At 39.9% G+C, this 62850-nt stretch overlaps 1 protein-coding gene and 1 long non-coding RNA gene across 3 annotated transcripts; one reads left to right on the top strand and one right to left on the bottom strand.

The window, feature by feature from the left end:
* Positions 1-26872: 26872 nt before the first annotated feature.
* LOC127425995 (uncharacterized) lies at positions 26873-30619 on the bottom strand. 2 transcript variants are annotated; one of them, XR_007894723.1, is made up of 5 exons: positions 30008-30619; positions 28817-29467; positions 27793-27952; positions 27151-27289; positions 26873-27002 (listed from the first exon to the last, which is right to left on the bottom strand). It is a non-coding gene; the product is annotated as an uncharacterized LOC127425995 (long non-coding RNA). The 2 variants fall into 2 exon arrangements; XR_007894722.1 differs by having other exon boundaries at positions 28817-30619.
* Positions 30620-40552: 9933 nt separating this feature from the next.
* Positions 40553-60743, top strand: LOC127425966 (serine/arginine-rich splicing factor 6-like). Its single transcript, XM_051672356.1, has 6 exons — positions 40553-40784; positions 52276-52448; positions 53915-54036; positions 58491-58693; positions 58770-58841; positions 59288-60743. Exons 1-6 carry the CDS (start codon positions 40678-40680, stop codon positions 59742-59744), a joined length of 1134 nt encoding a protein of 377 aa, XP_051528316.1. The 5' UTR covers positions 40553-40677; the 3' UTR covers positions 59745-60743.
* The last annotated feature ends 2107 nt before the right edge of the window (positions 60744-62850 follow it).

Consider the following 62850-nt stretch of genomic DNA (forward strand, 5'->3'; position numbering starts at 1 on the left):
ATACAGTCATAATTTAGTAATATATGATAATGTTCCATCCTGTCTCAGGCCCTCTGTCTTAAATGCACGGTTTTGGCCTGAGCATCTCCTTTCAACTTCCACATAAACGCCCACTCAAAGCCCCTCAAATACAGCCATATTTGAAACTCAATCGGAAAAGAATGAACAAAACTCCACAACATTATAAAACTAAATTTCAGGGTTTACACATAACACACATCCAACAACAAATTGCATCTCAATATATTAAACTGTCCATTCAAGAACAGCAGCCACATAAACTATCAGTCATGACATTGGAAATATTCACGAATGAAACTGATTACTTTCGGTTTTGCAGTATGGTCCAATAGTGTTTTTCACTTCCCATTCCTTCAATAACAGTTCCTTTGCAATGCTTGAATCGCATTATGGACGAGTTTGTTCTCAAAACAACAAGAGGCAGAGCAGCTGAATGAATCTCCTTTGTAATTACAAAGTTGTAATTTGACCGCGTCTTTTAAAAGTGGTGTGAACTACATGACAATAGTCAAAGACGTCTGTCTAGTACATTTTTATATAAAAAAAGAATTCAAAAGTCTAGATGCTTCCCCTTTGGTGTTCAGAAATTGTTAGCCACACTAGGTCTGTCTGTCCTGCTCTCTCTCTCTCTCTCTCTCTCTCTCTCTGTTTACCAGTAGCGGATTTAGGCATGGGCAACATGTGCAGTTGCCCAGGGCGGCATGTTGCGGGGGTGGGGGGGTTGGGGGAGTGGGAGGGGTGCAATACGAGGCACCCACACAGACTCACAGTATCATGACCCCTTTAACTGACAAAAGACTTCACATGTAGTTAAACGAGTCTCAAATCAGTATGAAAGAAAAAAATGCCAAGCACAATTTTAAATTTTCTGGTGTTTGCCCAAGCAAAACTGTCTTTCACAACACTAGTGTGTTGTAGCTGGTTGCCAGGGTGTTGCTATGCAGTTGCTAAAGTGTAAATCGTTTACCCAAAACTGAAAATTGTGTCATCACTACCCTATTGTCACTCCAAACCCATATGTCTTTCTTCTGTGGAACACAAAAGGGACATTTTAAAAAGTTTTCACAAGGTTTACATACCATTCTGTAAGTGAACAGTAATTCCTGTTAGTCAAGCTCAAAAAAAATTAATCACAGTGAATGTAATCTATGTTATTTATTATATAGTGCATGAGTCCTTTCGGAAAGTCATATGGGTTTGGAGCAACATTAAGCGACATTTGGAGAGTCAAAAATAATGACAGAATTTTCATTTTGGGGTGAACTATTCCTTTAAGTTTAGGGGTTTGTTCAAATCCATTGCCCTATGTAAAAGCTTTAGTAATAGTGTTTTATCAAACACCACTAACTATAATTCTTTATAAAGAGATATGTTCTAGCTAGAATAACATATACACAGGGGTTAAATTGGGACAGAACAGACCGGAATGGCGTTTCGGCACTCTCTAGGTTGGAGGAGGGAAAAGACAACCCATATAATAAAAAATAAAATGTGATTTGACCGCCCATCTTTTTCTTAGTTTTACTTGCAGCCTGAACCATATTGGCTGTCGCTGTCAATTTAAGAGCCAGTCTTGTTTCAGCTTTGTTAGAGGGTGTCCCAGTCATTGCCCGCCGGTAGTAGTGGAGAAAGCTTAGTGTGAAACGCGAGCGTCAATGAATGCGAGAGGCAGAGCATGCATGCACGAACTCACAAATTTAAAATCTACTCAGTTAAATTTAACCATGCTAGCGAGGTAAGTTTACTGTCCACAGTACCAAACTTTTTATAATAAATGCGATAATCTTATGTATGATTTACCCCTGATAATGTCCAAGTTTGTTTATCAAATTATGTTCAAATGGAGCTAGCTAGCTGGTTGGTTTGCATGCCGTAACATTAGCTTGTGTCTTGGTGATTAAGTCCATTGCTGTAGCCTACGCAAGCTAGTGAATTTAATTCAGACAGTTGAACAGAACATTTTAATAATAAAGATGATAATCCTATCTTTAACTTGCCAACAGTGTAATACCACACTAGCTAATTCAGACCAACTAATTGATCATTCCAACTTACTGTATCTTACAGAGATGGACAGAAGAGGAGCCAAGTGGAATTTGCTGTTGACTGATTATTTTCAAGGGTATTTCATCGTGATTTTGACTATACAATAACAGTGTACACCGATTAAATAAATTAATAAAAACCAAGAACGTAAAAATATGTTTAAAAGATATATCAAATATACAGTATAGACCTGTACTGCATTTTTCTTTTTTCTTTTTTTTAACAGTAGTTCTGTTTAATATTTAATATAAACTTTGCATTTGCTTTTAGAATGAACAGCTTCTCAAAATCAAAGATAAGCAAGGGTCAGGGCAGTGTCACAGCCCAGAACAGCAACAGTGCCACAGGTCAGAGCAGCAGTGCCACAGCCCAGAACAGCAACAGTGCAACAGGTCAGAACAGCAGCTCCACAGCCCAGAACAGCAACAGTGCCACACGTCAGAGCAGCAGTGTCACAGCCCAGAAAAGCAACAGTGCCACAGGTCAGAGCAGCAGCGCCACAGCCCAGAACAGCAACAGTGCCACACATCAGAGCAGCAGTTCCACAGCCCAGAACAGCTACAGTGCCACAGGTCAGAGCAGCAGTGCCACAGCCCAGAACAGCTACAGTGCCACAGGTCAGAGCAGCAGTGCCACAGCCCAGAACAGCAACAGTGCCACAGCACAGAACAGCAGCAGCAGCATTGCCACAGCCCAGAACTGTAGCATCAACAGTGCCATAGCCCAGAACAGTAGCAACAGTGCCACAGCCCAGAACAGTAGCAACAGTGCCACAGCCCAGAACAGTAGCCAAAGCTCCAAAGCCACAGAGAATGATTTTCCCAATTGTTGGAGCATTTCTCAATATGATTACTTTAAGAAAACCTATCCATTTATGTATACAGCAAACCAGAAACTGGGTTGCCCTGTTTGCATAGAGGCAACATGTCTTTGTGCTCATAGAATAAGATCACTAAGGTACACTTTCTCAAGTGAATGGCAAAACTGCAGAGTTTGTCCATATGGAAACATAAAGCAGAATTAACTCACATCATTAAGAAAAAAAGTTACATTAGCCATAAACTGGCAGTCAAAATTCTACAAAAGATGTCAGAAAAAGTGTTGGATGCAGACTTCCTTAAGGCACAAAAAGAAGCCATTGCTTCAACTAAATGTGTCTTTAGAACAGCTTATTACATTGCCAAAAACAATAGGCCTTATACTGACCACCCAAATTTTGCAGATTTGCAAAAGTCAAATGGCGCACCAATAGGAAAGTACTACATTCTAATGTTTCTAGTGAGGAAATAATTAACTTTATCTCAAAGGAAATGGTTTACTGAAATTGTTTTACTGCCAGCATTAAATCTACTAGGCATAAGTTTACCATTCACATCGATGAGAGCACGTCTCTGAGCAAGACGTCAAGTTTAATTGTTTATCTGAGATGTGCAGTTAACATTTCTGAACTAACAACTTTCTTTCTAGACCTATTAGAACTGTTATCCACCAATGCTGAAGGGATCACTGAAGCATTACTTAGCTGTTTACTCAGACATGGCTTTGATGATGCTTTGCTGAAGGAATGTATGGTTGGGTTTTGCACAGATGGAGCTTCAGTAATGCTGGGAGGAAGTCTGGAGTTTTCGTAAAATTGAAAAGGATGTACCCTCGTCTCATTGGATGGCATTGTGTGAGTCATAGGTTTGAGCTGTCTGTTGGGTATGCTGTAAAGGTTTGCTCTGAAATTAATAATTTCACTAGTTTCATTGACAAATTATATTCCCTTTATCACCAGTCCCCCAAAAATCGAAGAGAACTGGATTCAGCAACCTCACAATTAGGCATTCAGTTGAAAAAGATTGGATGAGTCCTTGGTGTTAGATGGGTGGCATCATCATATAGAACAGTTAAAGGTGTATGGACAATGCATGTTGCCTTATATAGTCACTCCTCTAATGCACGCAAAAATACAGCACGCAATGCAAATGAGAGATGCATGTCTGAGGGACTTGCAGCAAAGCTGTCCTCGGGAGACTTTATCAAGAATATGGGCATTATGCTAGATGCCCTGGAGGAACTGAAAGATTTGACTGAGAGTTTACAGTTAAGGGATGGGACATTGTCTTATGCTGTACATCTAATAAGGAAGCAAATAGATGTGTTTTTGTCAAGGAAAGATCATACAAGGCAAGTATGTAATATGGTGACCAATGAGGAAGTAGCACTTTTTGACAAGATAAATGTCCTTAAGCCAAGTTCATGGCCAACTCCCTTACCTGAGTTTTATGGAGAGGAGGAAACCAGGGAGCTTTGTGATCTTTTTGGTTTAAGTTTTTTCTCAGTCAAACAAGGCTACAGAGATTTCAAACAGCAACCAGACACCCCTGTTAAGAGTGGCATACTAAAACTGCAACAAAAAATTAAAACACTTTCAGTCAGTAGTGCCGATTGTGAAAGGGTATTTTCTGAAATGAACAATGTCATTACACCTTTACACACACAGCTAAAGACTGAGAATGTGTCTGCCCTAATGTTTATTTCTTTGGTTGGGCCACCACTTGAAGCATGGGATCCAACAAAGTATGTAAGAAAATGGCTTCTGAAAAGATGGTCTGCTGACTATTTGGCTTGTAGAGAAAGGAGTTACTCTGTCCAAAGCTCTTCCTATGGGCCTCTCTGGGAGCTGTTTTAAGGTAAGCTGCCGATCCTCCGCCCCCGTTTTAGGTCAAGAGTTCTCTCACCTTCCAAATTCCAATTTAACCCCTGCATATACAGAATAGCATTACAATATTACACTACACATTATGTGAATGTCAGCTCATGGCCTGTATGAAGTGTTGCTTCAACAACCTGAAAGAACAGTATATGAGTCACCCTCTACATTCAGTCTAGTGAAGAGGACAGAACTACAACTTTGTAAGACTTTTCAATGGTTCATTGCTGCCCACCACACTGTGGAGGAAGGGCCCTTAATGCTCAAATATACAGATACCTGTGATGAAAGTTAAGAGAGCATGTGACTAAAAAGGTCAGTAGTTAGTTAGTGTGGGCTATCTGTGTAGATAGACTTCCTCTTCATCCCCACATCAGGGAAAAACACTATAATGTTCAACAATTCTGTACTGCATCTTTTTCTGTTTGGACCATCATATGCAAATGTTGTCCATTTATCTCTGCAGCTGTCTTAATCCTAAAAAACACTACCTTCACTGGCAGAATACAGAGGTAGGAAGGCATCAAGGTGGGTTGTAAAGGTTACAATATACTTTGTATCAAAAACTAAAATTCAAATTAATTATAAATGTATTTTATTTTAGTTTCAGGTTTTTCAGTTATGTTATTGTGTTTTTTGTTTTATTTTTACGGGGGAAAAAATGTAATTTCGTTTTCTTAATAATAATAGTGGTCCGAATTTGCATGTATTTCTGAGTTTGCGCAACATACTGTTTACTAAGATGTCTTAAGTGTTAAAGGCCAACAATCCTGTGCATGCATGAATGTCAGTGGTTGGTGGAAAGTATAAAAATGTCTTTAAAATGAAAATAAGCATTGCTGTTATTAGTGCAATGCATCAAGTTACCAGCGACAAACAATTTGTCTGTCCAAACCGAACGCGTAACTGCATTTCCAGCATCATTAAAGCCATTAAGGACATATCTGACGTGCAGGGCTCGACATTAACGCTTGTCCGGGACAAGTGGATTTTTGAAGGGGCAAGTGAAAGAGAATTTTATTTGCCCGACTGGACAAGCAGACTGATTAAAACGTCAATCACAAAAAAATAATCATTTTTATAGATACTAATCAAGTTCATAGATAGTACATCTATCAAGCTCCAGAAAGGGCCTAAAAGCACCATCAAACTAGTACATACGGCCGTGTTGCAAGTTTTCTGAAACTTAATAGCTACAATAGCTTTGTGTGGGACACAGACAATTTACAATCAGGTGTCACAGAATCACATTATTATACCAGCATTTTTGCACCTTGTACAGTACATATTGTCTGGGACAAGTAGATTTTTGAAGGGGCAAGTGAAAGAATTTTATTTGCCCGAACGGACAAGCAGACTGATTAAAACGTCAATAACAAAAAAATAATCTGCTATATTTGTAATAGCCTAGGCCTGTGTCACTTATTAGAAAGTTCATATTATTATTCTGCTGTTGAAAGTAATCCAGAGCATGTAATTTTATAATTTGCAAGCGATCTAGTAACAGCTGTGCCCTGTTTGATTGACAGGCAGCGTGTGTGTGTGCTGAACATGTGGGTGTGTTCGGAAAATGCTCGTGCTAGTGCGCGCCTGAACGGTCAAATACTTTTAAAAATTCTGTCAAAATGCTTGTCTTTGTGAGGTATTCATGTAAACACAGAGAGTGATGTCTAAAGTGAATGTGACGAGTTGGAGGGCGTGGCCGGGCCATAATGGAGCACGGCCAGCGCTGAATTAGCTGATCAGCGGGAGAGCGAGATAAGGGGCAGCCGGAGATGCCAGTTCGAGAGAGAAAGAGAAACACATGGCCGTGTTGCATGTGTGTCTGTTTATGTTTGTTTTATGTTGAGTTTCTTATTAAAGAGTCTTCACTGCTGCCATCCGCAAGGGGAGCAGCCACGGCCGTCTGCCTGGAATGGAGGGGTTGCTGCCGGCCACCGAGAGTCTGCCGAGGAGGAGGAGGGGAGGAACTCGCTGCCGTCCACCGGGGGAGGAGTGAGCTGGCATCCGCCAGAGGGCGGAGGAGTGGTTGAGGACCGGGCGACAGCGAGTCCGGGAGCCGGTGAGTAAGTTTTTTTTTCTCTCTCTCTCTCTCTCTCTCTCTCTCTCTCTCTCTCTCTCTCTCTCTCTCTCTCTCTCGTCTGTGTGTCTCCGCTCGCCTTTTCCCTCTCCCCACACCTCCCCTCATCTCTCTCCCAGGTTCACAGGAGGCGGGGTGGACCACCAGCGGGGGAGGAGTGTGATGAGGAGGGCGTGGCCGGGCCGTGATGGAGCACGGCCGGAGCTGATTCAGCTGCTCAGCGGGAGAGCGAGATAAGGGCTCTGGTTAGAGAGAGAGACGCACGCAGCCGCGTTGCATGTGTGTCTGTTTATGTTTGTTTTAGTTAATTTATGCATTAAAAGTTTATGTTGATTGTTCAGCCAGTTCCCGCCTCCTCCTTGCCAATTCTTTACCTGTTACAGTGAACGTAAACAGTGGAGAAAAAAGCGGATTTGTATTAAAATATCAGACTTGTAAGTATAATTGTAAGCTAATAGACCTGCTGCTGTCTAGTGTGTCATTATAATAATCAAACAACCATAACAAGAAAACAAGAAAAACGCTCACTGCTCTTGACTGGGTAACTTTAGTAGCTTTTAAATGTATTAATGTATTATATTCATACAGTGAAGACCAGCAGTAGTTTTGTGTTGCGTTTCATTCTGAATGTTTACTTGAATACTTGATGATGCTGCTAAAAACTTTTAAAGCTGTCAAAAAAAGCACTGAATTTTCTTAATTTGTAATTTTTGTTCTATTATTTTTAATCTATTTCTATTCATTGCTGTTTTTTTTATTGTTATTTTATTACTGACTGTTTACTAGTCTTGAATAATTACTTAAGAACTTTAAACCATTCTTCCATAATTACCATATTAGTTAGTGTTATTATTTGTTGTGGTTTTGAAGCTGGTTTTCAGAATTGTCAAATTTCACTACCGACTACTGAAAGTTTGGAATTGTGATAATGTATATCATTTATTGTACATGGTAGATCTTGCTGCAATAACATGATGCCATGAAAGTAGATCTCATTCCATAGCAGTGTGAGCATCCCTGCTGTAAATGCTTTTCTTTATTTGACTACCATATGTAACATAATATAATTATCATATGCCAATAGTCTCCTCCCCTGCACAGAGCAGTGTAACGTCTGGACGTAACGTTAGGAAGGAAGTAATGAGAGCTGGTCTATGCGCGGCTAAAAAGAGTTTAATGACATGAAGTAAACAAAGTACAAAATAAGTGAGGAAATAGTGAGTAAACACAGGAACAAAAGAAACATCCACGATGGGAAAACACAGGAACAAAACATTCAGGAAGTCAAAACACATAACAACTGTCAAGGACTGAACAGAAAACAGGGCATTACATACACAATAAGTTAATGAAACTTAGGTGAGGACAATCAAGGACAGCTGGCAGTTATGAGGGCAGGGAATTATAGGAAGTGTAGTCCGGGAGGAACCGATGACAGGAGAGAAACACAAGGCAAAAAACAGTGAATCATGACAGATCCCCCCCACGACCAGACGGACAGCCATGAGACCAGGGAGACCTGAGCAGATCGGGTGGATGGCCGAGAGACCAAGGAGACCAGAGCAGATCAGGTGGACGGTCAGGCTACACGAGACTAAGTTAGTTGTAGTATGTTTGTAAAGCTCACTTGAATTTGTTCTAGATCATTAGATGTGATGTTATGTTGCCCTGAAAGCTGGTGTGACACCAGTTTACTTAAGAGGTACCTTCATACACAATGCTGCCTGTGAATTAATTGACTGAGGAGGGCAGCAAGGCAGCTGCCATTAGTTTTGGACGCAGTCTGCATCTGCTGAACAGATAATGCTCTGTCTTGTTAAGAAAACTTCACTCCAGTCATGTCCTCCTTTCAGTATCTTTCTCTATTCCTACCTGTATCTGTTTATCTCTCTTTTTGAATGAGAGCTTTGGCTCTGTTTCCCAAGAGCAGGCTCAAGAGCTAACATCAATGCTGCAGTGGGTGTGCTGCAAAGATGAAAGGGTTCATTCTGACCAGCGAAACTGAAGTGAAAGGCCTGGCCAATGGCAATGACTGCCATGTCGCATCTTGTTATGCAGCATGCAGCCAAATTTCAGATCTGCATTGACATTATATGGATTGATGGATCTTTTTAGGGGATGTCTCTACTCATTTTGATAACATCTGCAAACCACAGACTGTCCACCATTTCTGATTTCACAAGATGTCGCATTACCGTTATATCGTGTCCTAACCAAACATGATGTGATAAGATTCCAGGGACAAGCAATTTGTTTTTCCACAATGAACATGAAACTGCCACAGCCAATCAGAACATGTTTGATGTTTAATGCACAGATATGAGGAGCAGGATTTTTGACCAATGAGAGTTCCCGGTTGGATGGGCTACAAAATGTGATGCCGCAGATATAGAAACCAAACAATTGACAGAATGTTCTGTTGCTCGTCTCTTGTCTAGAGCAAGATTAGTTAGGACAAATACTCTGATTAACATAGGAGAAATCCCTTTTATTATGCATTGTAACACAAAACTATGTAATGACTACACAGACAGCGGGTGCATTCAAAATCGCATGAGAGCACTAAACTGTTGACTGGTTCTCAAACAAGGTAAATGCAAAATGATGGTAAAAAGTGTCAACCATCCAGAGGTCATTAAAAGGGCAGATACCTACCCACTATTTAAGAAGGATTTGAGTGACTTTTATGTTAGTTAGGTAATAGCCTCATGCAACCATATGCTAAATAGTAAAATATTGTATTATAAAGCCTCATCCATTTTGTAGCTTATTTTGGCCAAGAACCATCTACTTTGACTCAAAGAGTAGTGATGTCCAGTTCGTGAATGAATCATTCTTTTGAACTGGTTCTTTTCAGAGAACGAGCTGAACCAGTTCACCAAATCGGACAGAATTGTTTGAAACAGTTTGCGTCTCGAGTCAACATTATCCACAAATTACTCTATCTTAACCTGACTCTCGGATGTGCCTGACACTCCAACTCAAATGAGCCGGTAACCGGGAGTAATATGATTCTTGAACAAGTGATACCTGCTTTTCCTAATTCTTCTTTGCAATGAACCTCTCCAACTAGTTCACAAACCGGACTGAACCCTCCGGTCACAACCATTCTAGAGTCAACAGTACAATGAGTCACTCATAGCAGTTCTCGAGTCAACAGTACAATGAACTGAGAATCACATCTTTCGGAGGTGTCCAACATACTGAGAACTGATGAGCTGCTGATACTTAGCATGCGTGTACCATGTGATTAAGGGGGGCAAAATGTATGTTTCTGGTGTATTTTGTTGAACAGCAGAAAGTAGAACAAATAAAACATGCTGGAAATATGTTTATGACTTGACTGTATTACCGTTTTATCAACATATGTGATGATCCGGTCGCAACAGTTCTCGAGTCACCAGTACACTGAACTGAGAATCGCCTCTTTCCGACATGTTCAAAATACTGAGATCTGATGAGTGAGCTGCTGATCAGCATATGTGTACTGAGGACTTGAATAAGGGGGCGAAACATTTCAGTCGAGAGATGTAAATGAATTTTACTATTGAGTATTGTGCATACAGATTACATGTGAAGTTGTTATGAGCTGGATCATGGTTTCTGAAAAAAGGGTGAGTTGATTTTGAATAGTTTATTCACTTCATATGCTTTAAATGCGAAGAACATCCGCTTTGTATATCAGTGTCAGTATTGGGTGCTTTATATGCAAAACATGAATGTAGGAAAATTATCCAAGATGTAAGATCACTGAATGAAACACTGATGGCAATAAAATTATTTTAGTTATTATTATAACTTAATTGAATAAAATGTAATAATCAGCAATATGCATTTACATTATTGAATGTGTCTGATCATGTATTGCACAAGTCTAAATACATTTTTTGTGGTAATCAACATTATGCCACAAATGCTGTTGAATGAGCTTAACTTGTATTGAACCTGGAATATTCCTTTAATCAGGGTATCCGCGGGTCCTTAAAAAGTCTTAAATTTACTTTTTAAAATGTAAGGCCTTAAAAAGTCTTAAATATCTTAAATAAATTACAAAAAGTCTTAAATTTCGCTTGCTGAGGTATTAATTTTTGGGGCGTGAATAGAGGAGACGCTTAAAACAGCAGAATCTGCACGAGTCAAAATCATCTCTCTCTCGTGCATTTAGCAGCTGACCCTTGAGTTTAGTGTGAGCACGTGCAGGGAAGCGCATTTTTACTGAATTTACGATATTACACATGCATAAACCACAAACCCGTTAATCCGAAATGCAAATGCCGTTATTTTGCGTCTATAACACAATTGCTCCTGCTTATAGTCGACAAAGTGGTCAACGTTACAATTTGCAAGGGTGTGAGGTTGGAGCATCTTTTGACGCCTTTCAAATCGTTGCGCTTCCTTATTTTACACTACCTTTGACAATAATTGTAAAGCTAACAGAACTACTCAGCTGCAGAGTTACACCTGTTATATCTCTCATCTCCATCTCTCATCTCCATCTCTCTAGGTCTAGGGCTGCCAACGCAATTGACACTGTTCTCAAGCTCTCAAAACACACATCCCTTTTCTAACGCAGTGATAACGTCGCGGACAGAGTTATTCAGACCAATTCAGGGGAAAAGCCACAGCACAGCATCTCTCCCTCTCCTTCTCTTTCATAATTTAATCTGTTAACATTTTCAATACATCTTGTCTTTAAACTTTAAACGGCCATTTTAAGGTAACTGATGAGTTTTTATTTGAGATATTTCACTCAAAAATTTAAATTGTCATCACTTACCTTCATGCTGTTGCAAACCTGCATGACTTTCTTATTTCAGTGGATATCAAAAGGAGATATTAGGGAGTTTCAATCACCATTCACTTACATTGAATGAAAAACAAGATGCAGTGACAGTGAATGGAGACTGAGACTAAAAGTTTTGCTTAACATCTCCGTTTTTGTTCTAGGGCAGAGAAAAATTCATGCAGACTCAAGGGTAACCAGTGATGACAGAAATTTCATTTTTAAATGGACTGCCCTTTAACTACCTGTTAAAGTATTTGTTAAAGGTATCTGCCAAGAAAAAATATATAAATGTTCTTCAGCACATCCTAGACCTTATTCACAGCAGCGGTATCTTTGATTTTTAATGACAATGACAACAAGGCTGTGAGGGATAGATGTACAGTCTCTTCGATGAGATGTACTGCAGTTTAAAGTGTTTTTGGATTGTTCTGCAGACAAAACATTGAAGAAATATCTTTTCAAGGACACTCAGTAGACCAAAAACTCCAGACAACATGAGTTGTGGAAAATCAGATGGGATATTGGAGCTTTTTACAGATTTATACCATGCATGCCATTGAAGAGATGGGAAGTCTATCCCTCACAGCTTCATTTCCATTCCCATTAAAAATCAAACATGGCGCTACTGTGAATAAAGTCTATAGACCAATCCTCTTGTTTACAAAAATGTCAGCACATGCGCAGTAAGTGGTGGCAGAAAGCCCACTGACTGTTGTGTTAGATTTGACAGATTAGATGATTAAACGAAAGTATGACACAAAACCATCATAAATACAAACATATTCTTAGCGATACAATTACTATAATAAAATGAGTTAATAAATAACATGTAATCGTGTTCGCTATACATTTTTGAGTTGAAGTTGTGAGTTGAAATGATCTCCTCAGTCCAGTCAGCTCTGTTGATGATCTTGAAGCCACAGCAGTCAACTAGAGCCCTCGGAATCATTTTTCAACAGTGTAATCCAATACATTTATTTTTTGCGCATGGTTTTTGCCAACACTTCCATGTTTGACATAAGTGGTGACGTTGCCAAAATATTGGTCTATTGCATCACGTCTTGCTGGAAAGCAAGTGACTAAAGAGAAGGTTCACAATGTAGGCTACATGCATTCTTAATGATTTCATTTAGAGTTTTAATGTTGTATTAACTTATTAACACATAAATGCACAATAAAATATATATATAAAAAAAAAAAACATGTCCAGAGACATTAAAGTAGTCTCAGTGGTTTTGTATTTACCAGCTAATGAATTAATGTGTTTCTTTTTGTTTTGCTTTGTTTTGTTTTGTTGTTTTTTTTGTGAAAGTGGTCTTACATTTTTTATTTGGCCTTAAAAAGTTTTACATTTCATTCAGTGGCGTATCCAGGACATTTTTACTGGGGTGGCCAAGATGTGGCACAGACCTAGTGTGGGGTGGCGATACCGGGAGAACCTTTATGAATGGCATATGATCAAAATGCGTAAATATCTCATTGCTTTGCTTCAACATCTACACATGTAGAATAAATGAATTCTTAAACTCATGTTAGCATTCACTGAATTGTTTGTATTCAAAATCAGACTGTTGTTTTGACATTTGACAGTTCTCTATTCCTGTTCTATTTCAACCTATTACAGTTTCTTGGAATCTCTGGTTATTTTAACATATCCATTTTTAAATCAGTAATTGTTTAGGAAAAGTCAGTTACACATTTTTAAGAGATATTCTCATTGTAGAGAATTAATCTGCGTATAACATCAGGTATAGTGTATAATCATATAAAGATACAAGTACAGGTGATAACTGATTGAGGCGCAATTCAATCATTCAATCAATTATTCATTCATTTATTAGCTATAACTGCACTGTCCAGCAGAAATATTGTTAAATTGGGTACAAATCAGTGTGTGAAATTGGCTACAAGGGCTTATAGGTGTCTGTCTTGAAACCCCATGTAACGTTGTTGGCTCTGCTGACAATGACGTGAAGATGAAGAACCCAAGTGCAGTTTATTTACAAACATGAACACCAATAACCCTGACTACAAAACAAAACATGGACTAAACTTGACTTGACCGTACCAAACACATACCATCACATTCAATACTTGATAACTAGACAATGAAAACATGAGGGCTTAAATACAAGACATGGGAGAACATAAACCAATGAACAAACAGAACTGATAACAAGATAATTAAACAATAAACCAATGAAAACATGACACATGAACATGGAGGGAAAACAGAAATCACATAACAAGAGAAACAGGAACACATGACATGAAACAGGAACTAGAATTTCAAAATAAAAGACATGAATCAACAGAATACACATGACACCCCAAAATGGCAGATTGAGCTCTTAATACAGTAAAAAACAAAACTCTATTTACAGTGTCTACTCAGGTTTATTTTCCACATGTTCTGATAGCTTCAATTACTTTGAATATTACCAAATAAAATAGTTAGTCAAATCATTTGCAGCATTTAAGTGCAATTTGCCCTGCCTCTGAATATTTAAAATGTCAAATAAGGTATAAAAACTTTGAAGATTTTATTGGTCTTACTGACCAATAATACACATAAAGAGCTCATAAATACCTCATGTAAAGATTTAAAGTACAGTAACAGCACAAACCCTTCCATTTCACACACAGGTTAGCCATATATATAACTTTAGCTATTGAACATATACATCTGTAAAATGCTTTACACACTTCCGTCATTAAATCAGAAAACATGGCATTTCATATTTCATGTCAATATAAAGATAACATGCTGAATGTGGTGCAGGGTCTAGCTTACTCTTTAACCTAGCTACTGAAAAAATGTTTTCACATTCACATGGAAATTCGGGATAAATTAAACGTTAGATTAAATGAACATACCTCTCAAATAACAGCTTTCTTTTTGACCACAAATCGACGTCGTCAACTCATTGGAAGTTGGAGGTAGACGCTAGCTCGTGTCAGCTTCGTGCTTCTGACCGACCATTATACTCCAGACCTGGCGCCCACTGCCCACGACCTGCGGCACCTGCCTGGCCACCCGTGGCCTGCCCCTCCCCCCACTGATCAAAGATCAGCTCACACAGCTTCAGTCCCACCACTACTATAATGGTCAGAAATATAAAACTGACCCTGGGTCAGTGTGGCTCTAAATCAACAAATGACCTGAGATGTCATCTTTGATTGACAGGTGTTTCTATTGGTTCTTCGTTCTTGTGTTGATGAACATGATGAACTACCAATCAGTTCTGGGGTGGCCACAGGGTGGCCAATGAGATTTCAAGGGTGGCCCAGGCCACCACTGGCCACCCCCTAAAATCGCCACTGATTTCATTCCTTCGAACCTGCAGATACCCTGTTTAATTCCCAGAGTTATGAAATGTCCCGTTTAATATTACTAAATTGCATTAGGTAAATTGGAATTATGTACATCAGCCACCCTGCTCTCTATATGTCAATATCGGCATCAGTCATTGAAAAAACACATATCAGTTGACCACTAATACTAACTGACCAATTTGTCAGGAAATGTTTTCAACAAAAGTATCTCAGCTAGCTCAGTTAAGTAACTGTCAACAAATATTATATCAGAATCAGAATTAGCTTTATTGGCAAGTATGCTTACCCATACAAGGAATTTGTCTTGGTGACAGAAGCTTCCAGTGCACAAATACAACAACAAGGCAGAGATAATAATAAAAAATAGAATAAAAAATTAAAATGAATAGAAAATTTAAGTATATATAGAAATACACAATAAGGCAAAAAAAAAAAAAAAAAAAAAAAAAATATATATATATATATATATATATATATATATATATATATATATATATATATATATATATATATATATATACGTATGTACAAATACAAATCTGTTATATACAGGTGCAAGGGAATGTATGGCAGAAGAGGTAGGGTATGTTGGATGAATATAAATAGACTAAGCTGTGTATTGCACATAATTATTGCTCAGTGGGCCAGTTTTATATCATTGGTACATTACCAGAACAGCATCAAGTGATCAGTTCTAAATCCAAGGATAAATGTTCACAGCTGTCTATGTACAAACAAAGAGCTTTTAACACATTTCAATCACTAATTCCATATTAGCCTTTCAGGGAGAGGGAGTTTCCACTAATAAATACTGCAGTCTGCTAAATCTCAAAATGCAATACACTAAGAGAAGCGATAGAGAAGTGAGTTAAAATAAGGCTTTACTCATTACTCACACTTTATATAAGAGGCCTTTAGCTATAACATATGTTGTTTACATCTATAAGAGACAATAAATATTGATATCACAAATATCATGAAAAAAGTAAAAAAAATGAAACAAGTAAACTTTTATTGCATCACACAAAGATGCCTTTTTTTTCACCACCACAGTGCTACCAACTTTGAAGTTGCGTTAATTCTGAAGTCTGTTGTAAAAAAAAATATACAAATAACACTTACTACCAAAGATGTAACCCAATATTCAAGATTCTAATCTGAAATCTAATTTAAAAGACATGTCCCACTCAATGTCTTAGGTGGTTACGGCCTTGGTTACATCTCATGAAAAGCTCCAGTCACTAATTTATCCTTGTGAAACAATTGTTAGAATGGAAATGGTCTTTGTGATAAACCGTGCCTGTTTACGTGATAGACACAGTGAACTGTGTTTGTCCCCTTTAATGAAGCTATTAAAAACACCTCTTTGCAAGCTGAAATATGACAGCTCATCTTTTGTTTATTTGTCCTTCTAGCAGGAGGATGAATCACAATGTATTGCATATTATTCAATGCAACTAAAGGTCAGTCAAAGACAGTGATGCACAGCTATAATTAGTGGAGTGTGCTGCTGGGCAAAGACAGAGGAGGCCGGTTTTTGCACATGGAGGTAAAAAAGAAAATGAAAATTATAGCATTAATTACTCACCCACATGTTGTTCTAAACCCATATTCTGTTATTTTCTAGTGGAACGAAAAAAGAAAGATTTTAAAGAGTCCTTATGCCTCTCTTTTGCATACAAGTACAGTTCATAATGACCATGTCTGTCAAGCTTCAAAAAGTACCAAAAATTCCAAAGAGCCCCTAAAAGTAGTCTATGCTGCTTGTGTGCTATATTCCAAGTCATCTGAAGCCATGCAATAGCTTTAAGTGAAACAGAGTGAAACTTAAGTAGCTAATCTTACCCTCTGCAGGTTCAAACATGGTTCTCATGTGTGTCGTACCCGAACGTCCAAACGTGCGAAATGTAGAAGGAAATGTGAAGGCTTTCCCAGAGAGGAAGATTTTCAGTGAATAGCAACTTAAATTTAAAGCCTGATCTCATGAAAATTATGTAACTATGTTGACAGTTTTGGGGAGGAGAGGGTTTGTGATGTCACAAAACTCATGAATATTAATTAGGTTGAAAATTTCCAAAAATGTATTAATATAATATTTTCTTTTTGTGATAAATAGTCATTCTTGATGATCAATAAAAGCACTCCAATATACATAATAATTAGTGCTGTCAGTCAATTAAATGTTTTAATGGGGATTAAATGCATAATTTGTTTGTAGTTAAATGTGATTAATCGCAGATTTTGAAAGTGCTGAAATTTGACACTATATATACTTTTTTCCTGTCAAAATGCATTTATTCCTATCTTAGGAAAGAAAACAAAACAAAATGTAACAAGATAATGATCTATTAACATTTTCCAAACAAAGCCTTCCACATTATAAAGATAGAAATGCACTAAAATAGCTTCAATTCAAGTAACATTAAACGTTTCCCAAGTCTAAGTGGGAGGTTGACCACTAGTCTCCATATAGGTTGCATTTCCATTGCAATGGGCATTAAATCTCTTAAACTAAAAAATCCTCCACAATCTGCCGATAGACTGTGGCTATCCACTTTTCTACAGCAATCATGAAGCCGTGTTCATGATTCGTATCAAGGTAAGCAGTGCTTTGAACTCCACATGAAGATTGTTTGCAGACAAAAACGTTGTATATGTGTTTTGTTGATATTTAAGACTTGACGTGTTTCTGTGGTAATTAAAATGCGCCTTACTTTGGCTGAAAAATAATTGATTCCTATCACAAGTCCCATCTGTGCTTGTTTTGTACATAAAATAGCATTAAGAGGTCCTTTCTCCATCATTTAATCACGGAAGCGCTGTTTTGTGTGTGTGTGTGTGTGTGTGTATGTGTGTGTGTGTGTGTGAATAGAGATTATTTTATTTACTGAGATAACAACCTCCGCGGCTCTATCATAGGAGAGAGTGTAATGGTCAACTAGCATGTAACGATATTACTGCTTATAGAATGTTTATGGGACCACCATATTATGCAATTTTATGCTAAGCTTGTAGGCTCAGCTTGGTAGAAGGGCTCTAGTGTGTGTGTGTGTGTGTGTGTGTGTGTGTGTGTGTGTGTGTTCTGATAGCTCTAATAATTATGTATGCATTAATTACATAATTTATTAGATAACTTTATCCCTATATCTACAACTGTTGTTCCTGGGAGTTTGTTAGTCTATGGATGAATACATGCATCCACTAAAGTCCCACTTGGTGACTTATTGGTCATGTGGTAAAGTTTTCGTCTCAAGTACAGGGAGTTCCCGTTTCTTTTCCGCCCAAGTATAACTGTACGTCAGTGGATGTATATCATAAATCAATTACACATATTTTTGCATTTTGCTTTGCAATTTAACTGGAAAAGAGCAAGAGCTGTAGAACGGTATGTATACACGAGAGAACATTGCCTCTGACACCTGCTGCTCAACATCACTTATAACAGCCGCAACGACCACATATCATAACATTCAAAATAATGAAAAGTCCTGCTCAAGAACTGACAATGTTTCTTCTGCATTACACACTTACCTGACGAAAGCTATTACAAAAAGTCGTAGGGACAAAATTGTCCAAGGCAAAAGTGGTAGGGACATGTCCCACCCATAAATGACACCATTGCTTTGGCAACATTTTTGCAAAATTATATTACATGCCTCCATACATGTATCGCTGCAGTTCAGTGGTGAAACATTTCCACCGTATGGCGCTAAAAGCGAGTTAAAGTTTTCCCCAACAGATGTTTTTTTTATGGTTAATGCTCTATCAGGTTTTAAATCAACAAAACCTGTCTCCCAACCCTAAACCTTAAACCTAAACCTAACAGATAGTTTCATAAAAAGCAAATGACAGATGAAAAATGCAATCACTGCAGCAAACACATCATTTGTGGTGCTTTTATGACACTTTTGACTCACGTGTCCACTCACGCACTCATCAGGACTTGTACCCCGGTCCTTTGCATCACAGGTGCAACACTCTATCAGTTGAGGTACTGTGCAATTTAAGCTTGTAAATGCAGCTGATTATGTAATGCAAACATTCAAATGTATCACCTTATAAGTCATGTTCTATAGTAAAAGTGTTTAGATGTCATAAGATAGCATTGTGTGAGCAACAGGGTGAGAAGTATGTGTTTATGTACAGATAATCTGCAGTTTTACTGGTGATTTGTGTGAAAGGGAATAAAATTCACTGGTGTTTATAGCGCCTCTAGTGTTAATTTCACGACAGGAGAAAAAAGGACATTTAAGTTACATGCTCAAGTAACATATCAAAGTTTATATTGTATATTTTTCTAAAATTATGACTGATGCCCAACTTAATAGTGTACTTATGCAATCAACTCAATTCTCTGCGACAGAAATGTAAACTGCACTGGGTAGGGGAGGAGGCTATTGTCATATGATAATTATTTTATGTTATGTATGGTAGTCAAATAAAGAAAAGCCTCCATTGCCATCATTTACAACAGGGATGCTCACACTTCTGTGGAATGAGATCTACTTTTTCATCATGTTATTGCAGCAAGATCTACCATATCACGTCTTTCTGCTCTCCTGATCTGGAATTTCTCATGCTTCTGTGTCGACAGTTCTGGCTACCGAGGGAATTCACAGCGGTCATTATCAATGCTGTGTACATCCCGCCACAATCCGACACAGACCGGGCACTCAAGGAACTGTATGGGAGTATAAGTGAGCAGGAAACCGCGCACCCTGAGGCCGCATGACCGGGGACTTTAATAAAGCCAGTTTCAAATCAGTCGCACCAAAATACCACCAGCACATTAGTTTCAATACACGAGGGGACCGGGTTTTGGACCATTGCTACTCTCCCTTCCGGGATGGTTACAAATCCCTCCCCCGCCCACCATTTGGCAAATCAGACCACTCTTCCATTCTGCTTCTGCCCGCTTACAGGCAGAAACTGAAACAGGAAGCACCCGCCCTCAGAACGATCCAGTGCTGGTCGGACCAATCAGACTGTATGCTACAAGACTGTTTTGATCACACGGACTGGGAGATGTTCCGGTCCGCCTCTGATGATGACATCGAGGTTTACGCTGATAGCGTAATGTGTTTCATCAAAAAGTGCGTGGAGGACGTTGTTCCGACCAGAACAACACGGATCAATCCGAACCAGAAGCCATGGATAAATAGCGATGTTCGCGTGGCACTTAATGTGCGGACCTCCGCTTTTAATTCCGGGAACGCGGAGGAGCATAAACAAGCCAGTTATGCCGTCCGAAAAACAGAACAGCAAAACGCCAGTACAGGAACAAGATTGAAGGACAGTTTAACACCACCAACTCTAGAAGCATGTGGCAGGGAATTAACATCATCACGGACTTTAAAGGGAATAAAAACTCCACCATGAACACCGCTGCCTCTCTCCTGGATGAGCTAAATAATTTTTATGCTTGTTTTGAGGGAAATAACACCGCCTTCGCGGAGAGAGCTCTCGTGGCCGAAGCTCCGTTTCTGTTGCGGATGTAACCCAATCCTTCCAACGGGTGAATATCCGCAAAGCCGCGGGCCCAGACGGCATTCCGGGCCGCGTCATCAGAGCGTGCGTGAACCAGCTGGCTGGTGTTTTTACAGACATTTTCAACCTTTCCCTCTCTTTGTCCGTAGTCCCCACATGCTTCAAAACATCCACCATTGTGCCTGTTCCAAAGCAATCAAAAATAACTTGCTTAAATGACTGGTGTCCTTTTGCTCTGACCCCCATCATCAGCAAATGCTTGGAGAGACTAATCAGAGATTACATCTGCTCTCTGCTGCCTCTCTCTCTTGACCCATTGCAGTTTGCTTACCGCAACAACCGCTCCACTGATGATGCCATTGCATCTACAATACACACTGCTCTCTCCCACCTGGAAAAAAAGAACACTTATGTGAGAATGCTGTTTGTAGACTACAGCTCAGCATTCAACACTATAGTGCCCTCCAAGCTAGATGAGAAACTCCGGGCTCTGGGCTTAAACAGCTCACTGTGCAGCTGGATCCTGGACTTCCTGTCAAGCAGACGCCAGGTGGTTAGAATAGGCAGCAACATCTCCTCATCACTGACCCTCAACACTGGAGACCCACAGGCTGTGTTCTCAGCCCACTCCTGTATTCCCTGTACACACATGACTGTGTGGCAACACATAGCTCCAGTGCCATCATTAAGTTTGCTGATGACACGACGGTGGTATGTCTGATCACTGACAATGATGAAACAGCCTACAGAGAGGAGGTGCACACTCTGACACACTGGTGTCAGGAGCACAACCTCTCCCTCAACGTCAGTAAGACAAAGGAGCTTGTGGTGGACTTCAGAAGAAAAGACAGAGAACACAGTCCCATCACCATCAATGGAGCACCAGTGGAGAGAGTCAGCAGCTTCAAGTTCCTGGGTGTCCGCATCACTGAGGAACTCACATGGTCCATCCACACTGAAGTCATTGTGAAGAAGGCTCATCAGCGCCTCTTCTTCCTGAGAAGGCTGAGGAAGTTTGGAATGAACCGCCACATCCTCACACGGTTCTACACCTGCACTGTAGAGAGCATCCTGACTGGCTGCATCTCCGCCTGGTACGGCAATAGCACAGACCACAACCGCAAAACACTGCAAAGGGTGGTGCGAATTGCCAGACACATCATCGGAGGTGAGCTTCCCTCCCTCCAGGAAATATATATGAGGCGGTGTGTGAAAAAAGCTCGGAGGATCATCAGAGACTCCAACCACCCGAGCCATGGGCTGTTCTCACTGCTACCATCAGGCAGGCGATATCGCAGCATCAGGGCCCACACCAGCTGACTCCATGATAGCTTCTTCCCCCAAGCAATCAGACTTTTGAACTCTTGATCTCCCACGATCAAAATACATCAGCACTGCACTTTATTACTCTCACTCTTATATCTCACACCGGACTGTCTTAAATTATATTATTATTATATATATTCTCTCTTAACAACTTACTATCAACCGACAGCCTGAATGTCAATACAGTACAATACAGCCTACTGTACATTCTATATATACTACTATATATACTTTTTTATTTTTATTGAATAATGTGTATTGAATAATCTACATTGTGCGTATTGTATACTGTACAGTGTATGTTATTATTTGTATATTGTTGTGTGTAATTATGTGTATATTAGACTTTAAATTGTGTTGTGTTAATTTGATGTTATTGTAAATTGGTATATGCCTCATCACTGTCATGACTGCTATATTGATCAGAACTGCACCCAAGAATTTCACACACCATTGCACTTGTGTATAATGCTGTGTGACAATAAATGTGATTTGATTTGATTTGATGTACAATAAATGCTATACATTATCACAATACAAAAATTTCAGTAGTCAGGAGTGAAATTTGACAATTCTCAACACCAGCTTCAAAACCACAACAAATAATAACACTAACTAATATGGTAATTATGGAAGAATGGTTTCAAGTTCTTAAGTAATTATTCAAGACTAAAAACAGTCAGTAATAAAATAACAATAAAAAAACAGCAATGAATAGAAATAGATTAAATATAATAGAACAAAAAATACAAATTAAGAAAATTCAGTTCTTTTTTTTAACAGCTTTAAAAGTTTTTAACAGCAGTATCAAGTATTCAAGTAAACATTAAGAATGAAATGCAACATAAAACTACTACTGGTCTTCACTGTATGAATATAATACATTAATACTTTTTAAAGCTACTTTAGTAACCCAGTCAAAAGCAGTGAGTGTTTTTCTCATATTCTTGTTATGGTTGTTTGATTATTATAATGACACACTAGACAGCAGCAGGTCTATTAGCTTACATTTATACTTACGAGTCCAACATTTTAATACAAATCCGCTTTTTTTCTCTGCTGTTTACGTTCACCTTAGACATCACTCTCTGTGTTTTCATGAATATCTCACCAAGATGGGCATTTTGGCGGAATTTTGAAATGTATTTGACTGTTCAGGCACGTACTAGCGTGCATTTACGCTACGTTTTTCGGAACATACACTGCCTGTCATTCAAACAGGGCGCAGTTGTTACTAGATCGCTTGCGAATTATAAAATTATGTGCTCTGGATTACTTTCAACAGCAGAATAAGAATATGAACTTTCTAATAAGTGACACAGGCCTAGGCTATCACAAATATAGCAGATTTTTTGTTATTTTTGTTTTAATCAGTCTGCTTGTCCGTTCAGGCAAATAAAATTCTCTTTCACTTGCCCCTTCAAAAAACTACTTGTTTCACCTTGACAATATGTACAAGATGAACAAATGTTGGTATAGTAATGTGATTCTATGACACCTGACTGTACATTGTCTTTGTCCCACACAAGCTATTGTAGCTATTACGTTTCAGAAAACTTGCAACATGGCTGTACTACAAATGTACTATATTTATGGTGCTTTTAGGTCCTTTCTGGAGCTTGATAGATGTAGTAGTATCCATGAACTGTGATTTTATGGAAAAGAGCTGTGTAAAGATCCTTCAAAATGTCTCCTTTGGTGTTCCACTGAAAACGTCTTGGTTACTGATATAACCTCTGTTCCCTGATGGAGGGAACGAGATGTTGTGTCGATGTAGTGACACTAGGGGTTCACTCGAGAGCCCCAATCACCTTTGCTTTATTCAGAAAAGGCCAATGAAAATTGCTGAGTGGAATTTCCATGCCACTCTCCGCCCCGGACATACGGGTATAAAAGGAGATGGTGTGCACCACTCATTCAGAGTTGTGCTGAGGAGCCGAGAGAGAGTCCCGGCCATGTCAGCGGTCGGTTCAGTACCACGGCAGGAGGGACACAACATCTCATTCCCTCCATCAGGGAACAGAGGTTATATCAGTAACCAAGATGTTCCCTGTCTGTCACTCACTCGATGTTGTGTCGATGTATTGACACTAGGGGTGCCTATACGAAACGCCGCAGGCGCTGAACCGTGTCGCGAGGTATGGAAGAGCGGACACAGGCAGGCTTCTGTGTGCCTCAGAGCAAGCGCTCGACCACGTCGTGACCTTCCAGCGAGTTAGGTAAGGCGTCTCCCTGGTCCTGATAAGGGTGGGAGGAGGCACTTACCTGAGGAAGCTACAGGCGGTGGCCTTTCCTGATTTTTATATTAAGCAATTTCCTGCTGAGCACCTGCTAGAATAACGCTGGGGAAATGCTCTTCCCTCTCCAGGAGGGAGAGCACTACGGAGACCACATCCTTCCAGAGGGAGGTTAACATGTGAAGAATACGTCACATGGACTTACCAACAGGGAAGTTCACATATGTAATGATGCCACTGGGAAGGACCCTATCTACAGAGAGAGTACACAGCAACAGTGGCCGAGGCAGAGCAGAGCTCTGACGAGGGGAAACACAGGGTCCAAATTAGCTGGACTGCGCAGGGGTGGAGTCTCCACTCTCCACGGAGCATTACTTGCCATGAGAGCGCATCCGCCGCGCGGTTGAGGATGCCCGGGAGGTGAGTGGCTTGCAGAGACTTCAACGTCTGCTGACTCCAAAGGAGGAGGTGGCGGGTGAGTTGCGACATGCGACGTGAGCATACGCCGCCCTGGCGGTTTATGTACGCCACAGTCGCTGTGTTGTCTGTCTGGACCAACACATGCTTACCCTGAATCACTGGCCGAAGCCTCCACAGGGCCAGTGATACTGCCAGCAACTCTAGGCAGTTTATGTGTCATTGCAGGCGGGGCCCTGTCCAGAGCCCAGATACTGCCTGCCCGTTGCACACAGCGCCCCTGCCCGAATTCGAGGCATCCGTCGTGACCACGACGCACCTCGAGACCTGCTCTAAGGGAAACGTTTGGCAGCACCGTGACATGATAGTCACATGCTGGGTGCCATGGCGCCATGCCCACCTCGGGACTCATGTCTGTAGCCAGTGCTGGAGCGGTCTTATACGCATCAACCCGAGGGGGAGCCTCTGAAATTGTTTCACCGGGACCTCTACCTTCTGCCTGAAGGTTCTCAGGCAGGTCAGCACCGACTGTGCATGCTCGTTCATAAGGCGTGCCATCAGGGTGTCCGAGTCCAACTCCATACCGAGAAAAGAGATGCTCTGCGCAGGGGAGAGCTTGCTCTTTTCCCAGTTGACCTGAAGCCCCGGTCGGTCGAGGTGTTGAAGCACAAGGTCCCTGTGCACACACAATAGATCTTGTGAGTGAGCTAGGATCAGCCAGTCGTCGAGATAATTGAGGATGCAAATGCCCTTCTCCCTTAGCGGGGCCAGGGCCGCCTCTGCTACTTTGGTATAGATGCAAGGAGACAGGGACAGACCGAAAGGGAGGACCTTGTACTGGTATGCTCGTCCCTCGAAGGCAAGCCGAAGAAAGGGCCTGTGTCAAGGAAGGATCGATACATGAAAGTACGCGTCCTTCAGGTCGATGGCCGCGAACCAATCCTGATGTCATACAGACATCAGGATGCGCTTCTGCGTCAACATCTTGAATGGAAGCCTGTGTAAGGCTCTGTTCGAGGCACGCAGATCCAGTATTGGGTGCAACCGTGACTTTTGTCGCCCATAGAGCAAGGTCGGTTGCGGTACGCAGTTCCTGCATAAGCCCTGGGTCGGTCCTATCCAGGTAGCCAAAACGTTTTGGCCCGATAATGGCCCAGATCTGGCAGGCCAGAAGAAATAACTCAGCCCACTTGCTGTTGCCGGACTCTTGTGAAACACGGCAATGAATGACGCCCCAGAATCAGCCCAAGTACACTGGCCCGAGTCCGGGTGCTAAAACTGAGCCGACACTGCCGGCATAGGGCCACAATCACGGCAACAAAAATTTTACATTTAGCCGGTACTGGCCCGAGTCTGGGTACCAAAGGGAAATGTATAGGAAATACAAAATATATTATACATTTATATAATAAGAACAACCTAAGACATTTTGCCAAAGCAATATTAGCTTGTTTGCTAAATTAAGTATATACATGCACTTAATCTAAAACAGAATTGAAAACATTTTTGTGTTCAGTGTAACTCTTCTTGTAATGAATTGGTTACCAAAAACTAAAATGTATGTTGTTTAATAAAGACTCCTTCCAGTTTTTATATAAAAACAGAGCTTTGAATAATTTTTCTCTGTTTTTCCACAAAACGACATTCTATTACCTTGTTAAAATCCATAAGATGGCATCTACTTCCACCTTCTTAAAAAGAAAAAAATATAACACTTTACTTTACAGTGTCCTTGTTACATGTACTTACTGTAGTAATAACAGTAAATTATGCATAATTACATGCAACTAACCCTAAACCAAACTGTATTCCTAACCCTAACCCTATAGTAAGTACATGTTGTTAATTAATATTACTTAGTACTTAAATGTATAATTACACTGTAACAATTACATCTTAAATTGTAACCAAACTTAATATGCAAGTATTTTTCATTTCAAAAGTTGAACAGCAGAATGGAAGCTTTTTTCAATATAAAATCTATTCAGTGTTTGTGAGGCTTTGGAGGCTTTAAATGTGGAGGCTTTAAGTTTCACGCTTGTATACTGTAGGTGTTATGCTTTACCGTGATTGGCTCTAAACTATTTGTGACGGTCAAATCCTCCTCGCAGATACATGCCTTAAACTCAGATTTTAGGTGAGCTCAGAGCCTTCTGGCAACACTGAACATACGTCATTACATCAGCTTAAACATCTGTATGAAGAAACAATAAGCAAAACAAACTGGAATGGAGGGGGACTATAAGCTTAAACAAATTAGTTTATATTGGCCTTAAGAATTTTGAAAATATGTCAAGTTTACAAGGATTGAGGGTTTGGCCCTTTCACCCTCTTTTTTTCCATGGCAACCCCACCTACTACCCCATGTATTACCCCATGCCTGCTTCATAACATCCATATGTGCTCCTTTTCCCCAAGTAAAAATGACACCATGAAAATATGAGAAATATGATAATTTATTTGAACCCTTACATTAACATACAGCTTTATATGAACTAGCAAAAACTGGCATGAACAAATGCAAAACAAAAAAATGAGAAAACCTCAGGACCCTCCTCAAGTAAGTGTACCCTAAATGAGGGACAGATTGACAGAAAGAGAGAGATAAGAGGGGGCACAGACAATGACACATATGGTTAGATAGTCAGATAGATCTCAGAAATTTCAGACTGAAGACATGAATGGTAACTGGTAAATGGTAACAACATTTGGAACACACCTTAGAAAGAATTTGCTTGCTTTAGGGCACGTTCTCTTCTTCCCCCATCTCTGTCAGATGCAAGCTGCAGCCATCTTTTTATGAACTTTTCAATGTCTCCGTCCGACGCACTGGCAATACTTGCATTTCTTCTCAGATTCTTAAAAAAAAAAAGAAAGAAAGAAAAAGAATTAATCAATCAGGCGAATATGGCACAAGTTTGCCTGTTCAAACATGAAGCTGGTTATCCTAACTTAGCTTAAAGACTGAAAAAGCTTACAGCTATTTTAGTAATCAAGTGTTCTACCGATTATTATATTGATTAACCGAGTAATCTGATAAGAAATACAATTACTTTATTAAAGAGCTGTGTATATTGTTAGAATTTCTATCTTTATTTTATTGATATGCCTTACATGGTTCTTTATTGATACTCTTATTGGTTCTTTTTCATTACTAATTTGTTTTTATTATTATTATTTAAAAATATATTATTATTTTACGCTGCATTAAGTTAACCATCTCCTGGTGCCAGCTTCATATCTAGCATATAGACATGACAGTGTTATCAATCTTCTCATCTAACTCTCGGCAAGAAAGCGTAAATGTGTTTCCTTTAACGATGAAAATGAATTAACACTATGATACACAAATAAAACTTACTGAGGACAACATCTTTAATGGCAAATGGTTCAAAGCCATAATTCCCATTCACTCCACGCCAGTTAATTTGCTTCACCAGTTGGTTCGTTATTAGTTTTGGCATTATTCTCCAGACAGTTTCTTTTACAATCAGACCCCCTACCAGCCCAAAATAGCTGACCTGAAAGACAGTATTGTTAGTTACAAATGGTACAGTGCCTATAAATTATAAAGTATTCCTCTTCCTAAGAAGTTTTCGTGTCTTATAGCACAGAATCAAAGTAGATTAAATGTGTTTTTTATGACAATAATTAACAGTAAAATCCCTTAATATCAAAGTGAAAACAGATGTCTACAAAGTTATCTAAATTAATTACATATATAAAATACTAAATCAGGGCTCCAGACTGACTTGGATCTTTGAATCTCGTTAAGCAAAATGAACGAATGTTTATTTAAGTCATTTCGTTCATTTGAGCAGAGTTAAATTAGAATGTTATATTTTTAATAGCCAAATTCCCCCGATACGTCTGGATAAGAGATACCAACCGGCTCTACCTTTGGAGAAAGCGTAACGTCATGTAAACCAATCATATGGCACCAACGTCAGTGCACGGCCTTCAGCGTTTTAATTTGATCAAAAACATCGATTTTTACATTTTCTTTACACAATATACAAAATGTATTATTAAATTGTAATGCTACACATTTGTTGATATAGGCTGGTGATAATTTCAAAATGAGTCCTAACTGTCGCAACATTCTCTACGCCACCTTGTCTTATTAAACAGCATTTTTATCTATATATAGTTCACTACAAAAGTATACTGTTTAGTGTAAAAACTGTTGAAGATTAGCAGACAGGCTGTCGATTCATTAAGTGATAAGCTTTTAAATTGGCCACCATAATCAAGAGTATATCTAGCGCTATATCTGCCAACCCACGATTTTAGCTTCCTTATAAATAAACATTACATCAATATCATATGTGTAGAACGGTTTATTAAAATTATTTTATATGTTAGATTATCAAAAATATACTCACCGCGGTAGTAAGCTAGAAGTTCTTCTGCTGTTCTGGCGGTTAATCTAGCAGCTCCAAAAGCCCACCAAGTGTCGTCACTAGATGTCGCAGCTAGTTCGCATGTCTTGAAACTCAAAGCAGAGATGGTGAGGGTTTTTTTCTTTTTTTTTTTTTTTCTTCTTCTTCTTCTTCTTCAAAACCACAGTTCCCTTAACCACTTTAAGCTTGTTTGATTATATGAATTAAATCATTAATTACCAAATTTAGTTAAATTTTATGGATTAAAGAAACAAACAACCTCCATGATGAAATCACCAAAGTTAAGAAGAAAAAAGAGAATGTGGAAAAAAGCTAAAATAAATAAATAAATAAATAAATAAAAAAAAGCTACAAAAAAAGTGGTTTAAGTGGTTTACGACTTTTTTTTAGGTTACAAACTGGTAATTACAAGGGTATTATGCTGTAAATGTGGTTTATGATAATTATCATAATTATCCATAATTTAAATCACTTAAAAAAACATACTAAACGATGTTTTATTGAAAATGTAAAAATGCCGTACGTTTTTGTGAGGGTTACGAAGAAAACTTACATGCCTTGGAAGGGATCCTTGATCGGTTCTTCTGAATAAAGCAAAGGTGATTGGGGCTCTCGAGCGAACCCCTAGTGTCACTACATCAACATAACGTCGAGTGAGTGACAGACAGTGAATGAAAGTTATAAAGGTTTTTTAAGACATGAGTGGGTAAATGATGGCATAATTTGCATTTTGGGTAAACTGTTCCTTGTGCCAGACTACCAAATCTAACAAATTATGTTGGGCAAGCTGCATTTTAGAAGGTGCAACCCATAGCATTCATCAGTCATGGGGAACCCCAGCACGTCACAGCAACATCAGCACCAGCACAACACAACACATTTTGCATTGCAAAAGGATGAACAAAGTATGTTATTGATGCAGTTCATCATCATGATTCATCAACATCATCAGCCACTGAATTGGCAATGCCTCTAGAATTTATGTCTATCTTGACATCTTATCAGTTTTAACAGCATTTTTATTTTATTTTCTACAAAGCAGCAGCTGTTCCATATGTAACTCTACCGCAGTCGCTCCTCAAATGCCCATTTGAGTTCAAATCAGACTTTATAGACTGGCATTGCATTCGCAGCTGTAATATTTTTCCATGGATAGTGAAATAACGGTCTCACCTGTGCTGTTCATATAAACGACACGAGTGTCGGTAAGGGTGCTCGGGTCACTTTGAGATCTTCCGCTCTGCACAACACAAGATACATCTGATGTGGCCATGGAGATGAGAAAACGGAAGGTAAAATTTTGAAAAGCCAGTCTGCGTGTTGGAATATGAGCAGCGTGGGCGCGCGCGCGTGTGTGTGTGTGTGTGTGGTGACGATGATAGCATGTTGTGTTATCAAGGTCTTCGTATTTGTGTATTTTCGCGATGTGACATCTCTCATACACATTAAATAATGTGTTTTAACATTATTTGAGCGTCTTTTAATAACTATAATGTCATAAAATCAGTGTAAAGAGGAGAGCATTACAGCGCTTGACATTTGTCAGAGGAACTTAAGAATCATTAGCCTGTGCTTCCCTCTAGCGGGCTCACTCCGATAATACAGCCACTCAAAAGCGTAGATGAGTCACGAAAACAAGTCCAATATCAGCCACAACTTTAAAACCACCTGTCTAATATTGTGTAGGTCCCCCTCGTTCCGCCAAAACAGCGCCAACCTGAATCTCAGAATAGCATTCTGAGATGCTATTCTTCTCACCACAATTGTACAGAGCGGTTACCGTAGACTTTGTCAGTTTGAACCAGTCTGGCCATTCTGTGTTGACCTCTGTCATCAACAAGGCATTTCCATCCACAGAACTGCTGCTCACTGGATGTTTTTTGTTTTTGGCACCATTCTGAGTAAATTCTAGAGACTGTTGTGTGTGAAAATCCCAGGAGATCGTGCACAAAAACAAAAAACATCCAGTGAGGGGCAGTTCTGTGGATGGAAATGCCTTGCTGATGAAAGAGGTCAACACAGCAGACTGGTTCGAACTTACAAAGTCTACGATAACTCAGATAACTCAGATAATTACCCCACTTCCTGTCAAATAAATTCTGAATTCTGCCATCCCTTCAAAAGCAGCCACTCTCCCCATCTCCGCACACCACTCTGGAAATGAGGGTGCCCTATCTGACTTCCATCCCCTTAAAATAATTTGCCTGCCCACCATAATGCTGGTCAGAACCCAGTTTTTTATGTGTTTATCCCCAAAATTTATGACCGCCCCATCGCCCAAAATACAAAGTCAATACAATACAAATAGTGAAATTCGAGTGCCCAATATGTCACACATAAAACTCTGAACACTCAACCAAAATTCTTGGATCTTAACACACCACCAAAAAACATGGGTTGTGTCCCCATCTTCTGATTGGCATAACCAGCAGGTGGCTGTGTCTTTAAGACCAAGCCTATACAATCTAGAGGGGGTCCAATAGAATCAATGTAAAATCTTAAAATGCATTAAGGCGCACCCTTGCATCTCTAGATGTAGACTTGACATTTTTTAGAATCCTAGCCCACACTCCCTCCTCCAATATCAAATTTAAATCTTTCTCCAGACTCTGAATTAGCAGGGAGTAATACACTGATGCCTAATGACCACTCCCAGAGTATTTGCCGCTTTGGGGGGGGGGGTGTATCCTACTCCCAAAAATAGTAAAGAGCAGGTGGTGCAGCTGTAAATACCTAAAGAACTGAGACCTGGGAATCCCAAAATATTGAACCATATTTTCAAAGGATCTCAACACTCTACTCTCATATAAGTCACAGAGCGTATTGACCTACCAAACAATCCACTCTGATTAGCAGAAAGGGGACTTATTAATACTATACATAATTTTGGGTTCAGCCATATGCTTCAGGCAATAAATAAATGTCTGAATTAAACACTCTGGACACTTTTGTCCATACCGAGTGCAAATGTGAGATAATGGGGTGTGACTTAATTTCTCCAGTAAGTTTAATAAAAAGGCTTTGCAATGGTGAAATAGGGGCAAGAACTTCCTGTTCAATACAAAACCAGGGAGGGGCTCTCTCAGGTGGAAGCAACCAATGAGCCAAATGTTTGAGACCGAATGCATAATAATAAAACAAAATCTTGGGTAGGCCTAGCCCACCTTGTCAATCGGCCTATGTAACTTATTGAAATGTAATCTGGGATGTTTACCATCCATAACACTAACCTTCCCAATCATAGATAAATGTAATGAAGCCCACCTGCCCACATCGCTCGAAAACCTTTTTATTAAAGGGTCAAAATTAACTCTAACTAAATCACACAAATTTCCTGTCTGGGCCACTGGAAGGCACCCGGCTGAAAAGCTGTTACTGGGCAGTACGCTGTCAGAGCCAAAGCTTTGGATTTAGACCAATTTACTCTGTTTCCTGAAAACTTAGATAAGGAATTAATAATTCTGTGGAGGCAAGGCATAGATCTAGTAGGGTCGGAGACAAATAATAAAATATCATCTGCATAAAGTAAAAGTTTATGCGCCATGCCACTCGCCACTACCCCTGGAAAATCATCCTCCTTTCTTATCGAGGCTGCTAATGGTTCCAGGGCAAGACAGAACAATAAGGGGGAAAGAGGGCAACCCTGCCGGGTGTCCCTGTCCAGAGTAAAAGAATCTTAAATTAATCAATTCGTTTGAACTGCCGCTACCGGGTGTCTATAAAGTAACTTAATCCACCCAATAAAAGTATTCCCAAACCTGTACATTTCCAAAATCTTAAAAAGATAATCCCATTCTACCATATCAAATGCCTTTTCGGCATCAAGTGAGACGGTAGTGACCGGAGTCTGATCATTCGCCACTGACCACATGATGAAAACGCCTAATGTTATCAGAAGATTTACGGCCCCGAATAAACCCACCTGATCTATATGTATAAGAGGTGTCATAACTCTTGACAATATTTTAACGTCTAGCTGGATCAGGGAAATTGGACAGTAACTCTTACACTCGCTTGGATCTTTGTCCTTTTTAAGAATCAGACTGATCCAGGCTTGGGTCATGGTTGGTGGAAGCTTTCCATTATTTTTTTCTCCCCTTTTTCTCCCCAATTTGGAATGCCCAATTCCCAATGCGCTCTAAGTCCTCATGGTGGTGTAGTGACTCGCCTCAATCCGGGTGGCGGAGGACGAATCTCAGTTGCCTCCACATCTGAGACCGTCAATCTGTGCATTTTATCAAGTGGCTTGTTGAGCGCGTTACCGCGGAGACGTAGCACGTGTGGAGGCTTCATGCTATTCTTGGTGTCATCCATGCACAACTCACCACGCGTCTCACCAAGAGTGAGAACCACACATTATAGCAACCACGAAGAGGTTACCCCATGTGACTCTACCCTCCTTAGCAACCAGGCTAATTTGGTTGCTTAGGAGACCTTGCTGGAGTCACTCAGCATTCCCTGGATTTGAACTCGTGACTCTAGGAGTGGAAGTCAGCGTCTTTACTCGCTGAGCTACCCAGACCCCACACGTAAGTGTCTTTTAATGTCTCCAGAGCCAGAGGATTTTGAATTCTTTGACATATTGACCTCCTAGAACAGTTATGAAACAGAGTGTATCGAATCGGTTTATATCATTAAAAGTATTAAAACTAGCAAAGTGCACACAGCTCACCCTTCACACCATTTCTTTTTGTTCTTAAACATTTGACAAAAACATATAGAGGTGAATTAATGAAGTGATACATTTTACTGGTATTAACAACAAAGCCGTTTTGGCGTTAGAATTGTTGCCATAGAAATAAATAACTTACGTGGTCTGAGGACGTGAACGGCTCCGAGTAGAACCTCCGAGTTACCATCTTGTAATTACAGTAATTCCAATATGATATGAACGCACCATAAGTTGAACACCTGCGTGTGCAGCTTTTGAATGACTCAAGGTAAAGCCATTTTCCAACCAAACAGGTATCAAATACTATCAATGCATGTTTTTTTTACATGCACATTGGAGTACTATGTAAATACCATGGTGTACATCAATGTACTGCAGTATTACCATCTGATACCATCACTTTACCATGGTCCTGCCACAGCAGGCTAATTTTTTTTTTTAAAGGTAGCTAATTTTGAGAAACTTTTACTAGTGCTGGATGTGCTGTGTGAATAAGTCTTTAAGCAATTCTTTGTAGCCCGTAGTTACATTAATTGCTCCACAAGATATATACTTGTGAATATGTAAAAATGCTGCTCCTAAAGTCAACAGAATTAAATGCTTTAGTTCCGTTTTTGCAAAAAGTTTCTCCCAGGGGAGCATGCCCCCAGATCCCCAATAAGGGTACACTGTTTTGCTGGATCTGTGCTCCAGACAAAAAGCTGAAAACACCCCTGAAAGTGTAATGCCTGTTTTATTGAGTGGCAGACAGGCTGCAGCAAAGTGATTTCACTTCTGTTGTCATCACGTGCAAACGTCTCGGTTACGTACATAACCTCGGTTCCCTGAGACGAAGGGAACGAGACATTGCGTTTATTAATGCATATGGGTTGTGCCTTCCACACGACCTAGTTGAAACCTATCTACAATAACAGCAATATTTTAATATTGGCTATGGTGTTTGAGCCCCGCCCGTTTTGGTGCACAAACACCATTTCCTCTTGTCTTGAAGGAGGCCCAGGGAACCAAGGTTAAGTATGTAACCGAGATGTTCCATTACGACTCAGTACACTTGACATTGTGTTTATGAATGCATATGAGGAACAGAATCCCATCACACAGCACTACACGATATAACCTCCCAGAATGAAAGCATGTCTTGTGGGACGGCGACCGACATGAGTATGCTGCAGTGAGTGACCCTTGTGTTGGGCCAGGAGGGGAGCACTCAGGATGAATATATGAACTATAGTCATATAGTATGGAGTAACTAGTTTATTTATAATGTAAATGCTTGTGACTTATGGTAAGCATAAGTGAGCATAAATATATATATATATATATATATATATATATATATATATATATATATATATATATATATATATATATATATATATTTAGCCCAATGGATAGCAAGCGCTCTAAACAGAGAGGACTTGTGGAGGGAGAGATGTTACGTCTAGGTTGTAAAACCTTTACGAATGTGGTTTGAAGGGATCATTCTGCTGCAAAACATATGTCTTGTAAGGACACACCGTTCGTCCATGCCCATGAGGAGGCAATGCCTCTAGTTGAGTGTGCGTTAACACCGATTGGGCAAGTCTTACCCTTCAACTCATAAGCCAGGGCAATTGTATCGACAATCCAGTGAGAAAGTCTTTGCTTGGAGATGGACATTCCTTTTGTGCACCCTCCATAGCACACAAAGAGCTGATCAAACTGTCTGAACAGGCATGTACGCTCAATGTATGCGTGTAGTGCCCGCACAGGGCATAACAAATGCAATGATTGTTCCTCATCCAAATTAAATGGAGGAGGGAAGAAGGCCTGAAGGTGAACCACCTGCGCTCTGAAGGGCGTGGTTAGGACCTTAGACACATAGCCTTTTCTGGGTTTGACAGTGGCTCTTGAAAGACCGGGGCCAAACTCCAGACATGAATTGTCAATTGATAGTGCATGTAAGTCACCGGCCGTTTTACTGAGGCTAGAGCCAGCAGTAGTGTGGTTTTAACGGATAGCATGCACAAGTCAAAATGCTCAAAGGGGGGCCCTGCGAGAGCTTTTAGGACTAAAGTTAAGTCCCAAGTCAGGACTGGAATCGGCCGAGGTGGGTTTAATCGTCTTGTTCCTATAAAGAACTTTATGATTAAATCATGCTTGCCTACAGAGGTGCCGGCTTCATGTGCATGATATGCAGATATAGTTGCCACATACATTTTGAGCATTGATGGAGTGAGTCCTGCGTCTAATCACTTTTGAAGAAATATAAGAATATCATGTATGGGGCAGTTTACTGGGTCTTTGCCATGTGAGAGACACCAATCAGTGAACACCTTCCATTTTAGCACGTAGAGGCGTCTCGTGGACTGTGCTCTTGCCTGTAAAATGGTGTTTGACTGAATGTCAGTTCTGGCGTGTTTAGCTCGCTCTGTTCAGGGGCCACACATGCAGGTTCCACAGCTGGGGCTGGGGAGGCTAGATTGTACCTTGAGCCTGAGAGAGGAGATCCCTCCTCAGCGGTATTTCCAATGGTGAGCTGTACATCATTCCGGAAACCATGGCTGGTTGGGCCATTTCGGCGCAACCAATAGAATCGTTTCCTTGTCCTCTCGGACTTTGCATATGACAGAGTGAATCAGGCATACCGGGGGAAATGCATATTTGCATTTCGAACAGCCATTTGTGTGCCATTGCATCTGCTCCCAGCGGGGCTTGTGACTTCGAGTACCAGAGGCAAATAGATAGATTTCTGCTTTGCCGAATATTCCCCAAATCCTCAATACAGTTTGAGGATGAAGTCTCCATTCGCCCGGTATCACCCCTTGGTGTGACAGTAGGTCCGCGCCGTAATTCAGGCGACCTGGGACATATGTCGCTCTTAGGGAGATTAGATGACGCTCGCTCCATAGGAGGAGGTGACGCGTCAGTCTCAACAGTGGTGGTGAATGAATTCCGCCTTGACGGTTTATATATGCCACAACTGTCATGTTGTCTGAGCGAACCAGGACATGACAGTTCGCTATTTCTAACTGAAAAGCCTTTAAGGCTAGAAATACAGCCGATAGCTCTAGGCGGTTGATGAGCCATGCTTTCTTCGCCCCTGTCCAGGTGCCAAAAGTCACTTGTCACTTGTGTTGGAAGCATCCGTAGTCACCACTTTCTGCCTGACAACTTGCCCCAGCGCGACACCACACTGGTAAAATGCAGGAGCTGTCAATCGTGCTAAAGCAGCTATACAGCGTCGAGATATAGGGATGCCGCTGCCATAAATCAAAATGCTTTCTGAAACGGCTTCAGTGGAAGTGTTCTCCCCAGTTTGCACTGAGACATACACTGTAGAATGGCCTGAATGCGCTCGCTCGTGATGTGCGCGTGTCTGCTCGTGGAGTTGTTGGCTGGGGGAGAGCGTGCTCTTCACCCAGTTCACAATGAGGACCAAGCTGTTTAGATGCTGAAGCAGTAGGTCTCTGTGCTGGCATAACAGAGCCTCTGATTGCGCTAGTAACAGCCAATCGTCGCGGTAATTCAAGATGCGCACACCGCTCAGTCTCAGAGGGGCGAGAACCGCATCGATGCACTTTGTGAATGTGCGAGGAACCAGAGACAGTCCGAAGGGCAGGACTTTGAATTGATTTGCTGTTCCCTCGAACGCGAATCTCAAAAACATCCTATGATGTGGTACAATTTGGATATGAAAGTATGCATCTTTCAGATATATCGACGCAAACCAATCATGTGGGCGTATATGCGATAAGATCCATTTCTGAGTAATCATTTTGAATGGGCAATTTGTGAGCGTGCAATTTAAATGTCTCAGATCCAGGATCGGCCGAAGCCTGCCGTCTTTCTGTAGGACAAGAACATAATGGCTGTAAAACCCTTTTTGGGCTTGACAATTTGGCACAATCTCTATCATGCTTTTCACAAGGAGATTGTGTATTTCGGTTCGTAACACTGGCGCGTCTTCGGCTGAAACCATGGAAGACAGGACGCTGTTGAAACGGGGTGGCCGGCGTGCAAGTTGGATCGTATAAACATGTTCAATTGTTTTTTGCACCCATTCCGAAATACCCGTTTGCCACGCATCCGCGTAACGGGACAGAGAGCAATTTGGTTTGTTTACCATATGGTATAATGCGTTTCTCACTATAGGGAAGCGGTTGTGCATAATGTGTGTGCTTTGAAGAGGAAAAGGGCTCTTTATTGAGAATGTGTGAGCATCTCGTGCATTTGCAACAAATGCTGTATTCTTTTTTGCACTTATTGCAATTTTTATTGCATTTATTTGAGCGCAAGACACAGAAACAACATTTTGAACAATATTGTGAACGACAATATTCCTTTCCCGACAAACAGTAGTGGGGAGATGGGGAACAGTGTTTTGTGTCTCCAATTGAGCCTTTTTTGGAGCAGACCCGGAGGGAACCGCTGGCTCTGCTTTCCACTTCAAAGGGTTGTGCCCATCAGGAGCGCTTTTGCTGCATGTGTTGATACGCAGATGCCAGCGAGGTAGCAGGTATGGGGCTTTTAGTTGGGTCGAAACAGAGCGAGGGTGAACCAGCTGTGATGTACTCCGTTTGGGCATAAAGTGTCTCATATGCTGCTGAGTCGTGACGTAACGCCAGGGTTGGGAGGGTTACTTTTGAAATGTATTCCAGAATACATGCTGCAAAATGTAATTTGTAACATATTCCATTAGATTACTCAAGGTCAGTAACATATTCTAAATACTTTGGATTACTTCTTCAGCACTGGTAGATTTTTTCACTTGTTTTGACTATAAAAACTTTGCCAGTACAGTAAGACAAAATACATGTTAAAAATAAATTTTCTGAAAAACCTAAATATCTTATGCAGTGTTGTTTCTAAAACAAGATAAATCAAACTGATCTTGTTTTAAGGATTTTTAGATATTTTTACAGGTAAGCAATACAAAAATTATCATCAAGAATATGATTTTTGCCCTAATATCAAAGGTCTTACTAGAAAAAAGAAATTATGATCCAATGTGAATTTTCTTGATAATAAAATATGATCGTGCCTGGTAACGTGCATGTAAAATGGCTAGAAATAGCATTTTAGCTTAGCGTAAAGCTGACAATTTACACAAGGTTTATTTATATTTCTTCTGCTCCAAACTTACTTCAAATTTACTTCTCTGTCTGCTCATATGAATGTAAAACATCATAAGAAAGTGTTTCACCGCTGTTCAAATGCACTTTGGATCACATCATTTATATGTATAAATGTTTTCCATCTGAAAGGACTAAATAGTAAATGAAAAAATGACAATAAAATGCAAACTAATCTCTTCAGTAATCAAAATACTTTTTGAATGTAACTGTATTCTAAATACCAATGATTTAAATTGTAACAGTTACATATATTTTGTATTTAAAATACGTAATCCCGTTACCTGTATTTTGTTACTCCCCAATCCTGCGTAACGCTCAGAAAACGTATTCATAGTGCCGCCAAAAAGGCCGGCTGGAGACACTGGAGCATCCAACAGAGTGGCTTTTTCCTTATCACTCACTTCTGTGAGGGTCAGCCATATATGTTGATCCGGAACTGCCAGGTTGCCCATGGACTTGCCGATGGCCTGCACAGTGACTTTCGTGGCATGCAGCGCTAAGTCTGTAGCGGTGTGGAGCTCTTTGAATGTCTCTGGATCAAAGCTGTGCTCGTCCATTTGCTGGAGCACTGCCATTGTGTGGAGTGCTGATCCAGCTTGTCCTGCTGCTGAGTAAGTGTAAAGGATCTTTGTTTGTGAGTCAGGAGACAGCGAACAGTTGAGGTTAGTATTTATTTCCATCACACACAAACAGATCAAACATAAAGTAAAACGGCTCTCAGTGGCCAACTCAAATCGGGCTCAGGGAACTGTAAGATGCAGTCTTTCCTTGCCACTCTCTCTCTTCTGCTGCCCTGGCAAGCCTTATCAGGTCTCCCTCCACCATGACTATAATGAGAGACAGGTGTTAGAGTAATTACAGCCCAGATGACGAGCCTTACCGCTTTCCCTTTCCCGCAGACAGACACATGACCACGCCCCCCATGTCTAATTAAGCTTTTCCCTCCAGTGCAGACATTTATCGGCGTGGTTTGGAAGGATGTATGGGGCGTGATTTCCATGACCCGTTACTCGCTAGGCAGAGGTGCGCCGCTACCGCCTCCTCCACAGGGGGTAGTTGGGCATAACTGTTTTCTTCTCCATGATCCACATTAGAGAGGGTGCAGAGAAGGGTCCATGCCAGGACTTAGACAGTTCATTATGAACATTGGGGAAGAATGGGACAGATTTGCGGGATGCTGCCATTTGACGGCATCTGGACTGCAGGAACCATTCATCGAGGCGAGACTGTTTAGGTTCCTCTGGGGGAGACCACTCAAGGTGAAGCTCTTCAACCGCCCTTGTAAGGACGCAGAGCATCTCCCTGTCAGTGGTGCACGTTCCTCACTGGGGGAGGGGTGGCAGCATCATCCACTGACCACTCGCCTGATGCAGCAAGAGATATGACATCGTCATTATTATCCCCAGCGTCAGAACCACTGAACGAGACGAGGCCGTCCTCTCTTTCAGAAGGCTGGAGCTTATCTTGCACATAGCGTATCAGAAAACATGAGCTTCGTAGTGGTTGATTGGCCACGAGGACAACCTCAAAGTCATCCTGCTCGACCTCGTGGCCCCGCCGTGCCTCCTCGCTTGAATCCTTGTGTGGGAGGGTGTGTTAGACATGAACTAGCCACCCAGTCAGACTCCTTTTACCAGTGCTGATTGATGTACTTTTCCACTGATTTACAATATCTCATGACCAATAGAGATGAAGCTATCAAATGTATTATGTGATTTATTTTAGAGCTTGAATTAATTATCAAGAACGACTAATCAAAACAGACAATTTAAAATATTTTTTTTTACAAGCGCTCATCGTTGTTGTGCGACTTCAAACGCCGTGTATAATCTGTAGAATTGTAAAATCTCGCGAGACTGACAAACTAGGGATCCCTTCTAGACTCGACCGAAAAATCCTTGCCATGCAACTCTTCGCAGGAAGGAGTGGGGAGGAACAGAGCACGCCGGAAATGACGTCGGCGGAGTCGCCCTTATAACCGCGAGGTGGCCAGTATTCGGCGTTTAAAGATACGAGGGTCCGAATATTTAAGTATTTCACACTAAAAACAAACCATGCCTCGTGTGTATGTGGGCAGATTGAGCTATAATGTACGGGAGAAGGACATTCAGAGGTTTTTCAGCGGCTACGGGAAGCTTTTGGAGATAGATCTAAAGAATGGGTGAGTTGTCAGCGTATTTAACGGCTATGATCGTCATTTTAACCGGAGTTAATTCAGCTATTGGGTTGACTAGGAATATCATGGATGCACGTTTGCAGTTTATCTGTCCAAATCTGGGTATTTGTTGTAGTTTTCTCGGTCAGGCTGAGGATTGTGCCGCGTGCTCAAAATGGCGGAGGGGTTTTGTGTTGTACGCGTGAATCAATTTAACTGGTTTACTGATGCTACGGGTGCAGTAAATGATCTCGAGTCCTGATCGTTCAGTTAAGAGTTAATGCATTGAGTTTGTATGTAGGGTAGCACTCAACCTTAATACGGTTGACCTGTTACAAACACGTTATATTGATCCATTTAGAAGCTGTGAGTTTGTTTGGCGTTGCGCAATGTTGTCACTAACGTAATTGAAAAGTTGATTATTCATTTCGTTAACCAAACTCAATGCTTAACATTTGAATTCTTAAATCATACAGTAAGGTCTGAAACGTATTAAACGGAAACACTTATTTTTACGCAAACGCGATCTCGCGTCGTTGCATTTTTTTGTTTGTTTTTTTTTTTGTTTTTATAAAAAGTGTTAGTTATTATAGTATACAAGAAAATACAACACAAATGTAACGAATAGATGCACACTAGGGGGACTTAATGTAGATTTACATAAAAATATTCAAACATTTACAAATTTTCAAAGTATTAACTGCTTTTTGCTTAATAGAAAATCGTATTGAGTCAATATAAAGTTCCATTTCTTTCTTGAATGATGTAAAACAGGGTTTTTATAGGAAAATTTGGAACATGGAATTTTGCCATTAAAAGAATAAAATGTATTATATAAATCTGACTCTGCTTGTTTCTACAATTCTCGAGAAGACCAAATAATAAATGTTTCCAAAACAGCACAAATTGGCCATCAATGTTTTTTGTTATTAAAATCACAAACATTTAGCCAAAACGGTCTTACAAATGGGAAGTGCCAAAATAAATGAACCACAGTTTCAGGGAAACTGTCACAAAAAGTGCAATTAAAATCAATATCATCTTTAAATTTAACAAAATAGTATTTACCCAGTGAAATTCTATGTATAATTTTGAATGATACCTCCTTAAATTTGTTTGTAATTAAATATTGATTAGGTATAAGCCAAACCATTTTCCACACAATATTGTCTGTCAAACGATTCCAATGTGAGTAAATATAAGGCAGAGACACATTGTTTCTTTGAAATAACACTCTTATGGATCTGTTTTGTGAGTTAAGGGAAAAACAAATATTTCCTACATAAGAACTTACTATAGTAGATGGGGACCATTGTTGAATGTTACTACTTTTCTGATGTCTAAACAGCATACAGATTTCAGGAGATATTGCACCAAAAACTTTTGCATAGTCCCCTGGTGTTACAGGAATTTTATACTGTACCAAAAACTCATTGTAAGTGAAAAGAAAACCATTTAAATTACTGATCCACCAATATGATGCCATTATCAAACCATGTTTCAGAAACAACGACTTGTGTTTATATAATACATCCTTATTGTTCCATATATAATACTAATGTGGTGAAAAGCTGTGCTTGAAAATCAAGGTCCATGATAAAAAGCCCTGGCGATGAAATTCAGATAGTTTTACTGGTATTTTATCAATATTATAATTACAGCTAAGAAAAAAATGTGTATTACCAAGATTAGAAAGTATATGGGGGGGGGGGATAAAGTTCCAAATGGAGTAAGGATTTCTAACAATCTGACTAAGCAAATTCTTTAAATGTATTTTACGTTTCAAAATCCAAAACATTTAGGCCACCATTTTCATATGAATTCATTATAATTGTTTTCTTTAATGTATTTTGTTTTTCCATATAAAGTCAAACAGTATTTTATCAATCTCTTTACACAATTTTTTATTAAGATGCAAGGCCATTGCGGCATATGTCAGTCTAGAAATACCCTCAGCCTTTGTAATTAAAACTCTGCCTCTTAAAGAAAGATCCCTCATAAGCCATTGATTTAATTTCCTTTTAGTTTTTTCAACAGGATTGAAATTTAGTAAACACCTTCTGTGCTGATCTTTAGTAATGACTATTTCCAAATACTGAACCTAATTTAAGGGAATATCATAATAAAATGCTTCAGAACATTCCTTGATGGCCATAAGCTCACATTTAGCAAAATTTAAGTATACACCAGATGCCTTTGAAAATTCGGCGATTAATTCAGTAGCCATATAAATCTGGTTTTCGTTTTGAATGAAGAGTGTAGTGTCATCGGCTAATTGGGTTATTTTTATCTCTATCAACGATAGTGATACCTTTCATTGGACTTGATTTAATGAGAAGACAGCAGACTCACTAATAGAAAGAGGTATGGAGAGACAGGACACCCCTGCCTAATTCCTCTAATATCGAATCTAGGGGAAGTGCCATTTAGTAACTTAATAGAACAGTTGCCATTTTTATAGAGGGTTTTCATTGCTGCAGAAAAAAATACCAAAATCTAATTTCTTCAAAGATGAACAAATGCTCTACTGAGTCGAATGCTTTATACAAATCTAAAAATGTATAAACCCATTATCACTAATCAATTCTGAATAGTCCAGGACATCCAAAACTAATCTTATATTATTTGTTATATGCCGATTTTTCATAAATCCCGATTGTGATTCATCAATCAATTTGGAATTTTTCAGATGGTTAATTGCATTCGTCAATTCAGAAATTGTAATAGGTTTATCACAAGTGTCCTTTACAAGTTTATCAATAGGTTTAATTTGCAACAAATTCAAAAAGGCATCAGCTGTCACCTGAGGTTAACAAGAGGTATAAAAATTCTTATAAAATTCACTACAGTACTGAGATATTACTGTATGATCATCTGTCATAACCCCATAAATGTTTAAACTTATTATGTTACTAACAAAATTCCGCCTTTCTCAATTGAAAAAATAATGCGAGTTTTGTTCCCCTTCCTCAAGCCACCTTCTTGAATGAATAAAGGCACCCTCTACTTTGTTCTTATACATATCATATAATTTACTCGTTAACTCGACCATTTCTAATTTTTCATCTTCTAGGAGAGAATCTGGATGTTTCTGAGATAAATTTGTTATTCTTGTTATTTTAGTTTCTTCGGATCTTCTAATTTTGTCCATAAAGGAACCATATTTTCTCATTTATTTGCCAGTTTCAAACTTCAGAAGTTCCCCATTTGTGCTAAAGGAATTTTCCATCTTGGCTTTAATACAATAACTAGAAATCAAATCTTTAACTTTCTTTTGGACCTCCTTATGCAGCAGAAGGGAATTATTAAATTTCAAATATGAAGATTTCACATTGTGTTTTTTGGGGAACAGCTTCGCATTTATATAAATAGCTCTGTGATCTGTTAAGGGAGTAGGTAAAATATCTACATCTACCCCATTTTTGTCAAAACTTTAAGAAATTAACCAGTAGTCTATTCTAGACAGACTTGAGCCTGATTTGTTACTCCATGTAAAGGCTATACTATTAGGACATTTAGATCCCCAAATATCTATTAGATTAAATTTATCCATAAAGTTTTTGAGATTAGTATAGGGTTTGGTCGACCTGGTGGCCATTTATCTACAGCATAGTCCTGAACAATGTTAAAATCCCCTCCCATTATAATATAAGCATGTGGATATTTGTCTAACCAACTTTTAAATGTATTCTCTATGATCCCCAAAAGATTGTCATTTTCTGACTTCCTATTGTACCTGTAAACATTAGCTGTAATAATAAACATATCATTACAATTGAGTAGCAAACAAAGTACACAACTTCAGCATTAAACCTATTAAGTGTTATTACCCCTGCTGAATGTTCAGAACCATGGGAAAACCATATTGAATTCCCCCATTGAGCTTTCCAGAATTTGGCGTCATCATTAACCGAATGAGCTTCTTGTATATAACAGAAATCAGCCCTGTATTGTCTAGCAAATAGAAATAATGCTTTTCTTTTAATATTATTATGCAACCCCCTAGCGTTAAAAGATATGAGATAAATCCAACAGGTTTAATAGAACAAATTGAACATGCAGAGTATAAATATAAAGAAAGCCTTGATAAGGAACTAAGAATCAAGATCAGCACCCATTAAAACAATTAAACTATGATAACTGACCATTGGCCTTCCATTAGGCAATTTCTTCACTTTCGACTTGAAAAGCATAACAAGTAGCCTAATCAACAACACAGGAATGGTTGTTGCTGGCCACTTTACCTGAAACACAGAATGACAAACCTTGGATCTCATCTCAGATGGACTGCAAAATAAGCACATTGCTTATGTGATTTCCATGCCATCGATAAAACCTCGACCTCCAACGAAGTATGCCGGTTTGCCTTCCTCTCTTGCATTTTTAATCAATGGCCACAGTTTCTGCCTTGATTCCCTGTCCTCCTTCGTTAAATCTTCAGTGAAGGGCAAGCCACGATCTCGAAGGAACGGGTTGTTTTTTGCAGCTTTCCACACTGCTTCCCTATATCTCCTCACAACAAACGAATGATGACAGCTCGTGGCCTCGACTCGTTCAGGCGCTTGGACCCCACGCGGTGCATGACATCTATCGCAGCTGGCAACTGATCTCTTGTCTTGCGGTAACACTTCTTGACAGATGCGAATCCCTTCCTCGCGAACATTCTCCTTCGCCCCTTCTGGGATGCCATGTAGTTTCAGGTTCCATATTCTGCCGTAACGCTTCAGGTCAGTCACACGATTCATGCAAGTCAGGGTAGATTGTTCACTTATCTCCACACGTCTTTCAATACAGCCCGTCTTTTAAATCCTTGATTTCTTCGCGTGTAGCTTTGACCATCTCTTCTAGAGCGTCGCTTCTGGTGTTGAGATTAGCCAGTTTAACAACAATCTCATCAGACTTCAAGTTGTTCGTTCTTGTTTGGGAGAGCGTAGGTTTTTTGGCTAATGGAGGTTTACTGGGTGTTATGGGAAGTCAAAGAAATTCTTCTTCGTTGTCCAGGTCGTGAATCATTCCGTCTTCGTAATCATGATCGGTGTTAACCTGCTTGACATCACTGTTCGCTGCTTTGCTAACAGCATTTGGATGTTTCTGTGCAGATTTGGACATTTTACATCGTTATAATGCAAAAAAATATGCCGAAATGCTGTACACTTGGTCAACTCGAAAGATCTTTCCAAATTCTTGTCTATCCTACTAACTCAGTTTGGTGCTGAGAGCTCGAAAGTTCTGTCCGTTCACACAGACATCTTGGTCGGCCAATCCGCGTCGTTGCGTTCCGAAATGTGACCGATCTAAATTCGTGACGCCACCCAAGTCCGTGTTGCATTTAGTTGCCGCAAGGTTTTTTTGTTTGTTATTATTATAAGAAGATATAATCTACATCTAAACTAATTTATTAGTAATAAATTCTTGACAAAACTGAAAATTATGTACACACTGGGTCGAAAATTTATTTTAAACAAATTCTAAGTATTATTGTAATGTGTACTAATATTAAAGTGATTACATGGTAAACTACCATAAAATTAATGCTCAAACTACTTTTAAAATGTTGGATATTTTTTAATTATTGCACGACCTTATGCGCCAGAGAAACTAGCGTGCAGCCATATTGAAAATTTTGTCTTTGATCTTACGGCCTAGCGTATTCTATATAGATTTCTATGGTGTTGATGTCTAAGAGTAATGAGCTAGCAAAGTAGATTTACAGTGTATAGAGTTGCCAAAAGTTATGAGTATTTTAGAGTATTCAGGGGATGTCATAACAATGGAAAGCAGAGTGGGGAGAATTTAAAACAAGCATTTCATTCATAAATACAAGATCCTTCCTTCACGCTGTGGACGTACTGATATGCCTTTGTTCTCATGGAACTCCAAGAGACAACACAAAGTAAAAAAATAAATAAAAATATATATAGATATATATAGATAGATAGATAGATAGATATATATCTGTATGACACCTGTGGACATCTCATGTCATTCACTCATCGCGTTATAGTTCAGGGGCCGGTTGCACCAGCTGTGGGCAAGTTCAAACTTAGCCTAGTTGTGGCGTAAATGGGCACTAAGTCACAATTTACATACTACTAAATTTGAGCATTGTACCGTTAAACTTCAGTAGAATGTAACCCTATGTATAAACTAAATATTTACGGAAGCCTCCAACCAAGAGTAACGGATGGAATAAAAAAGCAGATTGATATTTTGTCATCAATGAGCTCATGTTTTACGTGACAGGCATCAATCATTTCGACATACATTATGATGTTGACATTTATGAGAGAGAGAGAGAAAAGTACTTTTAAGCTGCTCTTCAGCATGAAACCAATCTAACGGTGCAGTTTTCAGGTGTGTCTCCTGGTGTCAAGTTTCAACACATTCAAAATGTATATAGGATATTAAAATTAAATGTCTGTTTTTCCAGCCTGTTGTATCAGTATTTATCACCCCTCATTTATTTTAGGTACAGTTCCTATAATATTATTTACATAGGGCAAATATACTATTTATCAAATCTACTTTATTACGTATCTCATTTTAATGGGAATATAATTTATTACAGCTGACAGTTACGTGAGCAAACAAGGTTTGAACATCAACCGTAACAAGATCAAATTGAAGTGGCTTTTTTACACTTCTGTGTAAAAAAAAAATTGAAGGCAGCTTCATAAGACTAAACGTCATAATATGCGACTACACATTACGGAGAGCTTACGACCTACTAGTTAAGTCTTGCCTTAAGAACAGGTGGTGCAACTATATATATATATATATATATATATATATGTACGTTTGATATTGCTTTTACAACTGTTTTAATCATATTTAAGCCTCATAAAAATGTGGGGTGAAATTTAAAGTACAAATAATTTCCTTTTACTGTCATGAACTTGCATGTAAAATAATACAAGCTGTCCTTTTTGTAGTTTCATGTCAACTACACATTTTGACTCAAATTATTAACAAGTAGAAACTTAAAAATTAAGCAGAATTACACATATAACCATTAAATGCATGTATCATGAAAGTGCAGTGTGTCATAGCTGTCTGAATGTGATCTGCCAGGTCTAATTTACCTCCGTGGGTGTCGGGGGGGAAAAAAAATAACATTTACAGTGATGGGAAAAAACACCCCATGAGCATGTTCATGTAGTAGAGGGGTTGTGTAGACTCACACCATCAACTCTTGGGGAAAAATACTTTGTGCTCCCACACGTAATCCATTTTGATTGACTCTTCTCACTACACGCTTAATACAAACAGGAAGTTAGATGACAAAACTTGAAAGAGCATAGCGCTGAATAAGGTGAATAGATCATTTTAAACAGATAAGCCCATCTTTACCCTACAAAGTGCCAATAATGTGCTTAAGAATACACAACAAAGGACAAATACATATTTTCAATTTCTAATAGTTTCCTTGTATCTGTTCATCATTCATGTTGTCATTATTGTTCTGAGTGGGGGAAATGAACTGGGATTCTCTGTGACAGTGTCACTCATAGGTTCATTTTCCAATGAAAGTGTGAATTTGTGGGTATGTGCAAGACTAGAAGTGCTGGATGTAATGGACTCTTTGTGTTTGACACCACTGATGTAGAGCGGTTTGAACGGTAGGTGGGATATGAGTGCTGCATTTGGTGATGGGTCATACAAAACCAAGTGTATCTCCAGGGGTGGTGGTGGGAGGTGTGGCGCTTAAGCTTTTGTTTTATGCAGATTATATTTTATTATTAGTCTTCGACCCGACTAGATCTATGCCTTGCCTCCACAGAATTATTCATTCCTTTTCTAAATTCTCAGGATATGGCTTTAATTGGTAGAAATCCAAAGCTTTGGCTCTGACAGCGTTCTGCCGAGTAATGGCTTTTTAGCCGGGCGCCTTCCAGTGGCCCAAACGTGGCATTAAGTATTTGGGTATTTTATTCCCAGCATATTTGTGATTTTAGTTAATTATGACCCTTTAATAAAAAGGATTTCATGCGACGTGGACAGGTGGGCTTCATTGCATTTATCTTTGATTGGGAAGGTTAATGTTATTAAAATTGTATTCCAAAATTCAGCTATCTGCAACAGTCTCTCCCTATAGATGTCTCTCCCTATAGATGTCCCCTCTCTCATTTCAAGTAATTTGATAGCATAGCGAAGTCCTACATTTGGAATGGTAAATGTCCCAGATTACATCAGTTAGCTGCAAAGGCCAATTGACAAAGGTGGGCTAGGCCTACCCAAGATTTTGTTTTATGCATTCGGTCTCAGACACTTGGCTTATTGGTCGCTTCCATCTGAGAGAGCCTCTCCCTGGTTTTGTATTGAAAAGGAAGTTCTTGCCCCTATTTCGCCATTGCAAAGACTTTCTATCAAACTAATCGGAGAAGTTACTCCCCGTTATCTCATATTTGTACTTGGTATGGACTAGAGCCTGACCCATATGGGATTTGAGACCAATACCGATTTTAGGGAGGGAAAATTCACTGATTACCGATATGGTGGCCGATATATTTATTTTTTTAGCTGGAATGAAAACAGACCTTTTCTATGTGGATATTTCACTGATTTTGCACCGATGGCTGTTTTATTAAACCAAAATTTTTATCAAAGAATATTTGACATTATTATTATTATATATAGTCAACAAATTCTAGAAATGAACTCTGAGAAAATAAAGAATAAATAAATAGCTTAATAAACATCAGTACTGTATGTTTAGTATAAGTCAAATGCTGACCATTAAAATAAATATAAATAAAATAAATGGCTAAATAAACATCAGTATTACTGTTTAGTATCAGTCAAATGCTGACTATATTAATACTGCCGAGTCAAGATAAACAGTGGCAGCCGTGTTACACCGTATTCTGCTATACAAGTTCAGGGGAAACTCTCAACGGTGGAAAACCAGACTTTTAAATATTACATTTTATAAATGCAATGACTGGAATTGTTTGGTTGAAGGGGGTACCAAACTGTGAATCCTAAACAAAACAGTTTGGTGAATACATGTTTACTCATTAGCTTCTACTCAGCTGACAACAATGAAAGTAGCTACGTGATTAGCTAGTTGGCTATAAGCTCATTGTCACGGAGAGTAAAAGATGGACATTGTTTATTTTACTTACCAGCACTGTGTCTCACCAACTAGGTAATAACATAGCGTGAAATCGTCACTCAACAGACACAATCCACCACCGCACTGTTGTCTGCTGCACTGAGAAACTATAGCTGGCTAACAGCAAACAGACATAGTTGTCAGGGACAATGTTAATGTTATATTAGTTATATTGAAAAGGGAAAATGATGGGGTCATTGTTTAAGTTTCCAGTATGTATTTAACAAACTACGTAATGACACCAATTCTAAAGCATTTTTTCTGCATTATATGTTCTGAAAAGTTTTCATATCAGCGGATATCGGTAAAATATATGCAGATACCGATATATCAGTGAAAGGCTAATATCGGCCGACAGTTATATCGGTCGGGCACTAGTATGGACAAGTGTCCAGTGTGTTTAATTCAGACATTTATTTAAATGTTGCCTCGAGCATATGGCTGAACCCAAAATTATGTGTTAAGTCCCCTTTCTGCTGGTCAGAGTGGATTGTGTGGGAGGTTAATACACTTGGTGACCAATATGAGAGTGGAGTGTTGATCCTTTGAAAATTTGGTTCAACATTTTGGGATTCCCAGATCTCAGTTCTTTTAGGTATTTACAGCTGCGCCACCTGCTCCACAAAGTGGCAGATTCTCTGGGAGTGGTGATTACTGGGGATTACTAAAGGTCATGAAGCATCAGTGTATTACCAGCAGTCCAACTCCCTGCTAATTCAGAGTCTGGGGGACGGAGCTTTAAGTTCGATCAAAAGATTTAAACTTGCTAAAAAATTTCAAGTCTGCATCTAGAGATGCAAGAGTGCGCCTTATGCAATTCACGATTTTACATCAATTCCATTGGACCCCCTCTAGATTGTATAGGCTTTGTCTTAGACACACCCACCTGCTAGCGATACCAATTGGAAGACCCATACTATTTGGTGGTGTGTTAAGATCCAAGAATTTTGGTTGAAGGTTCAGAGATTTGTGATGTATTGGGCACTCAAATTTCATTTTGCCCCAGATTCTGTATTATGGGCGATGGGGTGGTCATCAATATAGGGGATAAACACACAAAAAATTGGGTCCTAACCAGTGTTATGATTACCAGACAAATTGTTTAAGGGGATGGAAGTCGGCTGGAGCGCCCTCATTTCAAGAATGGTGCACGGAGGGTGCTGGGTAGCTCAGCGAGTAAAGATGCTGACTACCACCCCTGGAGTCATGAGTTATAATCCCGGGTGTTCTGAGTAGCTACAGCCTGGTCTCCTAAGCACCCAAATTGGCTCGGTTGCTAGGGAGGGTAGAGTCACATGGGGTAACCTCCTCGTGGTCGCTATAATGTGGTTCCCACTCTCGGTGGGGCACGTGGTGAGTTTTGCGTGGATGCCACGGAGAATAGCGTGAAGCCTCCGCTATGTCTCTGCGGTAACGCGCTCAAGCCACGTGATAAGATGCGCGGATTGACTGTCTTGGATGCGGAGGTAACTGAGATTCGTCCTCAGCCACCCGGATTGAGGCGAGTCACTATGCCACCACAAGGACTTAGAGCGCATTGGGAATTGGGCATTCCAAATTGGGAGAAAAGGGGAGAAATGCTTTTAGATTTGGTGCACAGAGATGGGGAGGGTGGCGGCTTTCGAGGAAGCATCATGTAGAAGGCTGGGGAATTGGGATTCGTTTGATCGGAAATGGGGCAGCTATTAGCCATTTTTGGAGGGCTCTCAAGGAGGAGCAGTGGAGAGAGAGAAGGTTCGTTTTTTATTTTTTGTGTGTGTGTCTATAATCGTGTGACCACAGGGATGTTGTTGAGGGTCATGGTGGGGTTGGGGATTGGGATGGGTAATAGTGGGGGTTAAATGTTGATTTGGTGTATATATATGTTTTGCTTTTCTTTATATGAATCAATAAAAATGTTAATCAGAAAAAATACGGATTCAGTGCACTCTGTTTAACTGCAGTCAAACACTTTCTTGTCATTGTTGCTGTTTGATTAAAATGAATGATAGGCTTATAACGGACAGCAGCAGGTCTATTAGGCAGAATGCATAAAATGCGTATGTCCATATGCTACTTTAAGCGAGTGAAGAAATTGCGTTAAATAAAAACGGACTGTTGTGAATCCACTTTCTGATTTCATAAGTCATTTTAGTGTGGAAAAACGCTTGGATGGCAGAATCACTATGGATTACAATCAGTGGATTACAATCAGCATTTGTGGTGATATGCCACTGAGTGCGATCAAGTCTTGGAACTTCCGTTTCTTGCATTTTATATAAAGGACAGCATGTTTCTGCCCCAATCCTAAATGGGGCAATTTCTATGAAATGTCAGCATGTAATAATTATTATTATTTTTTTTTAACTAAAACCAAGTGTTAGTTGTAATTTACTTTTTCAGGTATGGGTTTGTGGAGTTTGAAGACACCCGTGACGCAGAGGATGCCGTGTATGAGCTGAATAGTAAAGAGCTGTGCGGGGAGCGTGTGATCGTGGAGCACGCGAGAGGACCCCGGCGAGACAGAGACAGAGACCGAGACGGATACGGTGGGGGTTATGGGGGTGGTGGGCGCAGTAAGTACACTTACTTTCACTCGACTAACATTGTTTCCAGGCACAAGGAGCAAGTGGAGATGAATAATCTATTTATTTACAGTGGACAGTCCATGCAGCAAACCAAGGTGCCCTTTGACTAACACATCTTATCTGTTAAAGGCTGCAGTACCCGAGACCTCGATGGAATAGTTTTTGGGATCTAATGATCCTCTAAGATTTTATGCAAATGGTCCTTAAATATGTGACATGTTCTACATGGAAATTCCCTCAAAAGGAACAACTTTGTAGTTTTGGCCCATTTTAAAGACCAGAGGTCATGAGAATATGCAGTATATCTAATCTTCAAAAGTTAGGGAAAGTGACCTATAGATATTTACATGTCAGTTGCTTGGCTCTTTCCATTTTTTTTTATTTTTTTTTTTGGTCCAGACTACATCTAAGTCTATTCAAGCCAATAGATTTAGCAATAATTTTTTTTGCCACGGTCTTCTCAACCTGAACCCTCACTGGCATGTAAACAGTATGACGTGTGTCGATGCGATTTTGTGTTTACATTTGAATTCAACATTAACAAAAGTCCTTGATGTTTCAATTTAAAAGAGTCCGGTGCGGGCTGAGTCCGAGTCCATTGAGGCTAAGATGACTGCCTGTCCTGTTTGGCCTTGGCTTTCACCTTACAATGTGTGTGTGACCTTTGCCCTATGACCCTTGGCTGACCTAACCGGAAGCCATGATGACAGCTGCCTTTTGCCAATAGACCAGGGTGATGGTGAGGAAACCCATTGGTTTTTATGTTGAACGAAATATTGGATGGATTAAACAAATTAATGTAGCCACCCGCTATATTTATTTTTTTATAAAAAGAGCAATGGGCTTCCCTTGCTATGTGTCTTGTGCTGTCACTGTTCTGTCAGTAGACAGGTAACATGTCAGCATCTAATGTAAGTAGTCCTGGTTATTTTTATTTATTTTTTAATCTTCGTTCAATGTTTTGAGGGTATTGTGTACTCGTTTGCCGTCTTTATAATTGGGGCTTTTGTTATAATAATGTGCTTCCTCTTTGTCACTGAAGCAATATCACATTCAGAGCATTGCTGTTCTTGAGGTTTTGAATGAAGACCAGCAATGACCCCTTCTGGGGGATTGATTTAACAAGTTTACTGCGGTCAGATTTTTCTAAAAAAAAAAAAAAACGTTTATATATATATATATGTATATATATGTGTGTGTGTGTACACGCACTCACTCAAGGCCACACTAATTGTTCCCACCACAATGATGAGGTGCTGAGGTCTTTTATAAAGTATATTTGGGACCCATTTATTTCTTGGGGTGGGGTATAGGGAGGAATTGAGAGTTTTCTGAGGTTTCTGAACATCACGCCTTAGGTCGTTTGATGTCTGAAGAGGTTGCCTTCTGTGCGCCCTTTGGATAGTTTCTTATTTTTTACTAATTGTTTCCTATGTCTTGGCTTTTGTCTGAAGGCAGTAGTGGTTACAGCAGCAGGAGCCGAACCGGAAGAGACAAATACGGACCTCCCGTTCGCACGGAGTATCGTCTGATAGTGGAGAACCTGTCCAGTCGTTGCAGCTGGCAGGACCTCAAGGTATCCCCAGATTCGCTTTAATGTTAAGTGCACATCTAATGAACGTTTTGAATAACAATCAAGTTTTCATTGTCATCCAGCATTTGTGATATTCTGCATTCACATTTTTTCATTTTGTGATTACGTTAACCCTGACAACTCGGAGATTCTACTTTACTCGCAAGGATGCGAGTAGCTCACAAATTGTTTTTCTGTGGCAGTGTTCGTAACCGAAACTATCCAAGTGTGACTTTGATGACAGCAAAATACTTAAATTCATCTCTTTTAAGCCAATTAAGGGAAATGAGAGCTGAAAATATTGAGAATGGTGGGTGGTGTGTTTTTCTTAAAAAAAATAAATAATAATAAAAAAAAATTTCTCATGCCTTGCACTCCTGTTGCACCCTTTATTTCCTTGGCTGTTGCTTATTGCCGGTCTCTTGCATGTTGGAACTGTATACATCTAACAACTTGACAGCCAGATTAGATTTTTTTTTTTTTTTTTAAACACTAGTTGGATCAGGGAAATTGGATGGTAACTCTTACACTCACTTGGATTTTTGTCCTTTTTAAGAATCAGACTGATCCGGGCTTGTCATGGTTGGAAGAAGCTTTCCATTCTTTTAATGATTTTTTTATACATTTCTAACAAAATTGGAGCCAGTTCTGTAGCATAAGATCTAAAAAAAAAAAAAAAAAAAAATCAGCGGCAAAGCCTTAATTACCTCGCCAAGCTACTCCAAGGTTATCTCGGAATCAAGAGAAATTATTTTATTTTTTTTGCTCATTTGTCAGTTTAGGGAGTTCTAATGGTTTCACAAAGTTTCTAATATCTTCATCAGTAGATGAAGGCGTGGAACTATAGAGATCAAGATAGATTTCTTTAGAAGAAATCTATCATTGATACATTGATATCAATGGCATTGATATCAATGGCCGAGGTAAATATTTCACCACTAGCAGAATTCACTGAGGGAATGGTAGAAAAAGACTCTCTGTTTTATATATCTAGCCAAAAGCTTCCTTGCTTTGTCCCCCAACTCAAAATATCTTGCCCTGAATAGCCAAAACTCCACCTTAGGGTGAAATATCGGTTTAAATCAGCTCAATTCTCTGAGGCCATTAGACGACATTTCAGCGCTTCAGCTCTGCCTCGGCACTTTTAATATTCCCTTCCAACTCCATGAGTTCTCGTGCTTTGGATTTTTTGGTGAATGAGGCATACTGTATGATCCGACCCCTAAGAACCGCCTTAAGTGCCTCCCAAGTCACACCCACAGAGGATACCGAGAACCAGTTGGTCTCCATATAAACATTGATTTCAGCCTTTTAACATTTGTTGGAATTCAGGATTTTACAAAAGGGATACATTAAAGCGCCAACTATATGATTTCTTTTTCACCAGGGTGTGATCTGAGACTAAGATGTTTCCAGTTGAGCAATCAACAACAGATGAAATGAGGAACTTGGATATAAAAAAATCTATTCTAGAATAAATCTTGTGGACTGATGAGAAAAATGTATAGTCCCAACCAGATGTGCACGACTGGATAACTAACGTCCATCCCGCTAAACTCAAACAGTCCATGCACACCTACAAGAGCCCCCGTGACAACTTTGCTGTCGGATTGCTCAAGTCTGGTGTTTCTACACAAATTTTGTGAGACAGAATTACACAACAGAAGATAATCTATAAAACAAACTCCAGCCAATAGGCGAAATAAACACAAAGAACGTGTAGATTCATCCACAAGTCTCCCAAAGGTGTGTTCCTCGAGAAAACAAGCTCCACCCGCTAGCAGAACCGGCACAAGAACAAAAAGCCCATTCAGTTTCCTCAGAGTCAAACGAATGTTCAGTGAGCCGGCCCATTCGACTGCTACATGAGTGCAACAAATGACCTAATCACTCCAATGTCTTGCAAGAGGTATTCCACAAAAGACTCCAACCAATAGGAGGCATAAGCACAAAGAACGTGCAGATTAATCCACAGCACTGTCCCGTAGGAGTGTTACTACACAAAACAAACTCCAGCCGCTAGGCAGAACCAGCACAAAAAGAAACAAAAAAGGTGCTCCATTTCCTCGGACAGTCAAGTGAATATTCAGTGAGTCAGTCCACTTGGCTGCAAGGTGAGTACCACAAAATAACTTATTCCATTGACTTTATGAAGGACATCGCTTGCTGGGGACATGTAAATATTTTACGGCCATCCTCGGCATCTATTCTCAATTTGGCCGGGAACATCAGTGCAAAAGCGACCTTCCGTTGATGTAAGAGTTCCTTGCATTCCTTGAATCGATCACGTTTCTCTCGTCGAATTCGCAAAGTCTGGAAACAAGAAAATGCTGTGGTTCTTCCAAGAAAGCCTTCCTTTACTCCTCGCCTCACATAACACGAGATCTTTATCGTATGATCTCAGAAATTTGGCCAGAATTGATCGGGGTTTTTCCTCGAGCAGACTCGGATGTCGAGCAGACTCAGAAAGAGCACATCCAGGAATTTCACAATATCCCGACCTCCTTCGGCTTAAGGAATTCCAACAATACGGATGTTATTCCGTCGACTACGGTTTTCCATATCCTCCGACTTCTCCCAGACGCGCTCCAAATCCACCTTGGGCCCTAGCGGATTAGCAGCTATTCCTTTTCCGATGACTCCAGATAATCGATCCATTTCTCGACATCCCCCACTCTTGTAACCACCTCTGTGAATTTCATCTCCATGGCAGTGATCGATCGACATATTACAGCAAGATCCACCAAGTCAGCAACAACCTTCGTCAGCATTGCCCACATGTTTAACAATTCTCGCCGAATTTCCCTCACTTCTCCGGCCAAATCGGCTCCCGGGCTTGCGGCCTGCTCAGGAGCGTCAGCTTGAACATGTAGGAACAGTTAAGGATCAGGGTGTATCAAATCTCACCGGTTTATGACAAAGTATTAAAATTAGCAAAGTGCGCAGAGCTCGCCGTTCACACGTCCAAACCTCACGTGACCTGAAATAAAAAAAATATTAAAAACATTTTTTTTTTTTAAACAAAGTCCTAGAATCAGTTGAGTTTTGATTTAGGGCTGCAAATCAAATTAAATGTTAAATAATTGCACATTTTTGATTAATCATGGCACATGTTATATTAAAACAACCATTAAATATAATCATGAATATTTACTGTTTCTCTGCATGGAATTGGTTAGTTGTCATTTTAATTATGTACATGGTGGTTTTGTTTTTCTTTTCTTCCCAATTTGGAATCCCCAATTCCCAATGCACTCTAGGTCCTTGTGTAGTGACTCACCTCAATCCGGATGGCGGAGGACTAATCTCAGTTGCCTCTGACTGTCTCAGACGATCTCGTCACGTGGCTTGAGCGCGCTACTGCGGAGACATAGCACGTGTGGAGGCTTCACGCTATTCTCCACGGTATCCACGCACAACTCGCAATAGCGACCATGAGGAGGTTACCCCATGTGACCTCCCTAGCAACCAGGCCAATTTGGTTGCTTAGTTGACCTGTCTGGCATCATTCAGCACGCCCTGGATTCAAACTCACGACGCTAAGGGTGGTAGTCAGCGTCTTTACTTGCTGAGCTACCCAGGCCCCTAAATATGTACATGTTAAAATGTTCAGTTTTGTGTGGACTGTCACATTTTAACAGGTATAAATCTTTGCATGTAAACATGCCATAAAATCAGTGGTCATGCTGTATTTAAATGTTGGGCAAAATCTTCTGCAATTTTCCAGTGGACTTTTTTTAATAATAGGATCAAATGTACATTTAAAATCAAGCTTTATTGGCATGGTAAACTTGGTGTACATTTCCAATGCATTATTAGACTGTACAGACAGATATTAAACCAATTGAATGCTGAAGTTTAAAATCTCAAATCTATCGCTTGGTTTAGCTTTTGACACCAGTTCAGATGTCAGCAAGTGTTTGAGCAATGCGAAGAGACTCCCACACCTGACTCACCATTTGCTGGTGAAGTCTCCATTCTCCGTAGAGTAAATCTTCTCCTGTTTTTATTATACCTTTGACAAGCATTGAGCGTTATTAAGCATGCTCTGCACAATCAGTTTCTGTGCTTGGATGTGCAGTCAAGCGTGTGTACCTCCTGGAAATTTATAGTTTTGCCACAGGAATTGGGTAAAAACATTAGTGATGTTTCAGGAAGTAAAAAAACGGATGCTGCATAATATTTTTACGTTAAACAGTCAACTATCAATTTAGCATGTTAAATGTTTCAGCCCTAGTTTTTATTAAAAATGGATTTTAAACGTCTTTATTTATTTTTTAACCTGGATTTTGCCATGAAAATGGCCATAGTTCAACAAAAATTTGAATATTGTTTACTAGTTATTGTCGGGATCTCATAATTATGGTAATTCTGGCATCGAAGCACCATTTAATGAAAATCTGTTGGAACATTTTTTGTGTGGTATTAAGTTGAAGAATTTGTCCATCTTTCCTTAGGACTTCATGCGTCAGGCTGGTGAGGTGACCTATGCTGATGCCCACAAAGAACGGACGAATGAGGGTGTCATTGAGTTTCGGTCCTACTCTGATATGAAGAGAGCCGTGGACAAGTTGGATGGTACTGATATTAACGGGAGGAAAATTCGTCTAGTGGAGGACAAACCGAGGCGACGCCGTTCCTACTCTGGGAGCAGGTCAAGGTTAGGCATTGCATGCATGCATTTTAGATCTGTTTGATTTCTGTAGATCTCTCTAATTGGGTATTCTGTATTACAGGTCTCGTAGCAGACGCCGCTCTCGCAGCAGGAGCCACAGGAGTTCACGAAGCCGTTCCGGGTCCAGATCTCGGTATGGATGGCACTTGTTGTGCTCAAAAGATTACTTGACCCTTTTAGAATCTGTAATGTATATCACTGTCAGAAGTTTCCTTTTACATTTAGGGGCTCGAATTGCCCCCTGGATTTTTTTTGCCATTTGTGTGTCATCCTTTCAATCAGATACTTGTATTTAGTTCTCTATCTGAATAACTTGACAGATTAAACTATTAAAATATGTATTTATTTGTAGCAAGTTGCTACTCACAATGATGTCGCAGTGATGTCATTTTGTTTACCAAAAGTCAAAGTAGTACTCCAAAAATCGTGTAAACGAAATTATGCATTTTTACACCATGAATAATCAAACATAGTGGCCCCATTTTTTTGCAATGAGTATGTATATTTCATCACCTTGTGGAGTTTAAATTTTACCCCTTGTTCTTGTTTTATCTGACTGGCTTGTGTCCCCCTTTGCAGGTCAAGGTCCAGCAAGCACAACTCCCGTTCTAGGTCTGGTCACAAGTCCCGTTCTAGGTCTAGGAGAAAGTCCCATTCAGAGTCACCGGCAAAGTCTCGCTCCAGAAAGCCGAAGTCCAGGTCCCGCTCCCGTACGCAAAAGTCACGCAGTCGCTCCACAAGCCACAAGTCCCGGTCTCGCTCTGCCCATAAATCTCGCTCCAAGAGTCGCTCCAACGCCAAGTCTGACAGAGATTCCAGAAGCTGCTCCAAGGAAAAATCTGTCTGTAAGAAATCGCGAAGCCGTTCTGCTTCTCCAAGAAAGAATGGAAATGGAGAGCGAGCCAAGTTGGCTTCACGTTCGCCGTCCCCTAAAGAGGGTCGCTGTCAGTCAGAGTCACCTGGCAAACGTTCTGCCTCTCGTTCTCCATCACGATCAAAGTCCCACTCTCGTTCTAGGTCAGCCTCACAAGACTAGTGTCTCACTGATTAGATTGCACGCCAGCGAATGATTTCTAATTCACAGCTCGGTGTTGAATTAATCATTCACAGCCTGTGATCATTCACCAAATTCTTATGATGGCTGTACCCCAGTGTAGTAATGATTTACAGTGCTGTTTTCAACATTGCATGAAAGCAATTACATACCAGAAGAGTTTTGTCCGTCCCCCCCCCCCCTTTTAATTTTTATTATCAGTTATAACCTTTTTGTGCTTGGCATTGCTCAGGCCATTGGTTGTAGTGTACTCTGGTATAATTTGTCTATAAAGGCTCATTGCCGATTGATGCTTTAGTGTGGGGGTTTGAGGAGGCGAGAACAATGCGCCATAGTCTTGAATTTGTTTGGATGTGTTTCTAAATCCGCAATTGGTATCTTTTTGTGTTGTACTCAAATGTTGAAGACATGCGATGGAGTGGTTAACTAAGAAATGCTTCCTCCCTGTATGGTAATTTCATTCCAGTCTCTTTCTAAAATTGTTTTTTTTTTTTTTTTTTTTTTTTAAACTGTTAGTGCTTTTGGTCATCTTGAAATGTCTGTGTGATGTTGCTGAAGTTTTTATAGGAATGTAATACATCACTGCACTTTTCAGCTTGATTTCTTTGTCCAGGATTTATCTAATTTTAAATGGCCTTTTGAATATTTTCCAGTGATTTAGTTAATAAACTTTGAATTGGTTTTCAGTGTTGCTTCCCCCCCTTTTTTTCCCCCTAGCATAAGCTGATTTCTATGTTTATGAACAATATCCGAAAGTGGGTCTTAAATCATACTCTCAAATTGATTCATATTTAGGAGTTCCCACATTCAAAAATATTTGTGTGGGAAAATATTTTAATCAGTATCACAAATGACTGGATAAATCATGGAAATGTATTGGTCAAAAAGTGTGGCAACCCTGAAATTGTTTTAAGGACCCAAGCTTTCCCTCAATGTAAAATCAAGAGAATAAACAGAAATGGGTCTTGTGTTGCATTCAAATTTCTCACCAAAATGAAATTTATTTCGCTTAATTTAACTTAATGCTCAGTGATGTCACGCAGTGGCTGGTGACCCTCTTCAAGCTTCAAAAGGATGCAGAATTATAATTCAGAAGTCTAATAAATTATTCAGTGTGAACCTAGTTATGAAGGCATACGATAAAGATTGGTGAGAAACAAAATGAAAACTGATTTAGTGACTGTTTGTCAAATCACTTTTATTGTCACACAACCATATACACAAGTGCATTAGTCCGAGCAACATAGTATTCGTGACAGTGATGAGACATACCAATTTACAATAAACATCAGATTTACAACACAATTTAAAATCTAATATACACAATTACATACAACACAATATACAAATAATAACATACACTGTACAGTATACAATACACAATATAGATACACATTATTCAGTAAAAAAAAGTATATATAGAATGTACATTAGGTTGTATTGTACTGTATTGACATTCAGGCTATCGGTTGATAGTAAGTTGTTAAGAGAGAATATAATATCATTTATGACAGTCCAGTGTGAGATATGTAAGAGTAATAAAGTGCAGTGCTGATATATTTTGATCGTGGGAGATCAAGAGTTAAAAAGTCTGATTGCTTGGGGGAAGAAGCTATCATGAATTTGGCTGGTGCGGGTCCTGATGCTGCGATACCACCTGCCTGATGGTAGCAGTGAGAACAGCCCATGGCCCGGGTGGCTGGAGTCTCTGATGATCCTCTGAGCTTTTTTCACACACCGCCTGGTATATATGTCCTGGAGGGAGGGAAGCTCACCTCCAATGATGTGTCTGGCAGTTCGCACCACGCTTTGCGGTTGTGGGGGGTGCTATTGCTGTATTAGGCAGAGATGCAGCCAGTCAGGATGCTCTCTACAGTGCAGGTGTGGAACCATGCGAGGATGTGGCGGTTCATTCCAAACTTCCTCAGCCGTCTCAGGAAGAAGAGGCACTGATGAGCCTTCTTCACAACGGCTTCAGTGTGGATGGACCATGTGAGTTCCTCAGTGATGTGGACACCCAGGAACTTGAAGCTGCTGACTCTCTCCACTGGTGCTCCATTGATGGTGATGGGACTGTGTTCTCTATCTCTTCTCCTGAAGTCCACCACAAGCTCCTTTGTCTTACTGACGTTGAGGGAGAGGTTGTGCTCCTGACACCAGTGTGTCAGTGTGCACCTCCTCTCTGTAGGCTGTTTCATCATTGTAAGTGATCAGACCTACCACCGTCATATCATCAGCAAACTTGATGGCATTGGAGCTGTGTGTTGCCACACAGTCGTGTGTACAGGGAATACAGGAGTGGGCTGAGAACACAGCCCTGCAGGGCTCCAGTGTTGAGGGTCAGTGATGAGATGTTGCTGCCCATTCTAACCACCTGGCGTCTGCTTGAAAGGAAGTCCAGGATCCAGCTGCACAGCGAGCTGTTTAAGCCCGGAATTTCTCATCAAGCTTGGAGGTCACTATGGTCTTGAATGCTGAGCTGTAGTCTACAAACAACATTCTCACATAAATGTTCTTTTTTTTCTCCAGGTGGGAGAGAGCAGTGTGTCAAATCAAATCACTTTTATTGTCACACAGCCATATACACAAGTGCAATGGTGTGTGAAATTCTTGGGTGCTGTTCCGATCAACATAGCAGTCGTGACAGTGATGAGACATATACCAATTTAAAATAACCTCAAATTAACACAACACAATTTAAAATCTAATATACACATAATTACACACAACACAATATACAAATAATAACATACACTGTACAGTATACAATACACACAATATAGATACACATTATTCAGTAAAAAAAAAAGTATAGTATATATAGAATGAACAGTAGGTTGTATTGTACTGTATTGACATTCAGGCTGTCGGTTGATAGTAAGTTGTTAAGAGAGAATATAATATAATAATAATATAATTTATGACAGTCCGGTGTGAGATATAAGAGTAAGAGTAATAAACTGCAGTGCTGATGTATTTTGATCATGGGAGATCAAGAGTTCAAAAGTCTGATTGCTTGGGGGTAGAAGCTATCATAAAGTCAGCTGCTGCGGGTCCTGATGCTGCGATACCGCCTGCCTGATGGTAG

This window comes from Myxocyprinus asiaticus, chromosome 35 (assembly GCF_019703515.2).
Source record: "Myxocyprinus asiaticus isolate MX2 ecotype Aquarium Trade chromosome 35, UBuf_Myxa_2, whole genome shotgun sequence".
NCBI lineage: Eukaryota > Metazoa > Chordata > Actinopteri > Cypriniformes > Catostomidae > Myxocyprinus > Myxocyprinus asiaticus.

Excerpts from the sequence above, each read along its gene's own strand:
- LOC127425966 (XM_051672356.1), top strand. The coding sequence starts at position 40,678 with ATGCCTCGTGTGTATGTGGGCAGATTGAGCTATAATGTACGGGAGAAG. Across the intron at positions 54,037-58,490 it reads GCAGCTGGCAGGACCTCAAG|GACTTCATGCGTCAGGCTGG; the intron begins GTATCCCCAGAT and ends ATCTTTCCTTAG. Across the intron at positions 58,842-59,287 it reads CGTTCCGGGTCCAGATCTCG|GTCAAGGTCCAGCAAGCACA; the intron begins GTATGGATGGCA and ends CCCCCTTTGCAG.